Below are 66,803 nucleotides of genomic sequence, written 5' to 3'. Positions count from 1 at the left end.
TGTTCTTGGTGCATGGGGTCAGTGTGATCACTTTATATATGGACATTATTTATTGGGGGCTATTCAATTGAAAATCATTAATAAACAGGTTGGAATTTAGCGTCGACATCGGTGGCAACTCCCCGCAAAGTGATTTATAAAGTCATAAATTATATAATAAACAAAAAAAATTTAGACAACTAACTAATTAAAATGTTTGAAATTATTATATAATCAACATTTCGTTAATCTTAAATAGATATAGTTTTAAAAATGACGTGACATTCTTGGTTTACTTTTTCATTGAAATAAAAAAGTTGAATATTTACATCAATTTATACGTGTAAATATTTACCTAATATTTACGATATGTTAACAATATAACAATGTAAAACTGTAAAGACTATATACTTAATAGACTTTACAATTGAATATGCAGTGTCTCTCTATGTTTTTTTGCACCAAAATATGCAAGATATATATGGAAAAAAAATAGGGAAAATATCAAGACTATCCCTCATGTTTAATCAAAATGCGAGATTTATCTCCTCTATTTCTAGAAATATCATACATATCCCTTCAGTTTAATATAAATGACATATACCTCCATAACAAAATGTTATATTACAAATATCACCATTTTCGTTTATTTTTTACAAAAAAATAATTTGAACTCCCCAAAATACCCTTAATATAATAAATATTTATTTACTATTTTATTAAAAAAAAAATCAAAATCTCTCTTTATAAAAAAAATCCTTAACTTTTAATAAAGAAATTTTTTAATTTAATTTTTTTGTATGTAGAATAGAAAATAAAAAATTATTTCATTAAGGGTATTTTGGGGAGTTCAAATTATTTTTTTGTAAAAAATAAACGAAAATGGTGATATTTGTAATATAATATTTTTTTTAAGGGGATGAATATGTCATTTATATTAAACTGAAGGGATATGTCTGATATTTCTAGAAATAGAGGAGATAAATCTCGCATTTTGATTAAACACGGGGGATACTCTTGATATTTTCCCAAAAAAATATTTGGATAATATCATAAAACGGTATAGTATATTGGTCACCATATCACAAAGCATACTTTTATTGGACTGGAATTCATGTAGCCATATATGGACACATATAATCAATTCTATAAGGCTAGTTTTCTTCATCTTCTTTTTTTCACGCACGAGACTAAAAGAATGCTCTTTGCTGGCAGTTTTATCGCAGTTTTTTTTAATCCTATTTGATATTTAGATATGTATCAATACGTTGAAATTATCTTCTTTCTCCAATTTAATCTTATAATAGGCAAATTCTATATATTATACACTATATAATAGATATTTTATACAAATTATAGTAAATAAATTTAAAGTTTCAACATGAAAAATCATTTTACATTTTGTAGGATTGATATCTGGTCTTGTCACTCGAAATAAATCATTAGGAAGTACATTAGACTTTAAGTTACTTGAATTTGGATGAGAAAAAAAAATTATATGTGAACATATATGTTCAAATTAATGTAACATTTAGTGTTAAATTATTTGGCACCAAACACACAAGAAACCCGTTGAAGAACTTCATGTTATTGGAATTAAATTTGAGTTTGGAGAGGGATGTGAGAGAATATTTATATATATATATATATATATATGTTCAAATTAATATTTATAACTAGTGCAAACAAGTTTCCACTAATTAGCGGCGAATTTTATGATTAGTGACAATTAGTCGCTGCTAAAATACTTAGCCGGACAACGAAAATATCATTACTCGGTCATGGATTAAAATATTCGCCCATAATAAATTCAAGAAAAATTAGTCGGATTAAATCACTTAAAACGTTGGTATTGCAATTTAGTCAATATTTCATCTAAGTTTCAAATCTAGCCACGAATGATGACGTGGTTTTATTATTCATTTAACAAATTACTAGATTATCCTCTATTAAAATCGACTACATCAACATGTAGCCAACGTTTTGATCGGTCAAATAATGCAATTAATGAACGTCAACTTTTTTCTTTTAAAAAAATACGCCTCAACTTTTAATAGTCCATAGTATTTTTTTTTTATAGTTTAATTAAGTGATTTGAAAAAAGGCATTCAAATCTACGTAATCGTAAGGCAAGTTTTCTTTGATTAATTTCAGTTAATTTTCGTTTATTTTACATGCGATAAATTTTGGTTGACTGAAATGTTGGCCAGTAGTTGGTTGTTTTCTTGGGTTAATTTCAGTTAATTTTCGTTTATTTTGTTGGAATCGATCTAGGGTTTAAGAAAAAGTTTAACGCTTCGGTAAGCGGCGGAATTTTAAAAATTTTCTTTTTCAAGTAAAACGTTTTTACTAGCCTAGACAAAGAGCAAACACATGTAAATAAAAACTAATATGAGCATTAAAGATTACTAACCTTCTTAGAAGCTTGAACGTCGAGAAGCTTTTGGAAATGGTTGCAACGTTCGTCTCCCCTCGCAGCACGTCTCTATTCCTTCCTCGGCAACTCGAGCAACCACGAAAGTTTCTTTCACTAAATCACTCGAGAGGAAAATGAATTAGTGTGTGGGCACTTTTAAACACTATGACTTAAGAACGAGTCTTGAAGTCGAAGAGCTAAACACTAGGTCAAATGAGGACCTATGTGCCAAAACAAAAAAAAACGAAATTGACTAGAGAGAGAGAGAGGAGTCGGCCAATGTTCTAGAGAGAGAAGCTCTCAAATCTCTAAAACTTGGATGAATGAAATGTGAAGAATGAGGCTCCTATTTATAGGAGAGGTCTCACCTTCAATAAGGTAGTTTTCACTTCTATAGAATATCACATATTCATGAGCAAATATTGCCCATTAGCCTCTTAAGTCACACGGCCAACAAGGCATTCTAGAAGCCTTGATTTGTTTCTTATTTTGTTCCTTTCTCTAGCTTGGCCGAATTCCCTAGTGCATCCATATGCAAATTTGTTTCCTCTTTTTCTTTTGGCAAGTATCTTGATACATTTATGCACAAAATATTCTCTCTTTCTCTTGGGTAGTAGGCGCCCAAATGGTTATAGAAAGGCCTTCTAGAAGTTTTTCCATTTGTTCATGACAACATGAAAAAAGCCCATTAAGAATTTTCAATAAAATTCTTATGAAATGAAATTAATCCACAAGGCCCAATAAAACTAATATTGGCCGAGTGATGCATGTCATCAAATGACCATGTCAAAATTTATTGACATTCATTTCATCCTATGTCTCAAAAGACAAAAATACCATTTTTAACAATTTTCGTAAAATTTGCCTCGTTCTTGTTTTGACTTAGCTTCTAGTTCAACTATTCCTACTCGATGTGATTCGTGACAGTGACCTCATGGATCCAAATGAACAAAGCTTGAGCTAAATACTTGGACTCAAAAGTTCACAAATCTTTTCCAAGTTTAGCTTAATGTCAACTGACTCCACTAAAGAGTTGACACTATAAATCTCTCGGTTCAAATGAATTTATTTTCTACTCAAGAATTCAACCTAATTGTAATGAGTGGATCCACAGAATATTATCAGTATTTACCCTTCATGAATATAATCAGCTAGTCGGGATTTACAAAATTACCATTTTACCCTTCTAGCTGTTATTTCCTCAACTCCTTTCACTACAAGAAATACCACATTTAGCGACGAAACTATTAGCGACGACTTAATCGTCGCTAATAAATCGTCGCTAATCACCCTCTTAGCGACGATATTATCGCCGCTAATTTTTTAGGGCGAAAAATATTAAAGTCTGGCGGCAAAGATAATTAGCGACGAATTTATCGTCGCTAATTCTTTTTTGTCGTCGCTAAGTTCGCGGGAATATAATTAGCGACGATAAAATCGTCGCTAATTATTTGTGAATTCATTTAGCGACGATAATATCGTCGCTAATAATATAGAATTAATTTCGACTTCTAAAGAGGGAAAAGTCCCTCCAATAATTTAATTAAAACGAAAACATTTAGCGACGATATTATCTTCGCTAAATAGTTTTTTATCGTCGCTATACAATTAGCGACGAAATAATCGTCGCTAAATGTTTTCGAATTTTGACGAATTTTAAAGAGGGAAAAATCCCTCCCATTAAATTAAAACGAAATTATTTAGCGACGATAAAATCGTCGCTAAATATGTGAAATTTACTAATAGCGACGAACAAATCGTCGCTAAATGTCTGGCGATTTAAGTTCTTTTAGCGACGAAATGAAATCATTTAGCGACGAAAAAATCGTCGGTAAATGTCTTTAAATATCAGATCGCGACCCAGCTTCCCCATTTCTCTTTCTTTAACCTAAATCGATTCTCTCTCTTTTTCTCTCTCCCGCCGTCGCCGTGCCCTCCTCCGCCGTGTGCCGCCGACGCCGACCTCGTCGTACCCGGTAACTCTCTCTCTCCTCACTTCTCTCTCTCTCTCCTCACATCTTTCTCCTTACCGGCCTCTCTCTCTCCCATTGCAGCTCCTCCGCCGCGCTCCGCCACTACTCCGCCGCTCCGCCGCCGACGCCGTAGCCACGTCACTGCCGACGCCTTCCTTTGCCGCTTCCCCTTCTCTGGCCGCGCGCTCTCCCTCCCCGTACGTGATCGGTAAGTTTTTTTTTAAAAAAACTTTATATATATATATATATATATATATATATATATATATATATATTAGTTAGTTATAGGATTAATTAATATATTAGTTATATATATTAGTTATTTATATATATAGAACTTTAGTTATATATTAGTTATAAATTTATTTTAATTAGTTATATTTACATAATTTATATTTTTAGAATTATATATTTGTTATAAATTTTATAAATATTTAAATTAGTTTTGTTTACACAAATATTTAAATTAGTTATAAATTTTAATATTAGTTATAAATATTTATATTTGGTTAAATTATGTAAAAACATGTAAAAACAATTAGTTAGTTAATGTAAATTAAATGGAATTGTATTTAATTGTTGTTAGAAATGATTAAAAATGTGATGGATTATGAATTTTAATAATCGAACCACTGAGGTTGGATTTATTGTTAGTTTTAGGATGTTTCTATGCAGGTTTTAAAGTTAAAGGCTTGATGCCGGGTTGTTAAGTTTATAGGGGAGGTTCTGCCGAAATTTCGGTAGGATCGTTAAATTATAAAATAAAATCCGAAAACTACTAAATTTTGAAATGTTCAATCTATAGGTAAAATGAGTTATCCAAATAGGAATTGGATAATCGAGGACCAACGTTTAAGCGTTGAGTTTGCGGCTGGCATGACAAAGTTCATGGCAATGGCCCGACAACACGTAAATGTCGAAGGACGAGTTAAGTGTCCATGCAAGAGGTGTAACAACGTGTTGATGCAAAAAATTCCTGATATAGAGAATCATCTCTTTATCAGAGGATTTAAGAGGAATTACACGAGGTGGAACTTTCACGGGGAGGAAGAAGATGACGTAATGCAGTATCAGACGGATTACAGAGGAGGAGGGATGTTTTGATGCTGTACATGATATCTTAGATCACAACGACGTAGACGGTGACGATGATAGTATTGACCCGAATGCAGAATACCAGAGAGCGTTTCACGTCGAGGAGGGGGAAAACGAGCGGCGGGACGACAAAGCAAACGTCGCGACTAGTGTTTTATTAGATATTTTGTGTATAGTAGATTATTATTTACATATTTCTCGATAACCGAAAACGTACGTAACCGGATTTTATATATTTCTTGATTTGGATAATATAATTTAGTTTTTATTTGATTTTTCATTTTAGAATTTCATAAACAAAAAACCATAAAAAATAAATAATTAACGACGAAAAAAATAAAAAAAAATAATAATAATAATTAGCGACGACAAAGTCGTCGCTAATTATTATTACACACAAGGTATTAGCGACGACTTTGTCGTCGCTAGTTCACGCGGGAAATTTACCCGCGCTAATTAGCGACGAAAAAGTCGTCGCTAATTATCTGTTTCAAAATGAAAAAAAACTTCTCGTCACAACATTTAGGGACGACATTATCGTCGCTAATATCGTCGGTAAATATTTAGCGACGATTAAATCGTCGCTAAATATATTTAGGCACGGACATTTAACGACGAATATCAGGTTATTACCGACGAAAAAAATCGTCGGTAATTGTTGTAATTGTTGTAGCGTTTGTAGCTTGTGAATAAGTTAGAAACAATGTATTGACGATGAGCTAACAAGTCACATTGTTTCATCCAAAAGAGTCAAGACTCAATTTGGACACTGGCCAGTTCATTTATTCACATTCCAAGGAACAAAGCATGAGGTGATATACATTGCATTTCAGCAATCTTGTACATGAATTCCATATCTATGAGAACTTCACAAAGTTACTCATGACATTCTCACAACTTAGTACTTCACCAATAGGCCCTGTTCAGAATCACATAGTGAGTCCGAACTCTGACTTTCTCAAATGAGAATACGTAAGCTGTGAAATGGCATGTCTCGTTTCAGGATTAAGGTAAGCACGATGCAATTCATACGTAGTGACTTTGTGACATAAGAGGTTAAATGGTTTGTTCTTATCTTGTCTCTAGAAGTCACTGGTCAATTCAGTACCTTCGGAAGATACCTAGAAGAACTATAGAGTCTCCAACTCTCAATGCCCAGACATCATAGATTCTCCTAACAATCATACTGAGGTCAATAGTCATTTGACCCTTAGATTGCGAATATATCTTTTTAAGCAAACTACGAAGAGTTTGTTCATGCAAATCTACATTTGTCTCTTCGTAAGTTGTTAGGTTTGTTTATGGATTAAAGACTAATGTTTTATCATAAAGCTTCAAACACACAAAGAGGAATGAATGAACGTTTCAACTTTTTTATTAATGAATAAGCAATTACAAGCAACATTCTTCATGAGACTTTATTACATCAAATGTACAATATAAAGACTACAACTCTTCTTGTGGGCACCATTGACAACATATTTTACACGCGATAAGTTTTGACTGGCTGAAACGTTGGTTAATTAATAGTTGTTTTTATGATTTATGTTATACAAGGGTATTTTCGATATTTTCTAATCATTTATTTTTATAAATAACTAGATTATAAAATTTACCAATCGTTAGTTACATCTTTAAAATCGTGTTTGAAATTGGTTATGTTGTTAGATTACCATTAATTCAATATAGCGGGGTAAAAGTACCACTATTGAAATTTTGGCCAATACTAGTTGCACTGACGGTTTTTGAAATCCACATACAGTTTTGAAGGTTATCATTGAGTACGTTGTCGACGTTGGTACTCAAATTTTGTCGGAAAATCAACGTAAATTGTTAAAAAACTTATTTTGAAATTAGTTCACTAGTAAGGAACTGTATTTGAAATCTTGTTAAAGTCGCTACTAAATTGTCTCCCACTACCTGCGGTAGATGTAGTAGTGGCAACCTATTGCCCCTACAACTTTTAGTGTCGCATTCACATTATTAAATTACAGTGTTTGGCGGTAAAAGATCAATGATTTGAAAAATAATATTCAAAATGAAAAAAAAAAATTGTTACTGATTACTTAAAACACATGTATTAAATATGGATAAAAACGTACAAATAGAAAAAAAAAGAAAAAAAGAAATTGACATATAAAACTTAAAGAACAATATAATACATATATAAAAATATAATATATAGTTAATAATATATGTATATATAAACTTACTAACAATATGATATATATATATATATATATATATATAAATAATATAATATATAATCACTACTACAAATTGTGGATTTTGCAACACTTAAAAACTGTTGTGAAATGATTCTACAACACTTATGTATCGTTGTGTAATTCAATATTTTACAACGGTTAGTTAAGCGTTGTAAAAACTTTTACAACGGTCCTAAACTGTTGTAAAATTCCTAAATTTTTTCACTTCCTCGCCGCAGCGATGTATAACTCCTGCCGCGGCGAGATCTTCTACGACAAAATCAATATGCGTTGTAGAAGATCTCACTGTATTGAGAAGTACCCCTTGCCGCGGCGAGACTGTAGTGTACCGTTGTAAAAGGTCACGACTCTATCTCGCTGCGGAGAAAAGAACTCTTGGGCGCGGCGAGATTGTATAACGGTACAATGTACCGTTGTACAAGGTCATGACTCTATTTCGCCGCAGCGAGATTGTACAATGGTACATTGTGCCGTTGTAGAAAGTTTAGACTGTCTATTTTTTTATAACATGATATAATAACCGTTGTAAAAGCACTCATATTTCACAACAGTTCAAAATAACCGTTGTAAAATATCTATTTTTCACAATACTTAATTTAAGTGTTATGAAAAGTCCATTGTGTAATCCACAATTTGTAGCAATGAATTAATAATGTATCTTTGTATATATATTTTTAAAATATGTATATATAGATGGGCAGATATAATATATATATTATATTATTAATAATATATAATAGCAGTTATTAATATATATGTATATGCGGTTATCTACGTATAAATAATTTCAATTAGTAATATATATGTATATGGTTATCTACGTATATATAATTTCAATTAGTAATATATATGTAAATAACTACCTACGTAAATATGATTTTCGATTTATAATATATATATATATATATATATATAAATAATTAACTACGTATATATAATTTTAGTTTATAATATATATAATTAGCAACATATATCTATTTGATGCATGTAAATACATATAATATAAGACAACATATATGTATTGTTACAGTACCCATATAGCTTAGATAAAAATAGCATAGATGAAATAAATAAACAAATAAATGAATAAAAGATTCTCATGAGATAATAATCTAAATAACAACTTTTTTGTGATATTAGAATTAATATATTTTAAGATAATCTTATTACCTAATTAAGTAATCACATTCTTGGTAATCTTTTTTAGCATTAATTCATATAAAAAATAATAATCCAAAGATTTTCAGAAATTTGATAAACGCATTACCCCCAATTACACACATCCTAATGAGATTATAAAAAATGTGATTATATTCGATTATCTCCTACTACCAAGACACTTTATCTTATGGAGGTGGTGATAGTTGACCCCAAACTCGCCACTAAGTAACTTTAATTGGCGACTAGAATGGATTAGCCCGTGAAAAAATATCGCCGCTAAAGGTAGTATATGTTGTAGTGAAAGCTCATATAGGTAACTGATTAAATCGTTAGGATGCAGACCCAAAGATATGAACGTATGAACACAACAAATGTTTACAAAATTTTCATCAATTAATCTTAAATTCTCAATTTGAAACCAACACGTATTTCGTAAAATAAAATCATACATCGATCTGCAACAACCGGTATTTTGGGTAAACTATAAAAAGACTGCAACCTAATCAGCAAAGTAATGATAGCAACAACAAAAAAATGATTTTTAAAGTTTCTCCTGCGTAGCTTCAACGACACTTGCTTTTAACTCAACGCAGCTCTAAACATCCACAATTTCATAAAATTTTCATTTTATCGCCCAAAAGTACCGCAATTGCAAAAGTAGAGAAAGCATTTTATTTTTGAGATTTGTAAACAACTAACCTACTTATAGAGGGGACTTTTAAATTATAGCCAAAATATTCATTTATTTAGGGAAATAGTCCATATTTCTCATACTTCCAAAATTGCCCTTGGTTTCATAAAACTTCGTTCTTATTTCATAAAATTGCCCTTTGAATCATGGAATCGTTCACCAAATCGGAGACATGTATTTTTCTTTTTCGAATGGTAAATAATATTTACTATCGAAAGATCGGACTGTAAATATTATTTACCATTAAAATTATCATGCGATTTGCAACCAGGATATTCGACGACTCATTTGGAATAAATGTTTAGGATCGTCAATTTCGTCAATGTTCTTCTATTGTTCTTATATTATCTGTTTGTCTAGGTTAGTCATTTAATCCTTCTTAGTTTCTGGTTGTCTATTGTAGGTGTTTAGGTTCTTTGGTTTCATAAAACTTCGTTCTTATTTATTTGTTAATTCCAAATTTTTTCCAGTTATTCATCATCAGATTTGAATCATGGAATCGTTCGCCAAATTGGAGACAAGTATTTTGGTTTTTCGAATGGTAAATAATATTTACTACTAATGGTCGGACTGTAAATATTATTTACCATTAAAGTTTCAGAGTTTCAGTTATGGTGTTCTATGGGTTAATTGAATTGGAAATAATATTTACCATATTTTATGGTTAATCTAACAGAGAATTGATCGGAGATGCGGGCTAGAGTTTCGATTATGGTGTTCTACGGGTAAATCGAATTGGAAATAATATTTACTTACCATTTTTTCCAAGTCTGAGAATGGATATGTCTTCGTCGGCTTCGGAAGTGGCGAAATCAGAAAATTGGTGGCGGAAAAGGAGGTCGGAGACAATAACGGAGGATTGAAGGATTCGAAATCTAGGGAGAGTTCGGAGGCAATATTGTATGATTGAAGGATTCGGAGTCGGAGGCGAAAATTTTGGTGTGTATTTGATGATGGGTAAGATAGGAATATAATATTGTTTGGTAGTGGAATTGGCTAGTTACCTGATTTAAGTGATAGTTGGGTTAGATTTTAAAGGGAGGTGACTAATTTGGGCTAGATACCTAGCCGGCCCTTTATTTTTTCTTGATTCTCAATTTATTATTATTATTATTTTCTTTTATGTATTCTTTTGAAGTTTTAGGTTTTTATAGCGCTTTATTATTTATTTATTTTTTTGCTAACTAAGTCATCGATTAGATGCACCCGATAATGCTTACTTGGTGCATATAGTTTTGTTTTTAATGTTAATTTTTTAAATTTGATAATTGTGTAAGCTCTTTGAAAATATTAATACCGATATCGATATCGAACTTTTGATTTTATGGATATATCGATTACCGACTGGTATATCGATTAGTATCTTATAAAAATATATATACTGACTACAGGGCCGGCCCTAATGGTAGGCCACTTAAGCAAAGGCTTAAGGCCCCAAATTTTTTGTGAAAAAAGTTTTAAAAAAAGGCCTCATGCCTCGAATTTTTTATAAAATAAACTATGTGAAATTTGTTGTCATTAGCCCATTTTACACTTCTTGTTAGGGGAATAACCTAAGTTTCATTTAATTAAGGAAATAGCCCATTTTTTCTTAGCAGACAATTATACCCTTCGCGAATCAGTTAATTAATTAACAGACTAAATTGAGTTACGCTAATTAATTAACTAAATGTTTGGATTGGAAATTCACAAAAAATTTACAAAAATCAGAACTTAAGTTAATTCATATTCAAAGCATTCAAATTTCTATTCAAAGCATTCAATTAATTAACCTAATTCCTATTTCAGTCAGTTAGTCAATTAACTTTACTCACAAAAAAAAAATCAGAACCTAAGCTAATTCTTAATTCAACCAATCAGTTAATTAATTATTCTAACTCAATTCAGTTAGTTAATTAATTAACTGATTCGCGAATTAGCACTGATTCAACAAAATAGCTCAACAATTCAACAAACCGATCGATCGATGGTAGATAGAGCCGTAACGGACTCAACAGCCCATGGGTGGGAGATCAGAGGCGACTTTCTCGATATTGCCGTTCCGGAAAGACGGGTACCGAAAATCACGAACCCAAAGACATTTTCTCTTTTTTTTTCTTTTAATTTAAGAAGACAATGTTAAAAATTGTTGTTAAAAAAGTCATAATATTACTTTTGAATTTTATATTTATTTATTTTTGTAAGGCCTCATTTTAATGTTTCGCTTAAGGCCTCAACAATCATTGGGCCGGCCCTGACTGACTACTGATGATATATTGCTTATCGACGGCTATACCGACTAATATATTATAACAAAATATAATTACAAATATGTTGTTTATTTATTTTTTAAAATCAACGTTTGGAAGATGAAGATATCTACGTGGGTATATTTTTCTTAACGTATATAATATATATTAACATGTCTAATAAATATACATAGATATATAGATTTTTATGTATATATATATATATATATATATAAACATTTATATATAAAGTAAAAAAAATAAAGAATCGTATCACAATGAAAATCGTACATAAATATGCACAAAGTATTTCGATCACTTATGTATGTGCACGAAAAAAAAAGATTGTATGAAAACTTGAATGTAGTTGTGCATGTGATAGTAATTTTAAATATAGTTCACGACCATTATAAAAGTGAAATTTATTTTACTAAAAATTAGAAAAAAGAAATATCGATAGTGTATCGGTATTTAGTGGGTTATAGTAGTTTTTGTACCGAACATTTCCATTTTCTGATATATCGATGATATACAGAGATATATGGTCGATATTTTAAACCATGAAGAGACTTTCATTTTTCACTTTTAATTTTTAAATCGGAATTCATTTGTAACTTATTATGTAGCGGGAAAATTGACAAGGCACATAAACGACAATTATTTAAAGAGCGGGTATTTTATAGATGTCGTTTGTTAGTATCATTCACAAGACAGTTTCATATGAGGGTTTTTTTTTTCCAGGGAATTCGTATGACGTTTGTTGAAGAACTCAATTGATCATTGACAAAAGTATTATTTATATAATTATTAATGTTAGTAGAATAGAGATTCAAAATAACTCCATAAACTACTATAAACTCTTAGAGAGACAATGAAAGAAAGATTGACAATCTTTAGATCATTATACATATTTAGAATAATATAATATAATATTGTAACTTCATACAGGCTGGTCCCAGGCTTAAGCTATTTAAACAATGATCTAAGGTCCGAATTTTTTTGTCAAAAAAAGCCCTCAAATTTTAGGGAACAATTCCTCAATTATTTTGAAAAAATAAACTATTATACCTAATTTTATTTTAATATATGTTTAAAAATCTTGCCAAAAACAACATAATAATAATTTGAGCCGACCTGCCCCCCATATTATTATTAATGCATCCAAATAGTTCTGTTTTTTACGTTAGTTTTTTAAAATTTGATAGTGTATGCACTATGCTCTTTGAAAATAAAGATGGCAAAGACTTTTATTTTAACATTTGTTTTTTTAATCAGAATTCATGATCATAACTTATTGAGTAGAGGGAAAATCGACAAATACTGTAAAACGACGAGACAAAGAAACGACAATCAATCAAAGAGCAGGTATTTTACAGATGTCGTTTGTTAGTATCATTGACAAGACACTTCACATTAGGTTTGTTGAAGACCTCAATTGAATCATTGACAAAAGTATTATTTATACAGTTATCAGTGCAACATAAACTACCGTAATATTTTTTTAGAGATAATGAAAGACTGATAATCTTTAGATCATTATATATTTTTTTTAGAATAAATATAATATTGTAAAAATGGCATTTGATTGTCTTTATTTTTGGAATGATTAAGTTTCTTTACGCTTTTCATTTTTTTTCCCCTAATAATGCTCTAGATTTATGCAACAATACACTAAAAAAAAGACAATAATTTGCAAATAGGGATTATTCCGACCTTTTCCAATAGTTTTGGGCAAAAATCTAATAAATCTAATTTAATCCAAAAATATGACTTGTCTTTTTACACAATTACGGTTTTATACTTTTATTTTTTTCTCATTGGATTCTCTATTTCTCTTTTAGCTGCTCCACCATTTTTTCTTCTTCTCTGTGATCTTTGAAAACAACAGCACTTCACGCAAAATCAAAAGGGGAAGAACAGTTGGCGAAGAAGAGGCTGTATTCGTTGGGGTGGGTGACGGGGAAGGATTGGCTGAAGGACGTGACCAGCGGCGGAGACAGCTCGCGGAGGACGTATTGGGAGTCGAGGACGCACGATCTCGGGTTCTGCTGGATCTCCATCGCCACCTGGAGGGACTCCACCTTTGAGTGTCTTTATTTTTGTAATGATAAGTTTCTTTACCCTTTTCATTTTTTTTTTCCCCTAATAATGCTCTAGATTTATGCAACAATACACTAAAAAAGACAATAATTTGCAAATATACTTGAAATAAGGTATGAATCACCTACCGCTAATAAGTAATAACAGAGGGAACCGTGTCGAAATCCCTAATATATTCTTTTATTAAACAACAATTAAATAAATAAATAAATAAAAAAGTCAAATGGCCTAGCCTAAGTGACAAGACTAGGTGACCTTCTACAGCAGGGTAGTGGTTTAAGCATAAGATCAAAAGATAATTTCTATTTTGATTTGGGCCGCATTTTGAGAAGATCAAAAGATATTTTTTATACAAATTTTTAGGATAAATTTCGTAACTCTCTCAAAATAGATATTTAAATATACCACGTTTAAAATCATTCTTGGAATACCTCAAAAGCTAACATGGGTATAAAAATGCTATATGTAAACCTAAAATGAGAAATTGCCTCATTTATCACCAATTTCATAATATTTTCTCACTTTCCACCAAAAGATTAATTAGGCCCAAAATGCCACCATTGATGTCAATAATATTGACATCTATTTTTGCCCTTCACTATTAGATGTCAACATTGTTGACATAGAGCATTTGACATTTTGGCCAAATTAGTCTTTTGGTGTAAAGTTATAAAATGTTATGAAATTGATGGTAAATGAGGTAATTTCTCACCTAAAATCTACTTTGTTTTGCGAATATAAGCGTCCGTCGCCGAGAGTTTGAAAATGAAGTCATTTTTAGGCACAACTGAAGACTATAAGTAAATACATAATAAATAAAAAAGAAAAATTAGTCGAACTAAACCACCTGAAACGTTGAAATTGTAATCTAGCCAATGTTTCGTCCAAATTTTCACTCTAGCCAAAAAATAATGACGTGTCTTAATTATATAAGATGTTAATTACTATAATATCCTCTACTAGAATTTGCTTACAAAACTTGTAGCCGACATTTGGTCAACCAAAATTTTCGAAGTTAACACACGTGTATATATTTAGAATTTAAAAAAAAAATCAATATTTGGCAAAGTTTGTTATTGAGCGTTTTCTTATTTCTTTCTAATTTTTTGTTAATCTCCGCTGTTTTGTTAATTTATGTTAATTATGGTAAATTTACATATGTGCAGGTAGAGGTCGATGGTGTTAATTGATATTTCTTTCATTTCCTTTAATACGGTGTTATTCACAAGCCGATCAAATTTTCAATACGAATTTTCGAAGTTAATACACATGTATATATTTCGAATTTTTAAAAAAATTCTATATTTGACAAAGTTGGTTATTGAGCGTTTATTTCTTTCTAATTTTTTGTTAATCTCCTCTGCTTTGTTAATTTCAGTTAATTTCCGTTTATTTTACGCACGATAAACTTCGGTTGGCTGAAACGTTGGTTAGTATTTGGTTTCTATGATTTATGTTACATAAGGGTATTTTCGATATTTTCTAACCGTTTATTTATGTAAATGGCTAAATTACAAAATTTACCAAACGTTGGCTACATCCTTAAAACCATGTTTGAAATTGGCTACGTTGTTAGATTACCCAATAAAAAATGCACACATGGAACAATAAAAGAATGACAAACATGGTAATTTATGAAGAAGAAAAAAATATTTTAAATTAAGTTACGATGTCAACAGCTAATTAATCCATTTTATTTTAATGATAATGTCTATGTGAGTGGTGATGTACCCACATGGTATACAAAAAGGAGCTGTCCACTTGAGGCTTCTGAATGAAATTATGTCTCAATTTTCCTTTTAAAAAAACCGTAATTTCTAGACTAACTCTTAAGAGACTAAGAGTATTCTATCCAGTGATCTGTTTCAAAAACGTCTATTTTAAAAATATATTAAAACTTTTAAGTAGGGTTTTTAAGTCTTGAAAAATTGGTAGTTTTTTAAAATTATTCTTTAGACGAACTTATGTTAAGTCGGTCTTGTCCCTATCCCTATGAATCGTAACAAGTGTTCAATCTTAAAGTTTAAAGGTTTTATTTCTTGTAAATATCTGCTGCAAATGAAGACGTACTATTGTATTATTGTATAATATAAGAATGTTTTGTAAAGGTACAGCATGGGAGAAAAGGAACTAAAAATAAAAATAAAAATTTGTCACAGTAAGAACTCAAATGGTTGAGAAATATATCCGTGAGAGATTAACGGACAACTTGTGAAGAAGAGCTTGAACTTAGAGCTAAAGACTTATCGGGTCAACGAATAGCATGATTAGTTTAATTTATATCTAGTTAATTGCGGTCAATCTAATATCCATTTCAACCTGATAAGAAGAGTCATTTGGTATCGTTCATTTTATGTTGTTGCTCATTAGTGGTGGAGGTAATTCAGTTCGTTATTATACGTGAAATCTTACTAGGGTTATTATATAAATTATAATTAAGCTCGTAACTTACCGTTTAGATTAATGAGAGATATTATTCATTTTATTTTGCTTTTTTAAAAAATCTCTCTCTCTCTCTCTCTCTCTCTCTCTCTCTCTCTCTCTCTCTCTCTCTCTCTCTCTCTCTCTCTTTCTCTCGCTCAGTTCACGTGAAGCTCGAATGTAATGCAGCACGATTTATAAACTATAGCACGGGAAACAAAAAAAAAAATCCAATAATTAAGATAATACTTTAATAACAACAACCCAATAATAATAACAACACAACAAATTAACACTAAATATCACGAGCTGACATAGCTGTGCATGCATGCATGACGTAACTGCACGCTGGACAAATATTCGTAATGAAAACCGAAAATTACATCACAAATCACAACACAATACTTCAACACTTCAACTGAGAAAATATAGAATCAAGGCTTCACATCTTCTTGTACGGTGTGAAAGGTGAGACCTGAACCGTTGACTTTGTCCTCGACCATCTTAGTAATCGATTGAGCAAGGGAAGGGGTGAGATGATTGACCCAATCTCCAACCTCTCCTTTCCGAAAATAGCTCTTGTTCTCGAAATTAAGCGAGAACTTTCCGATTTTGTTGACCTCCAATTCCTTGAGCGTTCCCAAGCTGCAGAGCGCGACGATGTCCTCCACGGCCCCTCGGCTCTCTTCCTCCGGAGAGAATGGAAGCCCTACAAACTCCGCGATCCTCTTCACCTGCACCGCCGCGTCTCTCTTCATCTCCTCGTACCGGAGGAACAACACCTTTCAGATATGACGGCAATGAAGAGAGTTGAAACTTTAGATGATAGAGTCACGACTTGAAATAGTTTTTTTTTTTTTTTTTTTTTTTTTTTAATGAAGTTGAAATTTATAAATTAGGCATGTTTGAGAACATTTTTCTTTTATAAAATGACAAGCCCAGGCTGGCGTTTAATAATGTTAAGACGTATAATCTGCCGGCGTTTTCATATTCATCAATTTTTTCTAGAGAGAAAAAAAAAAGGATTCACATCTACCTTTCTTCTTTTTTGAAAAAAAAAATGATACAAAGTTTATGTCCACGCGCGCGAGGAAAATCAATTCACTTTTTTCGTATTTGTTTAATAATATAGTTGGCTATCTTTGTGCTAGCGACAAACTCCCTTGTTCTTTTTATTCATAGTATTTCTAAACAAGTTTAGCAAGCAAGCCACGTTAATTAATACTTTAGATATTTTGTTAGAGTATGGTGATCCGAATTTGTTTAGTCAGGTCTGAAAAGTCGATAGTGCAACAAATCGAAATTTTACATGTTGAGGGATCCAAATTTTTTTTCCTTTTTGTTTTATCATTTTCATCGTAATTGGCGTTTATGCCCGTGAAAATTCTACGTATCCTTATATATATATATATATATATATATATATATATATATATATATATATATATATATATATATATATATATAAAAGAAACTATATCAAATAGTCGAAACGACTACCATCGATTATAATTATAGCCCAGTAATTCAAATATCAAGGATTAACTCGTACCTTTTTTGGATTCTCCACGCTAGCCTTCCAAAACCCTAGCACATGGGCCCAATAGGGCCCGAACCCTGTCTCTCCTCTACAAAACTTGTCGTTGACGTAGCCTTCCATAGTCCACCCAGAGTTGCTCTTGGCAAAGTGCCACGACGACACGACTACGTCACGGGGGTCTCGACACACGTAGATGACCCGACTTTTCGAGTCGTTGCTCCTAATGCATGCAGGCAGGGACAAATACGGCACGTGCGTAGCCAAGAGCCTCGGGTCCGGGTCCGGGTTCGGATCCGGATCCGGACACTTGGCTCCGGCGTAGAGGACGAACTCAGCAAAGGGCACGAGCTCGTGGGGATTCTTGGAGAGGAGAGGGGTCTCGGAAGGGGTGTAGCGTTCACGGTTGACGATGGAAAAGGTTAGGGCTTTGAGCCACGTGGTGCCGGATTTCGGGTACGCTGCGACGAGGATGTCTTGGTCTTGGGCTTTGAAATGGGCTTGGAAAGCGACGACGTTTGGGAGGACCGCCGAGGGGTACCAAAAGTCTTGGTATAAGGTGAGAGTCGAGTTTGGGCCAACCAAGAAGCCTCTTGTTTTAGGGAGTTGGGAAATGATATCGTCGTTGTTATTTATGTCCTTATTTTCTGGTAGCTTCGTGTTCTTGTTGGTGATATGATCATCACTACTGTCTAAGCTGCTCGGTAATGGTAATGGTAATGGCTGTGGTGGTGGTGAGGGCTCTGTGAGACTCATCATGGCTAGTTATTTTTATTTTAGTGAGGTGTGTTGATCATGGGATTGCATGTGAATAAGAACGTCAATTTATATATACACGCACACATATTTAGCTGGAGGATACTCATGAGAGTTTTATTATTATATTATATATGATATCGAGCTAGATTCTTCTCTCTTTCTTTTTTCTTTTTATTTGTTAATAATAATTAATGTCGCGTTGATTGAATTATGAAAAGTACGTTCTTTCCATTTTAATGATGTTTTATATGTTAAATATTGAAAGGAAAAGAAAAGTGTTCGCAAAACACTTGAGGTCTAAAAGATCTAAACCTTGCTATATGATGAATTGTTATAATTATTTTAAGACTAAAGATATACCAAGTAAACTGCATAGTACTAACTGGAAATATGTTAGAACTAAATAAATAATAAGAAAAAAAAATTTCCAGCAAATAGTTCTAAGCTTGCCCATAAAATAGCATTTTGAGCAAAATAGAAACATCTTTTCGTATTCTAGTATTTCAATAAAATATTTTTTTTAACAAATTATATCGCCTAATTAGAAACTTAAGACCTATTTTTCAACTTAGCTAACTTAATTTTATACAAACGACTAATTAAATTATTATTTCATCATATAAAAACCTAAATTTAATTTTAAGCAATTTGGATATTAAAGTAATATTAAGTTTTAATTAAACTTTTTTAAAATTATAGCCAACCTTTTTCTGTTTGTTAGTATGATTTAGTTGTCTAGATTAGATTTAATTATAAATTTATAAATTTTTACATTTTTTCTAATGACTAAAATAGCAGAAAATCAATAATACTTTCAGAATAACTTTGTATTAGTTATTACAATTCACAATATGGTTTTAGACTATATGTTTAACAACTTATACTGGTTACCAGGTTATAACTTATGAGTTAACAATTAATGATGATAACATAATTTTAATGCAGAATATCAAATCAACACATAAGTTGGTGACTCAGCTTGGTGATAACATTTGTTAGCTTAGGGTGGAAATTAATTTACTACATCAACAAGAAAAGTATACTCCAAGAATCCCTCTTGAGTTATTGCTTTCCTTAAATTATCCGTAGCGAATTTACAACTATAAGATCTTCTTAAGTTTGAGATCATCTCATTTCCAATAATCCTTTCTCTCGTAGAGCCACGCAATTCTCATGAACAGTATACACCATAACAACCTTTTGCATATATGAACACCAAAATTGAAGATCGCAAAAACTTGTAGAAGACGAAAGATCTCAAAGAATTATAAGTATATACAGGTCGGCTTATTAACTCATTTGTGATTAACTGTATTTAAGCCTAGAAAGTATAAACCACAATAACAAGGAATCACAATTAAATCGCACAAGATTCGAAAATCATATCTGATCACATCTTTGAAAGAATTTGAACCTATTTACTAGACTGTTTTTAAGAAACACGGTATAGAACTTGAAATTCAAAGAGGTCAATGACGATTAAGATAAGTACAAAAACAAGCATTAAACCAATACCATATTTTACCGAAATACAAAATAAGTCACAAGCTAAGCTCGTGAAATCAAAATGTCACACATTTATACCATCGACAGTGTTAAATAACTTGGTGATCAAGAATTATGAACGCAACAAACAAAAATCAAAGACCATAAATAATTTTGTCGATGTGTTGTTATATATATATATATATATATATATATATATATATGTATATATATATATATGTATATATTGTTTTATGACCCGAGTGGGAGGAAAAGTGAGTTCATGAGTGCTTGCTTTTACAGATAGTCACGCCAATGAACAGAAGGCATAAGCAACTTGAAATGTATATATCTCATTCGCCACAACTTTTCAAAAGTTATTTACCACGCCAAACAGCAATCATAATATTCATATACATTTCCTATTTTGACTTCTCATGAGCACGTATACATAAATGGTGGGACCCACTTTCCCAATTTCATTCAAGTGTTAACGCCACTACGAAGTTTAATGAACATATCTGGACCGCAGGTACAGCAAAACAAAGAAAGAACCAAAATTATGAAGAGAAATCGGATAATGATGATTCTAGTTGAATAATACTATCTTGTCACTTCCAAATAACTTCGGTCTTGAATTTATGAAAGTACGGTCATACATGTTTGATTAAATTTTACGGACTCGTAATCTCGTCTAATTTTATAAAAATAAAATAAATAAATAAAAAAAAAGATATAACACGACACCCATGCATATATATGTACATGGATAAACATGTACATACACCACAAGTCTGCGAATTATTTAAATGTAACCTCACGTGAGAAAGAGGTTTTGCCACCTTGACTAAACTATATAGTGGGGTAAATTTAGATTTTCCCTCCATTTTAACTCAACAGGTAATATTGATTAAGATTTTCCACCAACTATATGAATATGATGCATCATGATTATGTACCGTTTCATGAAGACATTCAATGCCCTCAATACTTAATGCGGATCCAGATTTTTCTCCAGTGGAGCTTTAGTTCAGTGTGGCCCGGTACTTTTTTTTCTTTAAAAGTTTTTCTCCCCATTTTGCAAGCACACACACACACTTTACTTAGTTTTAGCATTTCTCGCTTGTTTGATTTTCAATTCTATTTGAACAATATTCAATTTTGAAATTGTATGAGATTTGTCTTTTCGCTATTGTCATCGTATTTACAAAACATGTTCATGGTTTGTTCTTCATTTTTTTTTTCCAGATATTTGTTGGCATTGTATGTGTGTGTGTGTGTATATATATATATATATATAAATAAGTTTATCATAACATTTTTTGTTTTTGTTTTACGTGATGAATTCAATATTTTTTTTTTGGGATTTGTGTTTTTTCAATTTTGTTGTTTTACATCCATATATATCTTTTTATATTCTTTGCGCTCTTCTTCGTGCATTTTATCATATTTTTTTTTTAAATATGGACAGTATCATGAAAGTTTTTACGAGGAAAACCGTGATTATAATTTTATTGACATAAAAAAAAATTAAATTAGATAAAGAAGATAGTACGAGGTATAGATTACACAAAGAAAATTATTGAAAATTAGGAAAATAGCAAATTTAAACGTTTGCATTGCTAAATAGCCAACGTTTAGTAAATCTTAGGTAAATAGTCACTTTCAGACGTAAATATTATGTAAATAGTCGACGTTTGTATATATGAAAATAACTATTTATATAAGATTTACGTCTGAAAGTGGTTATATACTTAAAATTTATCAAACATTGGTTATTTAGCAATGTCAAACGTTTAAATTGACTATTTTCCTTATAAACCCTAGTAAAATTATGATATCTATACCCTTTGCTATCTTCTCAATAAAACGACGATACTCTAAAGCAATGTATAAAATACAAGGTAAGACATTACCGTACTTACTCAATACATCTACCCATTATTTCTCTCCCGATAGACGTGTTTAGCTTCGATGTTCTTTAGAACCTTTTTTTTTATGAAATTCCATCTGCTACCTATCAACCATGGAGGCTGAATAATACAGCTTAAAGCATCCATCATGATCTTGCTGTCACTCTCAAGAACTTTAATGTTCGACCAGAACATAGATGAAGAATGAAAACTCCAAATTAAACTTTTAATTTCAGCATCTAAACCAGAATTCACCATAACAGGCCCAGCGTAGCAAACAATGCATTCCAATTTTCATGTTGTACATAAAACTACGAGGAACTAGGAGTTATTCTGTTTAACACAAAATCTTTATGTTGTACATAAAACTATATACGAAGTAACTCAAAAGGAGCTAGCACAGTTGGTAAAGCACTCCACCTCTCTAAATGGAAAAATGGTTTCAAGTCACGGCAAAACCAATTTTTTAAAAAAGAATAATAAATCAAATGAACTTGGCAATTTCGGACTTTATTACATTTTTTGCAACATATTTAGACAAACCTTAACTCTAAAAGTACAAGAAAAATATTTCCGGCGTCGCTGAAAGTCAATAAAAGTGTTGCTATAGGTCTTCAGCGACGACTTTAGTGATGTCTTATTGCGTCGCTGTTTCTTCGGCACTGATAATCCAAATATCAACACTGACGAAATTTAGTGTAACTATGTGAGACTGACATAGGAAAAAAGTAGTTATAACTTATAAGGTTCGGCATATGAGAAAATTCCTAAATAGAGGCATCTTCTAAGTTTTAAAAATAATAAAAAAAAAAAAACCTTTTGTTATGTGGAGATTATTGAAGATACTTCATTTTTTTTCTTCTAAGAATACCTTACTTTACAGTGTGTTCTCCTGCTTAATTTTTGTTTCAAATAATTTTACCATATCCGAAAATTAGGTCAAGAGACATGATAGGTGTGTTTCGTACGCGTTAAACTCTTATTTTTCAACTTGAATTTAGCAAGTTCTCGGATATTTTTGATGGTTTTAGAGTATTTATGATGATTTACCGTTTTAAAAAAGTAAAGGACCTTCTATACGCTCATTTCCCGACAAAACAAAGTAATCGGGAGTCGAAGCGGGTCAAAACAGAGCAAAGAAAGTGGTGAATTTTTTTGGAACTGCGCGCCGCGAGGTTTCAAAGTCTCCGAGCAATACGTGCGTTCCGCGCAGACGTCGAAAACGCTACTGCGCGACGCGAGCCCCTCTTCGTGCGCCGCGTCGTTCGAGCAAATTGTCTTCGTTCATCTCCGAGCATCAGGCGTGGAACTCGAGTCCTCAAATTCTTCGAAGCGCGCCGCGACGATTCTACTTCCGTTGTGCACCTTCTTCCGCGCGCCGCGAGACCTTGTCAGACAGAATCGGAAATTAACGAATTTTAAATCGTTTTGAGCCATTTGATCAATTTTAATGACCCAGATTACTCCAAGAATCAGCAAAAAACCTATATAATCAACTCTTGTAACCTTGCACTATACTTTTGCTTTTATTTTAAATTTCCTTATTGTGTTTGGGAGAGATAGAGATTTTTAAGAGCCGTTCGTCCTCGTCTACGCTACTATTCTCCTATTCTCTTTAAATCTTCTTTTTATTTATGATAATTACTATGGTTTTGTTTTCATTAAATTCTCGTTTTTTTCTTCTTATTTGTTTCCCCGCTACGCCATGAACTAATCCCCCTTAAGGGCTATGGTGTAGCGAGTCTTGAACATGGTTATGGATTCAATTTCACAATTTTGAAGTATTTATTCATTCTATATTGTTTTGCTTAATTCAATATTGTTCTTAATGCTTGAATGTGATTAGCTATCTTGAATTTTATATTGACTTGATGTTTGAGAAAGATTAGGTTGATTGTGCACGTGAATTGAATTACTATAACACATTCCTAGGCACGCCTTGTTACTGAGTCGTTTAAGCGTTCTTGTGTTTAATGCACGCCTTGTTATGAAAAATTGAGATCGAGAGATAAAATTTTGCATATGCTAGGGTTATTAGATGCTCGAGAGAGATGTAGTGATATTATTATTGTGAACGCGACTAGCAAAGTATGAATGTTTAAATCGTGCGTTATTTATGTGAATCCAAAGCATTACATATATAGACTAGTGAAGCCATGGTCCTTTCCTTCGCATAACCGTAGAATCACCGTTTAATAGCTTTGTTTTTGTTTTTGTCGAAAATTGGTGACAACCTTTTCCTCATCTTTTGAGTTCAATTCTTTCTAGTTGATTTAATTATTAATTAAGCTTAGTCCTCGTGGGTTCGATATCCTTACTTACTAATCTATATTACTTAGGCGACATATGCACTTGAGTGTGCGAAAATATCGCAACACTAAGCTATTAAAAGTTTGTGAATTGCTAAAAAACTTAACTTTTCGTAAATTATAAGTAAATAGTCATTTGGATAAGGTGTCATCGTTTGGACAATTCGAACATTTCGTATACACCACTTTCTGTATTCAGTAGACTTGGGCATTTACATAAATTTGCACATTATATATAAAAAAAAAATAAATAAAAAATAAAAAAAGGCATCGCTCTTTACTTAGAATTAAGGAAAAAAAATGGTTTTATAGAGGAAACAAAAGAACTAAACTTTATTGATGTCACATAACAAATATATACGAGACAACATACATACACACATATATATTATATATAGAAACAAATATCATATATTATAAAGAGCGAAAAACACAACATGGATGATGAAACCGGAGCAACGAACGTAATGGACGATGAAACGATAACATAATTAATTAATACCGACACTTTTAACCTCTGGCCGGGTTCACAACTCCAAGTGGTTAAGCATGCGGTTCATTTCCAAGTCCCTCTTCTGATCCGACACTTTGAACCTCTGAGTTCACAATTTCGAGTGAATCGAGCATGCGGTTCATTTCCAAGTCCCTCTTCCGATCCAGCACTTTGAACCTCTGAGTTCACATTTTCAAGCAGTTGGGCTTGCGGATCTAAGATATCATCCGATTCTAGAAGCTTCCTAGTAGTAGCCGTAGTTGTAGAGAGAGACGAGGAAGCCACAATAAGAAGAGTTACCATAAGAGAAATCTTTAATGAACCCATTATTTTTCCTTTTAATTTGCTCGTATGTATATGTATATATGTATATGTATATATGTATATGTTTGTGTGTATGCAGACTTAGGGAATGTCTATGTGTATATATACACTCATTAACATCAAATCAATATCCTTACATCACTCACGCTTGCTTCCTTGGATGATCTTATTATTCAACTTTCTTTATTTAAAAAAAAAAAAACTCAAATATGAACCAAAGATCTTCTCAACTGTATGTTACTTTCTTATTTGATTTTATTATCTCCTATGACCCTTAGTTTTTGCACACAACGACATCAATCTATACAATCAATTTTCGTTCAGTGTTTGCGTGTATACTTATTCGGGCTTCAAATATTAGCAAAAGATCACTCATCTAATATTTTGTTAGTAACATAGCGTGGGTTAACAATTCACCTAAACAATTCTTAAAGTTGTGGGGTTCCATGTAAAATCAAGTATCGATGTGGGACTATCCTTGATACAACAACCGAGAATGGGCTCCGCTTTGATATCATCTTAAATTTGTGGGGTTCCATCTAAAACCAGGCTTGGTAATTAGAGGAGTAACCCACGAGCCTTATAAAGAGCACAGGATCGTAATACCCAGTCGATGTGAGACTATCCTTGATAACAATGTTAAATTTAAATTTTAATAATAACCATACCTGTTTTTAGCTCGTTGTACTTGTGCCATGAAATCCATGTATATGAACAAGAGTATTATCGCAAAATTAAGACGCAATAAAGATGAGATTAAAAAAAAACTGTTTTACCAGCTCCCATTAATTTAATTTAGCCTAATTTTTAAGTAAAGCTTGAATTCAAAATTTGTATTCTCCACTCCAGTTAGCCCTGGTTATCAAAGTTCCTATAACTGGTACTGGTCATTTCGCCCACATAAACTCGTTCCAGCAAAATTTACTACACTATATCTGACAATGAAGTTCATTATTATTAACTTTTTATTATTACTATTATTACTAACTTTATATATTTTGATTACACACTAGTTTTTGACTTCATCATTTAATAAAATAAAAATATAAATAAATAAAACATCAAAGCAATCCACAAGAAATCTTAGGAACAAACTTGTATAGCCAACAAAGCATTCGAAGTTCAACCAAGGTTAAACACAATATATTCCAGTCCAGACATCTTCAATGGATCAATTATTATTGGTTACAGACTTATTATAAATAGCTGCAATAAGAATGTAAATAAATAAATAAATGTGACGATGAGTTATCTAGTTGTGAAGGTGGGAACGGTAAATATCGTGGGGCGAGAGGGAGGGAGTGATAGGGGAGAACCTGATGGAGAAAGAATAAGGGATGGGAGGGACGATATAGTCTTTGTGGACGCACGGAGACCAACTGTCGTCCCCGCCCACTCCCATGTGCTTGTGATCAAGATGAACCTGTTTCATCACCACAAAAAACAATACCCGTCAACTTTTAATTTATTTTATTATATATTCCGATGCGTTTAATATTCAAGTTCCTATGCAAATTGCTCGAATTTTTTTAACAATCCAGTCGGTAATTATACATTTGTCGTGGTAAATTATTTTTTTCTGAAATATTATTGCAAAAACTATACGGCGTGAAAATGAATGAATGTTTTGGCTACATTTATTATTACTGTTATTATTTTGGAAGAGAACTTTGGCTACATATCTAACTTTCTCAAATTTTGGTAGAAATCTACAAAGTATGAACTTATTGCAGCTCATGCAAAGTATAACGTGATAAGTAAATTACTTCAAGTACAAGAAACCTGGCATTTTACTTGGAAATTATTTTTAACAGATTTAACTACGTGACAGATTAGGTTCTGAACAAATACTCGTATACTTTTTGTTAAAATTAGCAGCTCTTGACCTTCTATTCTCTGGTGGTAAATAATTATTTCCTAAAGTTAACAAGCTATCATTTCTACCTCTAGAACATACTTATTTGTAGTAAAAAAAAATATATAAAAATAAAATAAAAAATCTGAAGCCTACATAGCAAATTTCCAACAAAATCTTAAGAAATTATTTATCCGCTAGAAATCCCTAAACCCTATTTTTCGCTAGAAAACCGCTTCATGTTTCGCCCTATTTGATTAATTAAAAATAAACAGCATTGCACCAGGAAAAAAAAAATTATAATGATTATAAAAATTACCTCGATGTTGTCTCCTTTAACGAGATCTTCATTGTGAGTCGCACGCTCAAGCTCGGCCGTAGAGTAGTAACTCGCACTCATCTGCATGGGCGGAGAGCTTCCGTAAACCGAAGCACAGAGCCCAAACCCGTCCGGGTTCCGAAACGCGGCCCATCTCACGTCGGCCCGGCCCGCGCATTCCACCGGAAAGATGTAAGGCACGTGCATCTCGGCCACGCTCTCCTCGTACACCCCGACGTGGGCCCCGGCTTTCCTGTCCGGGTAACACTCGAACGGGCCTCGCCCGTACCACTCGACCCGCCCCACCGACCCTTCCAGACCCAGCTCAACCCCCACACGGGGCAGGGGAGGGAGCCCGGGCCCCGGCGCCACCTGGCACTCCACGATCACGTCCCCGGAGGCGCTTATCCTGTACGCCACCTCGGTCTTGATGACGGGGTCGCTGTCATCGTGTTTGGTTTCTTCCGGGATGCTGAGAAAATTGACGGACAGTTTCACGAGACTGTCGGTCACGACGCTCCGCACGGATGATTCTTCGGTGACGTGGCGAAGGGCGTTGAGTTTTGAGGCCTTCCATTGGGAGAGGTAGCTTTTGGATTCTCCTCCATTGTCGTTGTCAGTCGGAGCTCGCCAGAAACACGGGATCACGCCTTTGTTCATCACCGGAACTCCCTCGACCTATCGATTGGAGAAATTCGATTTTTTAACGTATAAAAAAAAGGAAAAGTTGAGAGATTGTCAGGATCTAAGGTATATAGGATTTATAATAAAAATTAGATAATTGGTAGTTGAACATAAAATAGCTAAAATAGTATAAGTCTGAACTAAGAGCTACTATGATGATAGAAGAAAGGTATGTTGGTTGTAATAGATTTCTGGGAAAAGGAAGACATTCTTTTTCGCCAAAGAGCGGAGAACCTCTCGAAAATCTGGAAACTATCTTTGGATTCCGTTTATCCTTTTTTTTTTGTTAGTAAAAATGAGTGACAAGAAGAACACAAATACCTTCCAGCTCTCGATTGTACCACTTCGAGTATTGAATATAATCTCCCAAGAGCCATCCTTGCTTATCTTAATTTTGTCCCCAAGAGTTTCAGTAACAAGAGTACCACCATTAGCCTTGATCTCCTGAAAAAAAAAAAAAATTAAAAAAAATCAATGAATACACATAAGCAACAAAAAAGTAGGGAGTCCCTATAAAGAGTGAGTAGTTACATGTGGGACAAAGTCTCTTTTCGAAGGCAATTGCAGTTGCGAAGAAGCAACGACGTGACCGGACTCGGCCCAGATCGTCGAATTCACAAGCTTAACAGTTATCGTGACGAAGAACTCCACCGCGGACGATTTCTCCCATAGTTCATACCACGGGCACGACGAAAACTCGACGTCGTAGCAATTCTGAGGTTCGATCACAGGAAGAGATAACCCTCCGGACCCTATCTCGTGCCCTTCTCCAAGAGCACTCCACGTGAATTCCAAATCTCGCGTCGTTCCAAAAAAATAAGCGTTTCTTATCTGAAAGAGAGAGAAAAAAATTCAGAAGATGTGCTGAAAAAGATGGGAAAGTGAAAGTACCTTCAGTCTTTGGTCGTGAAACGAGGCCTTGATCGGTTGATACACATACTTGACCTCTGAAAAGTAACAAGACTGTAAATTGCTTCTTGTAATAAGGTGTCGTAGCACGATTAGTGTCGAGCGTACCGTTCATTGCAGGGTGTGGCGTTCGATCGGGCCACACGAGTCCGTTCAGACAGAAGTTCAAGTCGTTGGGAACGTCCCCGAAATCACCTCCATAAGCCCAGTGCTTTCCTTTTTCTGTTTCCTTCAGAAGCCCCTTTTTTTAAGAGGAAAAAACTTTATTACCGTTATGTCTATAACATCTTGAGAGGATAAGAGAATCAGAAAAGTCCCTAACCTGATCAACCCATTCCCAGATAAAGCCTCCTTGAAGGCCAAAAGTGCTGTCAATCGCTTCCCAATATTTATGTATGTTACCATTGCTGTTTCCCATTGCATGAGAATACCTGTCATTTCATCAAAAACTAATCGCTCAGCACAATGAAGGAGATCACACCTCATGAGAAATTAACATCAAATCTCATACTCGCATAATATCAGGGGACGTGTTTCATCTGGATCATTTGCGATTCTCACCATGTCCCAAACACGCATGTACATGGGACAAACAATGTCTGTCGATGAGGTCCTCGACCCGCCTCCTTCATAGTGTACCAGCCGAGACGGGTCTTTCCCTCGGATCCAACCTAACACAAAATAATAATAAAATTCAGTTTTGCATTTTTTTTATCACGGTTTTAAATGGGACAGAGAAACTGAGTAGAACCGGCTGAGGCCGAATGGTTGGGTCCGTAGCCAGCCTCGTTCCCGAGAGACCAAATGATGATAGAAGCGTGATTCTTGTCTCTCTCGACCATTCCTATCACGCGGTCGAGCATCGCACTAGCCCAACTCGGCTCAGAAGTCGGATGCTTAAACCGAGCCGAATGGTCGAACCCGTGAGTCTCGATATTGGCTTCATCGATCATGTAAACCCCAAAGAGATCGCAGAGCTCGTACCATCTCGGATGCTGCGGGTAATGGCTGTTCCTCACCGCATTTATGTTGTTTTGCTTCATTAGAACCAAGTCCTGATTTTTGCACAGTGAGTCAAGTAAAACTGCGAGAGCAAAAGCTATTGAGTATAAGATTGATGATGACCTTGATCATGCAAGACTCGACGTTGGTCTTTCCTAAGCGGGGATGGTGTTCGTGTCTGTTCACACCTCGTATCACGATTGGACGGCCGTTCACGAGCATCTGTTTCGTAGCCTTCGACACCTGACGAAAACCCACCATGCACGATTCGCAGTCGATTACGTTCCCCGAGGAGTCTTTGAGGACGATCACGAGAGCATACAAGTTTGGCTAAAACATGAATCAAGAACAACAGACTAGTGAGCTCACGTGAACTTATCATCGAAGATGTAAACCGTGAGACGAGATTCCTTACTTTCTCTGCGGACCAAAGTCGCGGGGCATCCAGTTTTGCTCCAAGAGTGAAACCGTGAAATCCCAAACGGTTAATGGTCGAGATTTTGTGGTTCATGGTAGCCACATTGGACGAGGTTAGATCGATGTTCGAGTCACTCTTATACCAATTATGGGTGTCGTAAAGTGAAGCTTCTATGGTATATCTCGAAAGAACATCGTCTTTCGGTGTTTCTCGAGAGTTATCTATCGCCACTTCGACCTTGTAAAATCATTTTTACAAAAGAACAGAATTAGAATGACTATAAGAGGCGTAATTGCAAGAACAGATTCCAATCGGTCCTCAATAAAAGTATTGTCACGATGGTCATGATAAGGAAATACATAAAATTTATGATATCGAGAGATAAATAGACATAAATGCTTACCTCAATGTCTGCATGAAGAAAGTCCATAGTCAGGTCTGATTTGAAAAAGTAGTCCGATATGAATACCTTCACACAAATGGTTTTCGATTACTAAAGAAACTCTCTCTTAAACTAGCTAAGAAGTACCGCAATAAAATATCAAGTAGTCATTTTTCTTAAATGTAAAAAAAAAAAAAAAAAAAAAAAAAAAAAAAAAAAAAACCCTTGAATATTCCAAAGCAACAATGGTTAACACAGTGATTTCAACATAAAAAATTTGAGACGAACCGGCGGCTTGGATAGAAGAAGCACGTCGCGGTGGATCCCCGAAAGCCACCAATGGTCTTGATCTTCGAGATAAGTCCCATCGCTCCATCGGTACACTTGAACAGCGAGAATGTTCTTGCTCTCCGAGCCAAACGGATGGCAATGATCTGTGATTTCAAATTCAGCCGGAAGTCTACTGTCCTGGCTGCTCATCCACAAATTCACAAGACTCACCTCATACAAGAAAGTCAAACATATCGCAAAATTGTTTTACAAGTTGTCAAGTTCATAACCTTCACCTATATCCCACAAGAACCCCGTTTATCCACGCGAAGAAAGCAGAGTCCACGGCTTCAAAGTGTAAGAATATCCTGCGGCCTAGTCGAATTTTCAGTCATGTCACTGACAAGACTTTCACATCGAAACAACGAAATGGAAACTGGGATCCGGTCATTACCGTGCCACTGTTGGGGAATATAGAAGTCTGTCCTGTAACACCCGGTCGGGTTTTCGTGGGGAACGTGAGGCGGGTCAAGAAGGAACGGGTATATTTGATTCGTGTATATCGGTCTATCAAAACCGTGCATCTGCCAATTCGAAGGAACTGTTTCATTAGATAGAGAGAAATGAGTCAATCAAAGTCTATAATAAAAAAAATTAATCATTCCGAAATCGAAAGCAAAAAACCAGATCAGGTCGTTGCTCACCGGGCAAAGCATCCCATTCGGAATCACGAAACGCAACGTCGTAAAAGCTCTTCGGGACTTTCTCGGGGCATGAAGCCAAGTGAAACTTCCAATATCCCGAGAGAGACTTCACGAAAGGCAAATCCTTCGCCCAGAGAGCTGCGCTGTCGAGCGCTCCGCGAACGGCGTCGTCGTTCCAAACAGCCGAGTTTCCCGCCAAAAAACTCACTTTGTTCCGTTCGTACCAGTATTTCAGAGACCCTAATATACAATCGTAGAGGATTACTAGACCAATTTTGTTGTCCGATCATCAAATTAATTACTGTATTAAAAACGCAACCAAACGGTGAATCTGAGAAACAGTAGACCTAATAAATATGTAGTTTCGATTGCATTGAGCGGAAAGAAATTAATAATAAGAAAAGAAAATTTGTAATTGTTAAGTATACCTTGAAGAGATTCGTGGCAACGCAAAGGGATGTGAGGGTCTCTCTTGTTCCATTTGATGAAGGACTGGTCTTCCCACACTTTGTATCCATTGTTTCCACTTTCTGGTGGAAGAACTATGTGACCACTCATCATCGCTGAGCGACTCATTGGAATTTACTGAACCAGAGAATAGAGAACACAAACTAAAATTTGCTGAGAGAGAGAGAGAGAGTTGGTGTCAAGTGGAATATCCTTTATAAGTTAATAACAACTCAACGTGCTGCTTATTCGGATCTTTTTTAAACTGCGAGATTTGATGAAAATACAGACATCCAGACTGTACACGTGGAATTGCAAGCAAGTCACGACAACTTAGAATGTATGTGATTTTTTTATTTTTTTTTTAATTAAAACCAAAATGGTCTTATAAGAAAGATGAATTAGCATCTCCAGGGACCTTCATATTAGTGCATCAAATTCACTTGAAGAATCAACTTATAGCTATATAATCAACTAAAATTAATGTATTGATAAAATATTTGCCGAACACAATCTCAGTTATTTTGCTCAAAATTTATAATTTTAGCTATTTTGTTAATCAATTAGTTGAAAGTTGTTATTTTCTATCATGTTTTCTCCAAGTTCGAAATCATTTTTAGCTGCTAAATAGTCATTTGGATAATAATAATAATAGGTAAATTGTAAAATATTTAAAATAAATAGATATATCCGTTCCACGTCAAGAAGGCAACTAAATTTCAATGATAAACAAATTCTGACAGCTGATTTTGCTAAACTTCCAATCGATTCCATTTTTCTCATATATATATAATATAAATTTAGTTTCCTTGACGAATTATCAGTTTCTCAAGATTCATGGCTACGGAAAGACCTCCTAAACTAACTACCAAAAACGAAAAGTTGAACCGTTGATGAGTAGAGTTAGAAAGGAGGCGATAATTACAGGACCATCTGACAGTATTTACAAGTCAAAACCGCAGAGGGAAAAACACAAACGAACCCCACTTTTCATCATCACACACAACAAACAAACACTGAAAAAGCTTCAGCCCCAATTCCCCTGAGAGCTCATCTTCTTCGTGTCCGAGCTCCGGCCCCAGTTTCCCTCGGCGGCCTCCTCCGGTGACTCTTGGGTCGAATTCGCTCCCCAGTTTCCCTGCTGACCCTTCTTCTCAGTCTCCGATGGCTCTTCGCCCCAGTTCCCCCGAGGCTTCTCAGACTCTGGAGTTGAGCTTTGACCCCAATTCCCTTGGCCCTTGTTGTTTCCCCAGCCTCCTTGTGTGCCCTCGTTCTTAGCCCAGGCGGGCTTGGATTGTTCCGGGTTGGGGTTTCGCTCCCGATTTTCTCCTCCGGGGGGTCGAGGTTGGGGTTTCCGGAAATACTTGCCCAGGAACTCCGCGGCCACGTCCGGGTATTTGGTTTTCACGAGGTTGTCGAGGCACTTTCGGTACGAGAAGTCGTTTTTAAGGCCGTCTGTCGAGACAACAAAAAAGCACCTGCTGTCCGTGAAGCTCGTATGCTTGCTCACCTGTAGTGTTTTTGTAATTAACGGAAAACAGTGATTAAGTTTTATTGGAAAAGTTCGACTACTTTTTTTTTTCCGATACGCAGCAGACAAGTCTTGTTAACATACCATGAAATGATCAATCCCCGCACCCATTTTTGCATCCTTTTCAGGATGGTAGTTGAAAACATTTTCGGTTATGAATGCTTTATCTTCTGGTGGAATCGGTTCTCCGTCATTTTGCCTGTACAAACCAAGAAAGCAACCAAAAAGAACAACGCAGAACATTACATCGCAGACAGACACAATGCAAGAAATGAGCTCAAACAGTAGAAGCAACTGACTAAAAGAATTTCAGCTATTTTATAACAGGATTGCCTTCTCAATTATTCTTTTTCGTCTACAATTGCTAGTGCATCAATTTCAAAAGAGAAACAAAAAGAAAACATACCCAGATTGGTGCATGATTCTTCTGATGGACTTCATTATCGGCTCCACAAAAGCGAGCACGTCTTGCTCGTCCGACGTAAACATGTCCCGCCTCTGCCTCGTTTCGGTGAACAGCTTTGGTCCGCCGTGATCCGAGTTCCCTCCTGGAGGTCTATTGTTATAGGGCCGATTCTTATTCAGCTTCCAGCCGCCAGAATCTTGGCCCCACCCTCCTGGACTCTCAGACCGCCTTTCCTGGAAAGAACCCCTCTTCCCCCACGGATTGTCAACAAGCCCATCACCACCACCAGAACCGGGCTCGGCACTTTTACCCCACGCATCGCTCGACGCTTTCTTCGGCGTTGCCCACTCGTCGATCACTTTCCCTTGCTCAGGCAAAGTCTCGGACGTGGCCTTCTTTGTGGGTATCATGTTGTCCCAAGCACCAGGCTCTTTGCCTTGACCAGACAAAGGAGGGTCCTCGTTTCCGATGGAGTTGGACCAGGCTTTCTTTGGAGTTGCTGCTTGGCTATCCCAGCCACCTCGATCGGAGCCGGACCAACCACCGCTTCCAGGCTTTTCTTGGCCCCATCCAGGCGAATCACTTTCCACTGCCACCGCCTTTGCTCTGGCATTCCAACCACCAGACCCTGAAGCATCTCCTACATTAGCTTTGCCCCAAGGCTCTTGTGAGTTTCCCGACTTCTCTTTGCCCCAGCCAGAAGAATCACTTTCCACTGCCAACGCCTTTGGTCTGGTGTCCCAACCACCAGACGCGGAAGCATCTTCCAAATTAGCTTTACCCCAACTGGCACCAGATGTAACGTCTTTCTCTGCAGCTCGGCCCCAAGGCTCTTGTGAGTTTCCCGACTTGTCTCTGCCCCATCCAGGAGAATCACTTTCCACTGCCACCGCCTTTGGTCTGGTGTTCCAACCACCAGACCCAGAAACATCTTCCAAATTAGCTTTGCCCCAACTGGCACCAGATGTAACGTCTTTCTCTGCAGCTCTGCCCCAAGGCTCTTGTGAGTTTCCCGACTTCTCTTTGCCCCATCCAGGAGAATCACTTTCCACTGCCACCGCCTTTGGTCTGGTGTTCCAACCCCCAGACCCGGAAGCATCTTCCAAATTAGCTTTACCCCAACTGGCACCAGATGTAACGCCTTTCTCTGCAGCTCTGCCCCAAGGCTCTTGTGAGTTTTCCGACTTGTCTTTGCCCCATCCTGGAGAATCACTTTCCACTGTCACCGCCTTTGGTCTGGCGTTCCAACCACCAGACCCAGAAACATCTTCTACATTAGCTTTGCCCCAAGTGGCACCAGATGTAACGTCTTTCTCTGCAGCTCTGCCCCAAGGCTCTTGTGAGTTTCCCGATTTCTCTTTGCCCCATCCAGGAGAATCACTTTCCACTGCCTTAGCTCTGGTGTTCCAACCCCCAGACCCGGAAGCATCTTCTACATTAGATTTTCCCCAACTGGCACCAGATGTAACATTTTTCTCTGTAACTTTGCCACCCCAAGGATCTGGTGAGTTTGAAGATGGATTACGCTTTTTAGCCGCACTTCCACCCCAAGCATCGGCTTCATTGCTAGCCCAATCATTTGTCTTGGCCCCGCCAGCCCAATCATTGTCCTTGGCCCCACTGGCCCAGCCTGATTCCCCGGGTAAGTCCTCGGACAAATTCACGAACTCATTATGATCTTCAAAGGCTGGCTTGTCGGAACTGAAGTTCTTCGGTGATTCACAGTTCTCGGCGTCGACCTCCGGAACGATGTCATCAACATCGACACCGAGACATCCGGGGATTGGTTCAGTTTCGCCATTTTCTGTGCCAACCATGTGAAGGAAGCTATGCACATCCACTCCACCCTTCTGGTTGAATTCCACCTGGAAAAGAAAGGAAACATTCAAGGAATTTGTTGACTGATTGAATAAGCAAACAGAACTTAAAAAAAAAAAAAAAAAAAAAAAAAAAAAAAAAAAAAAGCGAATCAGAATCATACCCCGCGTGTGTCCCAAAGGATGTCAAAGTTTGAGCCCGTGCCAACTGCAACATGCTTACCCCACGAACATGATGCGACGATACTGTTTAAAGAATCCACATGACACTTCTCAGCCGCACGCTCGAAACATTTTTTGGGTGCCTACAAGGGAAAAAGAAAAGGTCAGAGAAATAAGCTTTATATATGTAGCACAATCAAACTTACATAAAAATAAAAACCTAAATTCTTACAACAAGCATAGCTTCGGTGAATGGCACTTGGACGTTCATCGACTTCGATAGAGCCTTGTAGCCACCAGCGTTGAAGCCGACCAAAGTCCCAGAATAGGACATGCTGTTCGCCAAGAGGAGGAGATGCTCTTTGAGAACACCTTTGCTAACTGCCGACACCGATGTCGAGAGGCGCTGAAAATAACAAAAAAAAACCTTCTAACTTAAAACGGCCAAACACCATTACTGTGTACGACCTAAACTATTATTTCAACGAATAGATTTTACCTGAACTGCTTGATCAAAGACACAGGAAATCCCAAGCAGTTGCTCGATTTGTTTGATTCCGTATGGAGTGGAACGACTGGTGTCAATCAAATGCAAGATGGGGAGGCATGAGTCGATGACTATCCTCCACGCGTCACCGCTCTGCTTCACAGCTTTCCTTTCCACACAGACATCAATGGCTAGCTCGCCATTGTCGGAATGCTGAGGGTTCCTTATCCAAGTAATCGAGTCTGGGCTGCTCCAAGTTATGTTCGCAGAGGTTATCCTGGTGTCCCCTGCACATTCACGGGACATCAATTAAATCCCAAGAAAAAGTAAAGGGTGTAGATTAATATCTTATATGCCAGCTTGCATCAAACACGTGGAAATGAGAGTTTGAAAGGAACTTTGCAAAGTAAACATTCAATAACGAACTACGTGAAAACGGGAAGTATTACTTACATGCATGCATGAGATCTTCAATAACAGTTTTAGGATGTTAGTAAGAGACTGGTTTGCATGTTAGTTGCTCTCTTTTATTATGAATTGCTTTATTTAAGCTAACAAAGTTGTGGGTTCTCTTTTGGAGAAATAAAGATAACAGTTGGGGAAGAAAACATTAAATAAGATTGATGAGGTCTCCGAGCCACAAACAAAACTCTGAAAAGAACCCTTCTAATCTTTATAGCAGAAAGAAACTATTTCTTTTTTTTCCATTGCTTTGGATAGAATAAAAAAAATATTCTTATTATTAGAATTAGTGTGTGTGTGTGTGTGTGTGTGTGTGTGTGTGTGAGAGAGAGAGAGAGAGAGAGAGAGAGAGAGAGAGAAGAGTACCTTTGACTATGGTGTCGAGAAGAAATGGGCAAACTGAGTCAGCGAGGATGCGTGAAGAGATTTCCAAAGAGTGATACACATCATCCTGCAAGGAAATCAGCAAGCACGGGACTTGACACGTTTCTTCAGATTCTGACTGTCCAAAGGTGCAACATTCACTGCAAGGAAACAGATGACAAAAGTTACTTTATATTGAATCAGAGTTATAAACACAAATAATGGAAAGAAAAAAAGAGCTGCAAGAACTACAAACAAAATCAGCATCCCAGAAATCGTTATTAACTAGAGCTAGAATTATACAATAGGCATCTTTGTATACATAAAAAGTCATCCGAAGAAGGCGTGTTGGTTCAATATAAATACACTGCAGACCCACACCCAACAAAGTGCAGCAGTAGATTGAGAAAAAAGAAAATTGCTGAAATCCTTCAATGAGGTCTACTTAAAAAAAATTCAAAAAGACAGTTTTATATTCATGATTAAAAAAAATAAATAAATAAATAAATAAAAAAGATTAAGATGGGAAGTTGAAACTCCATACAAATTTGAAGAAAAAAACGATGCAACCCACAACAAGCATTAAACTGTTACTATGGTTGATGCCCATAAGAAAAGGTACGCATGCAGAGAGAGATTACGACTACAATTGAAACACCCAATAAGCCCCCAAATGTAGGAGGGCTAGCCCAGAATAATTTACATGCATATCAAGGTTCATATATATTACAACAAAGTTCAAGTAAACTACTTGGTCTGTCCCGCGTGGATTACCAAGCCCTAGATCTAAGCCTCATGGTATACAGTTACATGCTGAACTTGAACTAACCTGACAGAGAGAACGGCTTTCTTCAGATATTTGCCAACTTTCTTCTTCTTCCGAAACGAAGCGATAGTCTCTTCGCATTTTTCCAGAATCTGAAGCATGTCAATGTGCTTCTCCCTCAACATTCTCTGCTCAGTACAGATAAATTAATAAAAAAAAAATTGAACTCTTAAAAAGTCTGGTAATAATGATGTCATTTTCATTACGAGGGTTGAAAATGATGAGAAACAAGGTCAGGGAAGACGTGCTAACCTCGTTCAGATGGACATGGCCAACAAGACCTGCATTCCTTTGGATATCACCACTGACAGAGGCCTGTTCTCGATACCTGCACATGGATCCCATTACCGTAACACACCTTAAATATCAAGAAATATATTAACCAATTAAAAAAAAAAAAAGGAAAACATACTCTATCAGAAACTCCACTGCAGTATCTCTAAGGCTGACTTTTGTCAATTGGTTCTTTACCAGGCAAGCAGCTTTTTCTCGGCAATAATTTCTTCCACACCCGCAATCATTAAGATACAAGATCACACGGCGATCGATACGCTCATTCCTGAAGTTAGCCTTGCAAAGAAGTATTTCCTGAACAATTCAACGCAATATTATAATGGAACTTACACATCAATAAGTCAAAAACCTCAAAACAATATTGATTTCATAATTAATAGAAATTCTAAATTACCTTCATAAACTCCCAAGATGAGTTACTTGTCGGAGAAGCATCGAGAACTGCCTTGTATGCAGGGTTCGACATTGCTGTCGCAGCAAGAACACCCACAGGCTCGCCGGGAGGGTATAAACTCCGAGTCCTTCTGTCCCCGTAGCTGAACTGAATGATTGAGTTGCTGCAAACATTCCTAACAGTCCCATCATAGCAAACGACAACATCGCGAAGTATTGCCATTAAGTTCTTGAACAAAGTTCCCGGCTCAGACAGCCCTCTCGACGACCGAACAATGATTTCTCTGGTGCAGATCGAATGGACCATTGCTTCGTACGGATCTAGCCCACGAAAGAAACAGCTTCTAATGAATCCGAATTCCGCTTCCGGATAATCAACGTTTTCTGGGTATTTTCCTCTGTAAAGAAAGGAAACATCCTCGACCAATGTCTTGGAATAGAATTTTCCCCGGTCGGAAATTTGCAGCCCCAGAAAGCCTATCTGTTGAACGATCTTGTTAATCGCCCCTTCACTTTTTGTGTCTATCAAGCTGCCCAAACTTGATGACCTCAAGATGAATTTGGTTACCGAGCGTTTGGAAAGCCGGATTTGATTCTCCAATTGCAATTCCACAAGCTCATTGTATGTTGACCTCAAGTTGGACAGCAGCTGCGAAACACCTTTGATATCCTTCTGAATATCATCTGCCGACTCCTGGGAAATGGAGAAATCTTCCAACCCAACACTGAAACCATGCCCAAAGATATTCTCCATCAATAAAGGCTGAAGGGCATTGAAGAACTTCAAGACTTCTTCAGAACCTTTCTCAAAGCATATTGAGGTTCCGATTTCATTCACAACAGAGGCGACAGCGTCTCTTTTTATATCCAGCACCATGATCTCACTTCCTCTGATCAGGAATCTCTCTCCATAGCTGGTGAAGGATCCAGGTAGAACTGTCTGTAAGATCTGAAGCGCTGTCCAAAACGGGACTTTAGAATGAGTCAGCCAAAATGCCGGAGAAGGTAAACGCGATGAAGTGAACATCGCAAGCTGCTGAGCTGCGGCTTTGCCCATGAATTGCGTCTTGAACAACATCTTCAGCGAAAGCAACGAGTCGCTGGCCAACTGCATGATCAGATTCCCACTGTGTGAGCTCAGAATCTGCTTTTCCAATGCGAAAAGCTCCAAGACTTCGGCTTTAGCTTCCGGAGACTGAGGATAGAACAAATGGATGCAATCTCCATCGAAATCTGCACTCAGTGGTCCACAGATGAGTGGGTTTATCTTCACTGTGTGATCGTCGTGAACATAGACTTTCAAAGCCTGTAGGGAGTGCTTGTGTGTAGTCGGTGGTCGATTTATGAAGACTATGTCACCGTCCATAATTCTCCTGTGCACAACCTGACCGGGTCTTAGAAATGTGTGACCTTTTGACCCCTCTCTTAGAGAATAGTTTGTTGAGCCGTCTCCATAAGCCAGGCACAATTTGTTGTCGACCAGTTCTTGTAGAAACTTGACGTTGTGCTGGCTAACTCTCTCCTCGAACGTGATGTGCCTCGCAATCTCGTACGGTACCCCCACTTCGTTCACCGCTTTGTAGGAGTCTCCCGTGATCACGGACCGAGAAGAAAACCCCGACCCCTTTCGAACGAACAGAGTCTTCATTTTCTCGAGCCACGCTTTTGTGGAAGAGCTGTTCTCGTCCTTCTTGGCTCCATATCCATGTCGGCCGTCCATGTCGCGAGGTGACTTCACTGTCCCGCGAACTTTAAGATATTGATCAACTGCTAATTGCAGTTCATTAGCTTCAACTTCTTGAGATTCGAAATTCGGCAAGCTTCTCGAACTCTTGATAATTTCAATCTGCCTTAACACCTTCTTGAGCATGGTCGTGGCAGGATCCTAGGAGAAGAAGAAAAAAAACAAGTGTTTTTTTTTTACAAGTTGATCATAAGTAAAAGGTCAAGAAGACGAATTCAGAGCTATCTATTAAGTGATTGGCTTACACTTGACATGATGGTGACGCCATCAGAAATTTCGGGTACAGACAAGCAGTTTGGCGGGACAGGCAAATACTGAAGGATATAGCCGTCTTGAGGGAAAAAACCTTTAGCCCTAAGCTTCCTTTTGGTTTCTTCTGAGGTTTTCTTGAGCATTTCCAGTACCTTCACATATAGTTTCAATATTATAAGAATATGCAGTTCAAAAAATAATCAAAAGAAACACTTAAAATCACTAGAACATGAACAAAAAAAACAAGATTGAGACAGCAAGAACAACAAAGCTTCCGACAATTAAATCCTGAAATTCCTCCAAACGTACTTTAAAAAGTGATAAATACATTATAAAGAGACAGAAAATTAAAAACACATAAATACAGACGCATTGTGAACCAACCTCACAAGGAAGTAGAGGACGTTTTGCCAGCACATCACCATGAGAACCACCATAGCGATAGCCATATTTCTCCAAGAAATCCCAGAACTTCTCCGGTAAACTCCTCTTAGATGGAACTTTCAGTTGCAAGTAGCGATAGCCATCTTTCTCGACCTCACCAACTGCAACTAAAGTAGCCACCTGTATAATTACGATGTAAAAATAAACGGAAAGTCACACTCCACGGGAACTAACCCTGACGCTATGTTTAAGAGTCGCAAAATTCCATAAAAAAAATATATATGAATACCCCTAGCACTTTTTCTTGTTCTTCAGATTGAGGAAAACTCGATGAGAAATTAGAAGTTTTAAGGGACATCCAAGATTTACCATCAGATCCTTTAAGCATGTCCAAACAAGAATAGGATATACTAAGAAATCCATTTTTCTCTCAAATTTACCTCAACTTACAAACGCAGTAACGAATTTTAACTTCATGGAAAACGTTTCTCAAGTCTCATCAATTCTCAGTTTCACAAACAAATAATACAGAGAATTTCTTACACTTGTAGATTTTAAGGATTGAAAGAAAAGAGAATTACAAATCAAAAGAGACACTTGCTCTTAGAAAGTGCAATAAGCGAGGAAGCCAAAAGTAGCTTCTATGAATTTATTGCAACATTGAAAACAGACAGAAAGTAGGTTGAAGTTTATGCACACCTCACAGCACGAGAGCAATTGTTCGGCAATGCCAGCTGTCTTGGACGGAAACTGAAAGGTGAGTACAGTCTGATCAGGCACAATACACAGTAACAACACAACTAAATCTCATTCCACATAACAAACAGAGCACAATTCACGATGCACAAACACGAATCGTCGAGTAATTAACTTAAATATTCATAATGGCATACCTTGCTCTTTTTCATTTTCAAGCACTTCAAGCATAGCACGCTTAGCATCCTCTTCAGCTCGCTGACATGGCTGGGATGATATATGGGTATCGGAAGCTCGATGTATCCAAAATGCCCTGAGCATAATACATACCAAATGTTACTCTTATCACACTACATGGATTAATGCCATCAAATGGCATCTTTTTATACATACATATATATATATATATATATATATATATATATATATATCAGAATTGAAATCACAGAAACAACCACAAGATACATAAAAAGTGATGTTGGAATTGTACCTTCACATCTCTCAGGCTCGGACGCACCACAAGCTTCGCATTTACCAAACTCCAACGGAAGCCCTAGATATGGATTGGCGAGCTGACTGGAATGACTGATCGCAGATCCACTAACAGAGGCTGTAGACTGCAGGAAAAAAAAACAAGGAGAAAAATACAAAATCATCATCCTAATTCCATATACTCGATTATTTAAAAAATAAAATATAAACACTAGAAACTGTGCTTGCACTCACGATTTCTCTATGTGTAGCCAGGCTGAATCTGATGCCCGTAATCTCTGCATCAGCTGTGGGGAAACTAGGTTCTTCCATGATCTGTAGCACAAGGTAAAAATCATTGGAAAAGTATGCTTAGTTTAGAAGAAGAAGAGAACAAAATTCTCTTGCATAAAATGAAACAATGTATGTATTTTTTTTTTTCATCACTGTCATTTTCTTGGAAAGAGTATTAAAAGAAGAATAATCTGAAGAAAAAAAAAATTGAAACAAAAATATGGTTTAAAGTTCTCTATTTTCTCAGCTACCAAAGACTTGAAAAAAATAATCATGCAAAAGTGGAAAAATAAAAATAAAATTTAAAATCTACCTGAGTCACTTGATCAACCCTTAATCGTCACCGCAATGTCAAAATCCCTGATAAAGAACACGGTTACAAGAAGAAGAAGAAAATGCAAAGTAGAAACGAAACTATGGAAAATCATCTTTTGTTCTCTCTTCAAAATGCTTCTTCAGTGAGAGATTTTTCAATACTCAAAACAGAGTGAACAAAAAAAAAAAAAAAAAAAAAAAAAAAAAAAAAAAAAACCCCATTTCACACTCTCACTCACTTTCGCAGCAACGAAACATAGTTATAACTCGAAATGCAAACGCTCTGAGTCAAAAAGAAACGTTGTGAGAAGAATTATCGGTGCCTAGAGAACGAGTCTAAACCCTAAAACTAAAACCCATAGCAAACAATAAGGGTTTTAGGCACAGAAAAACTTTTCGAAAAAAGGAAAACATCTTTTTCCTATTGCTTCCCCGCGAATAGAGGGGAAAAATGTAATTCCAAAAAAAATCAGACCAACCTCGAAGACGAAATGAGCGCTCACCGAGCTTTTTTTTTTTTGTTACTTTTTCTCAGTCCACCGAGAGAGTGGTTTTAGAGAGGGAAAATGAGAAGGCTGTTTTTGCATGACTTGCGAATTGTAGACGAACGAGCAGTTTTTGTGAATCTACTGGTTTGTCCTCGTTGACGGTGTTCTTTTGAACGGAATTTTAAGTACGTTTGCTGTAAGAACAAGAGGGTAAAAAGGGAATGAAAAAGAAATGCTTTGCTCGTTTCTTTTTTTCTTTTTTTCTTTTTTTTTTTTTTTGGCCTCAATGCTATGCAGAGGGAAAGGGCAGCGTGACATGATCGGCAGTAAATGAATAATAATATGGATAAATTACAGTATTGCCCCCTCAACTCTATGGTGATTAACGATTTGCCCCCTGATAAATGAAAACGTACATCAGTGGACTTGAAATCCTACAATGTAACCATTAGCTCCTTCTGTTAACTCTTATCGACGGAACTCGTCTCTTGAAAAATATGTCATGGGTAGTTTTGTAATTTTACTGAATAATTAGTAATTAAGGATATAATAATGAATGAAAAAAAAACCCCGAAAACTTCTTCATTTTATCAGAACAAAAATTCAAATCGTGGAGATGAAATCCCCGGCGAAGAAGAAAACCCGAGCCCCGAAATCCAAGGCGAAAACGAAGCTTAAAACGGCGGTGAAGAAAAAAGTGGAGAGCGCGTCGACTGAAGAGAATGAAAGGAGAAGAGTCGATTATGGTAAGGTTTTATATGTAATGGTGGTCCCATGGTTATTGCTTTTGCCGATTTTGTATTTTATAATAGTTGTTGGTGGTCCCAAACTTTATGTTTTGTCTGGGTTTTGTCTGGGTTATGTGGTGGTTGTGGTCCCGAGTTAGGGTTTTTTTTTGTGGTGGTAGTGGTCCCCGGTCGTAATCAATCTCTGAATGGAACATTAAATTATTATTCTCGAGACTATTAAATGGTTGTTCTTAAATGATTCTTGGAATCTTTGTCTTTCAAATCCTTCGTCGACCCTATTTACTTTTAAAGTTCATCACGGTGGCACTATGGATTCAGAGATGGTATATGTTGATGGGGAAGTCTCGCACTTTGAATACTGTGACTTGGATAGGATGTCAATTGTGATAATAAATGGTATGTTGAAGAAATACTTAGGATACGATACTGGAGCATTTTATTTCTTACCTGCAGAAGGTGAAAAAAAGATGGAGTACGTTGACACAGATGATGATTTGCTTAGAAGTATTGGGGTGTTAATGGAGACAACAAGAGTAATTGACCTCTACTGCGAGCACCCGGTACCAAAACCTACAGAAAATGAGCAGGCCCATGCTGAAGAAGCCCGTGAAGAGCAGGCTCATGCTGAAGAAGCTCGTGAAGAGCAGGCCCATGCTGAAGAAGCCCGTGAAGAGCAGGCCCATGCTCAAGAAGCCCGTGAAGAGCAGGCCCATGCTCAAGAAGCCCGTCAAGAGCAGGCCCATGCTCAAGAAGATCGTGAAGAGCAAGTGAATGCTCAAGAAGACGATGAAGAACAGGTTGATGAAGAGCAAATTGATTATCAAGAAGACGATGAAGACCAGGTTGATGATGATGAAGGCCGTGAGCAAGAAAGTGGATACGAACGGAGTGACGATGATGTTGTTGTAGATGTTATTGACCTTGGCCTTGATGTATTGAAGCCGAATAAAGGGAAAGCTACAGAAGTTGGGGACGATGAAAAAAGTGAGTATGAAGACGAGTTTGGTGGGGGTAACGTTTCATCAAGCCCGAGAATTATGTAGTGATTTGTATACATTATGTTTGTGCAGAGGAGCCCGAGAATTCGCACGACAATGGGGCCAAGACAAGGATCAGGAGTGCTGCCAAGAGTCTTATTCTAAAAGTCTGTTTTGGTGTGCAGATTTTGTGGTCTAGTAAACTTTTGATGACTATTTTGTGGTCTTGATGACTATTTTATGTATGGTATATTTTGATACTTAATAGACCTTTTGAATATGTGTGAAAGGCTATTATGTTGATTTAATTAGGTACACTTAATGTCAATGTTTTCTCTAATTTGATCTTGTACTTCCCGTTTCAAATTGAGTGACCGATATCTTACTTGCCATTTCAGTATATTACACTTCAACAAACAAACCTATTACGTATGTAAACATATCTGCTTCAAATTTCCATTTCTGTTTCATTCAGCACCAAAAACAAAAAAAAACCATACAATATAAAACAGTTGTACAATTCCTAGGGGCAACATAGCCTTACTTAAACAGAATGACATACACCAGTAGTGCAACTATGATAAGTAACATAACTTTCATCTTCTTGATTTCGGCTTCTATTTTGCCCCAATTCGCCATTGATTCCCCCACATTGTTAAGTCCATCAGCAACATCAAATTCTTTCTCATTCCCGAGTTCCTGCTCTAATTTGTTTCTCTTCCTCAGTAATCCGGGAATCACTTGAACTGATCTCTTACACATCCGGGGATCGATCCACTCTAAAAACCCACACCCATTACATATCCCTTTCTGCGAAATTTAAAACTCCATGAATTGAGAAGATAAACACAAACCAATCCATGAATAGAGAAGATCAACACATTCATTCAACATAAATAACATACCTTATATCGAGAACACCCAAAAAATCGACGCCCGGGATTCTCATCGGTCCACGAAGTGCGTTGGATGCTTGGCAGTCCGCACGGACAACTAGGTCGTCGACGATCTTCGCCAGAGGACTGAGCTTCATCGTTTGTACCGGGCTGAGAACGATTCAACGTTTCGCTGCTCCAAGACTGACTCCCATCCATTTTCCTCGATTGAAATCGCGCCTCTTGATTGATTTTGGGAACCCTAGCACGCGAATTTATTTTGTCTGTTCTTTCCCTAATTTTGTTTCCCCAATTTTATATAAATCATTCGAATAAGGGTATTCTAATAAATTCACACATCATGTGCTTAAAACACGAGAAAAGTAACGATTTCCGTCGATAAGAGTTAACAGAAGGAGCTAATGGTTACATTGTAGGATTTCAAGTCCACTGATGTACGTTTTCATTTATCAGGTGGTCAATCGTTAATCACCATAGAGTTGAGGGGGCAATACTGTAATTTATCCTAATAATATTTGTGTAATGATAAAAATTATGTAAAAGGTTTTAATATTTAGAGATATCTATGTTATACTAGTTTTTTAGCATCGCGTTACGCGCGAATGATTTTAGCATATTATAAATAATAATAACAGAGGTAGTGTGTGTAGAGGTTAATTTGTGCTATCAAGATTTGTAAACAATGGACACCAAAGAAACCGGCAATTAAGAAAAAACCCTTACAAATCATAAACGAATAATAAAATGTAAAAAATTTATTTTGTACATTGATTAGACTTTCATGGGTAAATAAGACTTGCGTTCGCTTTCCAATGAAATATGGAGACACATATAAGGTGAAGGAAAATAAATATCAAAGATAAACTAATAAAGAAAATATAAAACTAACATACACTCAAAATAATGTATGTTATTTATATAGGCTACGTTTGGTTGGGATTAAAAAGCCTTGTTTTTGTTTTTAGAAAAAAAAACAAAACTGTTTATCCGGTGATTGGCAAAACTGTTTTTCCAAAAAAATTCAAAAACGTTTTTAGATTTTGTACATGAGATAGAAAAGCTAGGATTCTTAACTTTTAGAAAAAGTGTTTTTAAGTTTGCTATATAAATTACTGTAATATCATCGTAAAAAATATTATTTATATCTATTTATATAAATAAGCATATCAATCATTATTATTTAATTATTAAGAACATGGTTATTTTAGTTTTTTTACTATAATATATTTATTTTACCAAACGCTAAATCAGTTTTTGTTACCAGAAACAAACAACTGTTTTATAAACAGTTTACCAAACACTTTGTCATTTTCTGAAAAAAAAAAAAAAAAAAAAAAACAGTTTTTTATAAAAAAGCACTTTTTTTAAAAACAAAACTATGTCAAACGGGGTCATAGTATAATATAGCATTAGTAATTATGATTATAAAATACATAAAAAAAAATTACACAAAATATATTGATGAGAGAGAGAGGAAAAAAACAATATATATAAAAAAAAATTATAAAATAGATTGGAAAAAAACTATAAAAAAAAAAAAAAAAAAAAAAAAAACGAACCAATGAAATATGGAGACACATATAAGGTGAAGGGAAATAAATATCAAAGAGAAAAAGAAAGATAATCTAATAAAGAAAATATAAAACTAATATACACTCAAAATAATGTATGTTATTAATATAGTATAATATAGCATCAGTAATTATGATTATAAAATAAAATAAAATTATACAAAATATATTGATGAGAGAGGGAGAAAAAAAACAATATACATAATTTTTTTTTTTACAAAATAGATTGGAAAAAAAACCCCAAAAAGGCAAAGGCAAAAAGAAAAAAGAAAAGGAAAAAAAAAAAAAAAAAAAAAAAAACCAACCGGAAAAGGCAAAGGCAAAGAAAAAAAAAACCTAAAAGGCCGCCACGTGTCGCCTCCTGGAGACGCCACGTGGCGGCCCAGGATGAAAGTTGGGGGAGAGTTCCTCTTTATTATCTATGTTATAGAAATAGGGAGAATGAGCATATTAGCCCAATCAGCCCACCAATATTAGTAGAATAGCCAAAGTTTGAATAAATTAAGAGAATAGCCCAATTAATAATTGATTACCCAAATTACCCTCACACTAAATTTACTCGTCCGGTCCTTGTCCAAGAGAGAGTTTAGCAGAGTCAAAGAGATGATGAGAAGAAGGACTGTTGTCCAACCAAACCACCTTCGCAAATCTCTCCGACGCCGGCGTCGGAACCACCAGACTGACGTGGTCGTGGACAGACCTGCCACGTCCCCACTAGGAGCTCCCGTGGGCCCCATTCCCGATCATCCCGCCGACGCTCAGGCCCTCCCAGTAAGGAGCGGCAACGAGGCTGAGGCCGGCCTCGTCGGCCTTGTCGAGCACTGCCTTCAACCCCGCGCCGGACTCCGCCGCGCTGATCACCACGCCGTCATCTCTGCCGCGTCGACCTCGACCGCGCCGTAATCTCGCGTGCTGATCACCACGCCGCCCTCGGCCTCGGGGCACATCGTTTTGGGAACGCTGTGGACGAATCCCGACGCGGCCTTGGCTTTCAGTCCGAGCCTCGCGGCCCGCGCCACCGCGGCCACGAGCTGCTCCTCCGTTCGAGGGTAGGTCACCTCCGCCGCGCGGCACAGGGTGCGGTCCGATCCCCACTGGCCGTACGCGTTTGAGAGTGTGCTGCTTGGCGGCGCAGGGAAGGTACGGATCTTGACGGCGACGACGGCTCAGATTGACTCGAAAATCGGCGGGGGAGAGAGGAATCGGCGGCGGAGAGGAAATCGACGGCGATGGATGGGATTGAGGAGATGCACTTTGTAAATTCGCGAATCGGTTAATTTAATTAACCTACTAGAGTGAATTAGGTTAATTAATTAACTGATTCGTGAATGATTTGAAATTCACAAAAAATTTACAAAAATCATAACTTAAGTTAATTGATATTCAAAGCATTCAATTAATTAACCTGATTCCGAATTCAGAGGAATCGGCGGCGGAGAGGAAATCGGCGGCGATGGAGGAGATTGAGGAGAGGCACTTTGTAAATTCGCGAATCGATTAATTTAATTAACCTACTGGAGTGAATTAGGTTAATTATTAACTGATTCGTGAATGATTTGAAATTCACAAAAAATTTACAAAAATCATAACTTAAGTCAATTGATATTCAAAGCATTCAATTAATTAACCTAATTCCGAATTCAATCATTTAGTAAATTAACTTTACTCATAAACAAAAATCAGAACCTAAACTAATATTCAACCAATAAGTTAATTAATTAACCTAACTCACTCCAGTAGGTTAATTAAATTAACCAATTCGCGAATTTGCCAAGGGCATTATGGTCTGAGCCGAAAATATGGGCTATTTGCTTAATAAAATGAAACTTGGGCTATTCCCCCAATAAGAATGACAAACTTGGCTAGTTACAACAAATTTCACTTATAAATAAATATAGCAAATCCAAATTCAAATTGGACTAACTTAGTTAAAGTATATTTTATATATGTAATAAGGACTTTAGGGGCGTTTAGTTTAGTTTTCTAAACTCGTTTTCTGTTTTTAAATTATGTTTTCTGATTCTAATTTTTAAATTTAAAAAACAGATTTAAAATTACTTTTCCGAATATTTTAAATGTTGTTTGGTTATGTTTTCTATTCAATTGTTTTTAGATTTTAATTTAAAGTTTAAGAATTATAATATAAGTATATAAGGGAAATGAAATAGAAAACAACTTTTTTTTGTTTTATGTTTTCCAACTAAATTTTAAAGCAAAAAAAAACATAATTCCAAATTTGTTTTCTAAATTAATAACCAAACATGTTTTCTAGTTGTGTTTTCTAAACTTTATAATTAGAAAACAGAAACAATATTGGAAAACTAAACCAAAGAAGGGCTTAATGTTAGGAGGACTAAATAAATTCACTAAATGTTAGAATGACTGAATAAATTATTATTAAATGCAATTAATTCTTATATCTAATCATCTAGTTACCTTATACTTCCCTCTCTCGCCGCTATTTTCTCGATTTCAATCGATGGTACGACTCTCGTTCCTTCCTTGGATACAAATGATTATAATTTATGCAAACAAGAATTTACAAACAAAACAAACTTATCAAAGACCTTACGGGACTTGGATACATGTAATTATGCCGTTTACGAAAATTTTAATAGCATCTAAGTATATGTACATGTAACACAAAAGTGATTTACAAGGAAGATTCAAATGGCAACGTATGTAGTAGGAAGGCGCAAAAAAACCGTAAAAACCGTAAATCGGATTGGATCGGTGATTTTTAGACCATCGGTCCGGTTTAAAACGGTTTTTTTTTATCCAGTCCGGTCTACTGATTACAAACGGTCCGGTCCGGTTTAAAAAAAAAAACGTTAAACCGGACCGGACCGGTTTAATTAAAAAAAAATAAAAAAATGAAAAAAAAATAAATAAATTAATGTCCAATTAGCCAAATTAGTCATTTGTGCATGTATTTCTCTCCCATACATGACTATATGTTTTTATTTTAGTGAAAAATTAATGGGTTTTTTTGTTTAATTATGTAAAACGGTTCAAAACGGTCTAAACGGTCCAAAACGATCTAGAACGGTCCGGTCTAAATGGTTCAAAACGGTCCGGTCCGGTCTAAACGATTCAAAACGTTCCGGTCCGGTTTTTACAGTTTTTTTGGTCCGGTTCGGTTTGGGTTTTTTTGGACCGGTTCGAGGGTTCCGGTCCGGTTTTTTGGCCGGTTTTTGACCGGACCGAACCATGCACAGGCCTAGTATGTAGATTATGCGTATTTATTTATTTACAAAGTAGAAGGGAAACTCTAATCTGCGTCCATCATTTATAAGAGCATGCTTTTTTGTCTTTCTAAATGCTGCACAACGGAAGTTCTATTCTTCTCGCATCTAGCAGGCGACGTATTTTTTTATGGGCACAAAAGGCATGATGATTTCGTTGCAATTGTTCTTCCATGTTGTGAAGTGACGGATATAGAACTTAAGGCTTTGTTTGGTAGGAATGATTAAGAGGCAATAGATGGATTTTTTTACAATTGAAAAGAATGGAAAAGAAAAAAAAAAGATTAAATAATTTCTTAATTATGTTTGGTAGAAAGGAAAAAAAAATGATAGATGGATGGATTGTTTTAAGGGTATATTTGTAAAAAAAATAACATTTTTTTTCTCCACTTTTCTTTCATTCCCAAATTGGAAGAATTACAAATGGTGGGTCCGGTGGATCATTAATCCCTCCAAATCCTTCCTATTTTCTTTTTTTCCTTCCTACCAAACAAGAGCGCATGTCACATCAGCTAAAAAAAGCAATCATCTCCTTCCATTTCTCCTCTACCAGGGGCAAAATAATGCATACGTAAGATTATTAATTTAATTAATTAATTGTTTCATTGTGTATTTTTTAAGAACTGATCAATAATAATAATGTAAAAATCAAGTTTAATTTTAAAAATTACAAAATGGGCAAACTATCAGATGGATCCGAGGCCCATGAAACCAAATGATTAACAACCTACCATTATTGAGCTAGATGTTTTAAGTGTTAGACCATCTCCAACCCATAACATCGAATTGGTGAAATTTTTACAGTAAATTTAGTGCAACTACAATGTTTTCACTCAAACCCACAACACCAAAAGAGATATTCTATTTTTATAATTTTCAATACTACTTCATATCAATTGCATATTAGGCCCTCTATTAATTTGTTATGTCAATAATAAACTTATTAAATATTATATTATTTTTCTATATCAACAATATCAAATTAATTTATATTAATATTAAATATTATGTTAATACTACAAAATTAATATTGAAAAAATCACTAGAGGATAGTTTTGTTCAAGTAATTTGTGTTTTTATTTTAATATGCATGATTGTGTATTTTGTTTTTTCTACTATGCCGTGTGTCGTAAGTTTAATTTTTATTTAAATTATAGTCAAAATAATAAAAATATTTTTTTTGGGGGGTTAAGCAAACCCACATCAAATTTTATGCAGAATTTGGTGTGGGTTGAAGCAAACCCACATCAAATATGTCACTTCTCAAACTAAATTTGGTGTAGGTTGCAGTTGCTCTTACAGGTACAATACCTATATTATTTTTATAACATTTAGAATACAAAAAAGAATAATAATATAAATGCAAGTTTAATTTTAAACTATCGGATGGATCCAAGCCCATGAGGTGAAATAATTCACTCCATATCGCTGAACTAGAGGTTTCACTTGTTACAGATTTGCAAATTATATTATTCTCGTAACATCATTTATTTATGGGAAAATATCAACAGTATCTCCTGTGTTTAATCGAAATGTTAGATTTATCCATTCGATTTTTAGAAATATCATATATATCCATTCGGTTTAATATAAATGCATATACCTCCTCCAAAAAAATGTTATATTAGAAATATCACATTTTTCGTTTATTTTTTACAAAAAAAAAAAAAAATTGAACTCCCCAAAATACCCTTAATAAAATAATTTTTTATTTTCTATTCTATATACAAAAAAATTAAATTTAAAAATTTCTTTATAAAAAGTTAAGGATTTTTTTTGTAAAGAGAGATTTTGATTTTTTTTAATAAAATAGTAAATAAATATTTATTCTATTAAGGGTATTTTGGGGAGTTTAAATTATTTTTTTTTGTAAAAAATAAACAACAAGTGTGATATTTGTAATATAACATTTTTTTAGGAAGGTATATGTCATTTATATTAAACTGAAGGGATATGTCTGATATTTTTAGAAATCGATGGGATAAATCTTACATTTCGATTAAATACGGGGGTATATCTTTGATATTTTCTCTTTATTTATATGATTAAAATTTAAACTAAACAAATTTATTAAAAAAATTTCAAATTTTTTGAGAGGGGGCACTGGCCATCCTAGCCCTGTTGTGGGTCCGTGCCTTGTTGTGAATATAATTTATTGTGATGAGAGTTTTGAAATATAATAAAAGCGTGTGCACATGAATTAATAAAACAATATTTAAACTGAATAGTAGCAGTGAGAAAAGTGAAATGAGTTGTTGAACTCACTCATATACAATACCAACACATATATTATGCAAGCATTTTGAATTCTATTTGAGACATCCGGTTCTACAAAGGAAAAGAAAGTCGTGAAAATGTGGTTTAGAAAAATTGCACATTTTAATAAATAATGATTCATATTTGATGCTACAGACCTACCTCATCTAATAAAAACCATGCCATCATTTTTTTTTATGAAACTATTACTTAAAAGATATAAGTTCTATATTTGTTAAAAAAAAAAAGATATAAGTTCTATAAATATATTTTTTTTTTTAAATGCAGCAACCTCTTACAGCCTAGTAATGATTCTAATATTGCATCAAATAACATATTCCAATATGAAATCAGCAATCAAAATATCCAATTTAATAAACAAAAAAATACAAACAAGTGGATAACTATATTATGCGTACTTGCACTACATTGCATCAGAAAATAAGAATTTTTTCAAAAGAAAATGCAATTTTTTAAAAATTCAGGCATACCACATCTATCTTTTTATTTGCTAAAAGGTCGTGCATATATATATCTAAAGAGACAATTAATTTAGTAGCTCAACAATCCACTCTTTTTTTAAAAGATAGTCAAATTTTCATTTAATTAAGAAAATGGCACTCCATACCGAATTAAATTAATTTACTTAGGAAAATAACTCATCAAACCGAAATAAATTAAATTAATTGATTTAGTTAATTTAGTTTATTTCAATTGTTGAGTTATTTTTTTAATAAAATGAAACTTTGGCTAAAATCTAAAAAAAAATTTGACTAATTGCAACAAACTCTTTTCGCTTAAATATATATATAAATGTATATATATATATATATATATAAATGTATATATATATATACACACACACTAAGTTAATTAGGAAACGTGTGTTTGTTGGTATAAAAATTATATAATAAAGATTTTTATGATATACATTATTTAAATCATCAAAGTAATTATGAAATTCTACTAAATTTAAGTAATTAGGTTGTTAGGTTCCGTAAGTGATGTAGTCAAATGTAACGATTTTATAAGCCAACGAAATTTCAAGTAAATATAACATCCAAATATCTAGTTTCAATATGTTATTCATCCCAGCATGGCACAATAAAAGTAGGTATCAACTAAAAAAAAACTCAAAATTTGTCACACAAAAGAAAATGACAAAATGAAAATGAAGATTAAAGTTGGTGTTGTAATAAATGGATATGAAACTCCTCTACATCTTAGCACCTCCGTTTTGCACCAAAGTGGCGTTTGTTTGATCTCTCCAATCTCACGAGAATCGCCATCATGTTGTCGGTGGAGAGGGTGTTTGGATTACAAAAATTTATCAATGCCTAACTCATATTATTATGCAACTACATTTTTTGAAAATTACACGGACTAAGTATTGCAATCTAATCAACGTTTCATTTAAATTTCAAATGTAGGCACAATTGATGACGTAGTTTTATAAGTCATTTAACGAATTACTACATTAACATTTATTAAATTTGGCCGAACATAAACATGTAGCCAACGTTTTAATCGCAACTTATAAATAATGCAGCTTCAATACACGTTAACTTGATTTATAATTCCATAATTTTTTTTTGTAGTCCAATTAGTTGCGATCAAAACGTAGTCCAATCAATTAATTTCCGTTTTCTTGGGTTAATTTAAGTTAATTTCCGTTTATTTTACACGCGATAAGTTTTGCTTAGCTGAAACGTTGGCTAGTAGGTGGTTTCTATAATTTATGTTACATAAGGGTATTCGATATTTTCCAACCGTTTATATATGTAAATGGTTAGATTACAAAATTTATCAAACATTAACTACATCTTTAAAACCATATTTAAAATTTGCTATGTTGCTAGATTACCCTACAATTTTTTTTATTTCGTGGCGAACATGGAACTTGATTACCGGTAATGTCTGGTATTGAAATTGCATGTTAACGTGTTATTCTTTTATTTAATGAAAACAAAGCACAGTTCACATATTCAATCCATTTGAACATGAACAAACAATTATGCCTCAAACCAATCACGAGTAAAATAAGGGTAAAATTGTCTTTTTATAACAAAGATCGTCAATTAGCAACTAATAATATTAATGGACATTCAAGATATAGTCAACAGTCTTATCTAATAAGAAATGTGTGATTTATGCTTGGTGAAAGACTAAGTTGATTTTGATCACAAAGATTGTTAATGGCATTCATGGGATAGCACTTGCAAAATATGCGGCAGAGTGGAGATTTAATCACAAAGATTTTTCCAGCGGCCTCAAAAGGGCGTGATTATTTGGTGTAGACCCAAAATATCACTATCTAAAGACAATCATTGGAATCACCATTTTCAGAGAGCCTACGATCGATGCGTTGTGATCTCTTCTTCAAAAACATCGATTATTTAATTTTGTCACCTAACAGAAACAAAAAAAAAAAAAAAAAATTCTCTCAATACGCGCTCCAGCGCTCAACATTAATATGGGGAGCTAGATGTGAGGAGCGAGGTCTAAGTTTTTCTCTCTTGAATTTGAGAGAGGTAGAATGAAGAGTACGAGAATTTTGGCATGAGTTTATCTTGTGAAAAAATAATTTACCTCAAAATGGTGTTTGATGGTCATATTTATCCTTGGAGGCCTTAATTGAGATTACTCTTGGGCGAGAAGGTTGGATCCCGATACGAAGGGTGGCTCCCTCCAAAGAGGTTGGCTCTCGATCGACGAGGAGTTTGGATCCCAACGAGAATATTGGCTCCCGACAAGAAGGTTGACTCCCTTCCCGACAAGGACGTTGGCTCCTGTCGAGAAGGATGGCTCCTCCCGAGAAGGACGAGAATATTTGCATTAATTTTGTAGGTAGATAATTTAAAAGTATTTTTTTATTATTATTTTCTTAAAAAAATCAAGATTTGGTTATGAACATATTTTAGAATTTAAAAAGAGAATTTTGAGCTTCCTCATAAAAAAAAATTGAGTAAGTAGACCTACTAATACATTAAATTGTTTGTGTTTAATACATCAAGAGTTTGTGTTTTTCTTACGTTTTTCCCAATCTCTTTTAGTATATGTATTCATCAATCAATTTCGAATTTGTTTGCTTTGATTTTCATCCAAATTTCTCAATGATAACTATTTATTGTTTTCACTATAAAATGAAATTTTGATTTTCTAATTTTGTTTAAGTTTATATTCTGTTATACAAGTTATTTTCAATGAAATTAGATCCGATTTCCTCTTCTCTAGCGTCGTTTGCTAAGTTAGCTAGGTCAGCTTTTATCTTGATCTTATTTTTTAGATTTGTGAGCTTTATATTCGTGTTTCATTTTCCTGAACCACTTTTTCATGATTTCCAAAAATATTAATTCAGGTATTCAAAATTTCAATCCACTATTTTTTTTAGTAGTTTAGTTGTTTGAAACCTTCAATTTTTTTGGATAACTGTGCATCTTATGGTTGAACTGAATGTAAATTTAGATTTAGAACAAGAAGAAGTTTCCTTCAGACTTTGATGCGAATGAGACTAACATTTTTCTATATAAAAGCATAATGATCAATGCTTTTAAGCTTATAGCTATTAGCTATTAGAAATAAGTTTGAGTTCAAGGTGGCAGATCTAGCAAAACTATGTATTGTCTTGTTTGCTGCAAAGCTCCATGTAATTGGAAAATGAATGCATCAGTATGTTGGGACTCGAATGTTTAGAAAATATCAAATCGTTCATTCTTGCACCGTTGAAGTTGTTTCATCTAGACATAGACAAGCTTCTACATCGGTGATAAGTGATTGCGTGAAGAGGGAGTTTTATAGTGGTCAGGTTGAACATATGCCTCTTAAAGATGTCATTGATCATATGCGACCTCATTTCAAAGTCAAAAAATTCATACTACAATGTATGGAAGGGTAAAGAACTTACCTTGAAAGAAGTAAGAGGTTCTCATGATAATTATTCATATTCGCTTCTTCATATTGCTGCTGAATGATAACAAAAAAAAGAATCCAATTACTGTTTTTGTTCTGTCTCTGCTCCTTTGTTTGTTGTCAATACGTTTACAATACACCAGAACTGTAAACTATGTTTCTATTAATCATGCATGAATTTACTCTTCTTTTGAAGTTGAACGTGATGGATTATTCAAATATTTTTTTATTGTGCTCGGCGCTACAATTGATCAAAGCTAGAAACATTGTCATACAGTGATCTATGTAGATGCATGGTAGTTTCCTAAAACAAAAGTATAGTGGGACTTTATTGATCGATTCCGTGATGGACGGTGACAATCACATCATGCATGTAGCTTTAGAGATCGTAGATACTGAAAATGATCATTCGTGGTGCTAGTTTTTTCAAAATCTAAAGAAGGCGATAGGTGATTGAGAGAACTTGGCGACTTTTTCTCATAAAATTCTCCAATTCATAAGGGTGCATTAACCGTGTTCTTATATGCCAAATATGGGACATACATTCAATACTTGTGCGCGGTGACTTGCATACCAAGTCAAGTTACAGTGACGTAAACTTAAGCTTTTTTTATCAAGTGGCAAAGCAGCGGTTGACATTTACAAAAATATTACCTAACGGACACTAAACACGATAGCTGTGGGCTCGTTCTAAATTACTCAAGGTTGGCTGATTGACATTTACAAAAAGATTAATCGACATTCCATAAATTCACAATTAATATCATCTAATTACTTGCTTGTTTAACTTAATATGTGGCCATATATTTACCTCGTCTCTTCTATTACTAGTAATAATCACGTTGTTTCTGTCCATTTCTTCTTAAACTTATATTTATATTTTCCCTTTCCAGCCACAAGACTCTTACATACACGTATTGCGATAAGCACAAAAAAATTTAATTTCGTGAGCTAATATAATTTTGTGGTAAAAATTTTCTTTTCCTTAGAGTTTAGATACATTAGCAATATTTAGCAATCATTCGAATAAACTTATAGCCAACGCTTGATAATATTGCTTGTACGTCACATGTGATTTCTCTATATTTAGTGTAAGAAAATCCTTTCAAGCAACGTGGCCCCATGCGAACAACCATATAAAAAGAAAGTTGTAAGTCAAGGAGTGGACCTGTATATAAAACCAGACCCGTAATACGAATCTTATCCCGTTCAAACATCGCAATTGAACCTCCGTCTAAAAATTAAAAATAAATAAAATCTTTGTAATAAGTGAACCACATGCATACATATATATATGGAGGTTTGGTATAATGACTGTTCAGCCCTATCATCAACCACCGCCATTTCCCTCCTCGTCACAGTTCAGCCCTAGCCTCTAAGACCTCGTCTTTGCCAGAGGCCTCAGTTCAGCCCTGGTCGGAGTGTACGGCGACCAGAACCTGGAAGCAGATGCGCAAGGTCCTCAACCCCAAGAGGCTCCGATCCTTCTCGCGCCTTAGAGAAGAGGAAGTCTCGGCCATGGTCGAGTCGACCCGCCGATCCTCGTCTTTATCCTCGGTGGACCTGAGCGGCAGATTGTTGGTGAGGGTGATGAGGCGGTCCGCGAGAAGTTCGAGCACGGTGCCGAGCCGGCGGGAGGGTTTTTGCCTCGCGGACGTTTTTCGCTTCGTTAAGGTTTCTCTATAGTATATGAATAAATCCCTTATTATAATTGCTTGTCTCTCTCATTTGCAATTACACACGTCCAATAGAATGCTAATTATGCTATCATATCAGTCATTATTTTTCTCTATACATAACTCTCTTTCTCTCCCTCTCTCTCTCTCTCATTTGCGCAATCACACACATTCATTCAGAATGCTAATTATGCTATCATCTCATTCATTATTTTTCTCTTTACATAACTCTCTCTCTCTCTCTCTCTCATGTGGAATGTACGTCCATCAAAATGCCAATTATAATATCATCTCTTTAAAATACAGTTAAGTAAATTATTGCATCGTAACCCCTTGCTCCTTCGTCGGCCGACGGTAGCGCGGAAGCACCGTGCATCGAGGAGGCGGCCGGCAAGACGTCGTCCTAGCCTGGCTCTAGTGACCGTTGGATGATTATTTTGTGGTATAATGGTTGTTATGGTCTATTTTTGGTAGGGTTTGGATCACGTTCTTGGAATGGTAAAATGGACATTTGAGTGTCATGTGTCTCTATGTTAGTATCAGACTGTGTTTCTGAGTGTGTGTGGTTGTGTGATGGGATTGATGACACTGAATGTAAATCACTCATTGGGGTATTTGTGGTTTGATAGAGATTGGGAAATGGTGTGGGTTGAGTGTGTGTGTGGCATTCAATATGGGATTTGGTGTTGAACATTTGAGAGTATGGAAAAGAGTATTGATCATCAAATATCACAGACTTGGCAATGTAGTCTTTTCCTGATTCATGCAGACACCTATATACCCAGAGTGCGGTGGACTGTAACCTAGGAAAACACACTTTGATGATCTAAAACTAAACTTGTGATCGATTTCGATATGGTCTTAAAAAAAGGAAAGCAAGCACACCCAAAAACTTTGAAAAATTTGTAATCTGGCAATCATGAAAACAAAACTTCAAAAGGTGACTTCAAATTAAGGCATTTTGTAGGAATTTTGTTTTAAGAATAAATAAATGGCAGAAACAACTGAATCCCACCAGTATAGTAATGGCAATTTGGCTTGAGCAATGAAAGAGAGCTAAGTCAATAATGTGATGATGTTTTGTCTCAACCTTGCCATTTTGTTGGTGAGTTCTTTGGCAGGGATGTCTAAACTGAATTCCTAGTTTGTTTAGGATGGGCGTGAGTGGTCTGAATTCTCTACCCCAAATAGACTGGAGACATTTTTATTTTGACATATAACTGTGTTTCAACAAAGTAGAAAAAGTGTCTGATTTGAGTTTGAGATGAAAGGCCTGTGTATCTTGTAAAATCGTCAATAAAATGAATATAGCATCTATATCCATCAGTTGAGATCTCGAGTAATGGACCCCAAAGATAAGAGTGAATAATTTGAAAAGGTGCAATGGTTTTCAAATCAACGATGAGTAATGGAATTGATGCATTTTTCCATAAGTACAAGCATTACAAAAAGTCAATTTATTGATAGAAAGTGGACCTTTTACAGACTTCAATACAGGACTCAGATTATCTTTAATTTGATGGATATTCTAACCTCATATGTTGACATATGTGGTATTAGACATATTGCTAGAAGTAGTTTACACGAGATTCTACATGATTTGATTTGACACATATACAAGACTCAAACTACACGCATTACAGGCATTACAACAAAAAAAAAAAGGACTTTTAAAACTTGACACAAAAACATGAATATGAGGCTTTATAGCTTTGAGATGTGACGAAATATTCGTGAGATCAAGCACCCTTAAGAGTGGCTTCTAGAAGAACCCTCAATGTTACCTTGTCTTCGATAAAACAATTGTCATTGAAAAATTCAATTAAAATGTTGTTATCACGAGTGAAATGAGATATACTCAAAAGATTTTTGGTAATTTGGGTACATGTAGGACATTCTTAAGGGTCAAATAGTTGTTATGGTTATCAAGCTTTAGTATGGTGTTGTCAATATGAGAAATAGAAATTTTAGAACCATTACCTACAAGTACAACCAATTTCTCATTGACATGGTAGTCATTACTCAATGTGATATTGGTGAGCTCTAATGTAATGTGATTTGTTGATCGATTATATTGGAACCACCCTCGGCCACAGCTTGACTCGTCGGCAGACCTGGTAGGCTTGAGGATTGGAATTGGCTTGGTGATGAGTTTTGGTAATTTGGGTACATATGTAGGACATTCTTAAGGGTCAAATAGTTGTTATGGTTATCAAGCTTTAGTATGGTGTTGTTAATATGAGAAATAGAAATTTTAGAACCATTACCTACAACCAGTTTCTCATTGACATGGTAGTCATTACTAAATGTGATATTGGTGAGCTCTAATGTAATGCGATTTGTTGATCGATTATATTGGAACCACCCTCGGCCACAGCTTGACTCGTCGGCAGACCTGGTAGGCTTGAGGATTGGAATTGGCTTGGTGATGAGTTTTGATTGCCTTGAAAAGTGACATTGAAACAGTGAAAACATTTCATTGAGATGTGACCAATTTGACCGTAGAGCTAGAAAATTGGCATGTTTCCACGACCTGAGTTTTCGACCTCCACGGCCACGATCTCGACGTCCACCATTTGGTCTAGCTCCTGTGCCATTGTTGTTTTGTTGTTGTGGATTGGAGGTGTTATTGTAGCCTCCTCGTCGAAACGCCGCGTTAGCCATATGAGCAATCAAAGGATCAGCGTTGAGCGCTGATTGTTGTGTCTCGATCCTCATTTCTTGAGACTGGAGTGCGAATTGCACTTCTTGAAGCGAGACCTTGTCACATCTGCTTGTGAGATTCACTACCACAGACTCGTACTCGTGATCTAGGCCGCCAAGTATGTGAAGAATCAACTCGTCGTCGGTGATTACAGATCCAACGGAGCCAAGATCGTCAGCAATGTTCTTCATCTTGAGGACGTATTCATCGATCGATTGATTTCCCTTTTTCCATGTCCGAAGCGAGCAGCGCAACTGCATAACTTGAGCTCTTAAGTTCGTGAGGAACGAGGCTTGGAGAGTCGTCCAAATAGCCTCAAATCTTGTGCATCGATTGACATGACCGAGTATGGCTTCAGAGATCGATGAGAAGAGCCAAGACAGAAGAAATCTATCCAATCGAGTCCATAGGATGAACTCTGGATTCGGAATTCTGATCGATGCATCATCAGTGCCAAAGGACTCGAGAGTTTGGCTTCGACATGGAATCTTTCCGAGAATAAATTTGTCAAGGCCATAGGCTCTCGTTGTGGACATGACTTGCGTGGTTCAAAATTAAATTTTTTCGGTTAATCTTGAATTGGAGATGATTGATGTGTAAAGGATATGACAATTATGTGTAAAGGATATGACAATAGAGGGATCTTTAGTCAGGCAATGAACTGAAATCAAGTTGAATTTGAAATCAGGTACTAACAAAACATCCTTAAGAGTCGGATGTTTTCTAATATAGATATCACCACAATAGAACACAGGAATAACAGAATTATTTGGTAAGGTAACAATAGAGTTATGCAAGAGTTTCAAGCGTGTAAAAACATATTTATCCTTTCATATATGCCGTGAGGCACCAGAGTCCAAAATCCATTTAGTGATAGAATGAGAAATACAACCTGATGCTGAACTATAACAGCATGAACCTGTATTGAAGGATGTCATGTTGATGTCAATTTGACCTTCTTGTGACGGTGGATTGGTGAGTTGACTTGAGAGCATGTTAATGATCTGGTGGATTTGATCATTGGTCAGGTTTGGTGAAGAGGCAACCTTCGAGTCTGACTTTGATTCTTGATGGTTGAAGGATCCTTCAGCCACATTTGCCTGGTTTTTAGACTTGTTCTTGTATCCAGGTGGAAAGCCATGTAGCTTGAAGCACTTGTCAGTAGTATGACCGATTATCTTGCAATGAGTACATGTCCCGCGATCCTTCTTGTTGAGTTTCTTCTGATCATTGACCGCCATAGCCATAAGATTGGCTTGATCTTGCCCGGCGACATCAGAACTCACCGATCTTTGCTTTTCATCTTGGCATACCATCGAAAAAACTTTGTTGATAGGAGGAAGAGGATCAATTAGGAGGATCTGGCCACACATAGTGTTGAAGGAGTCGTTAAGACCCATGAGAAACTTCATCACGTACTCGCTGGTGATGAAATTAAGCAACTCCTTTGATCCTCCACATGAGCAAGTGCATGATGGCTTGTAATTACTCAACTCCTCCCAAAGAATCTTCAGTTTGGTGTAGTAAACACCGACACTCATCTGATCTTGAACGAGACTCGTGATCTCGTGCCTGAGTTCGAAGATTCGAGGTCCATTGCTCTGTTCATACCTTTCTTGAAGGTCCTTCAATCGCCGATTCTCCATAGGTTAGGCTCGAGGCGATCTTCTTCGTGCAAGAATTCTGGATCCAAGCGATGATGATGTTGTTGTTCCTCTTCCAGGAAGTCAGATGATTCTGATTTGTACCGTCTGGTTTCTGAGCCATCAATAAACCCTAGCTTGTTCTTGATCTACAGAGTCATCTTCATTGATCGACTCCACGAATGATAATTCTCGCCATTCATCTGTTGTGTGACCAAGATCATTCCTGGTGAATCAGTATGATGCAAGAAGTAAGGATCGACGACATCGTTGATCGAATTTTTCCGCGATGTAATTCCAGTCGCAGACAATTCTCCAGCCAAAGCTTCTTCGCTCGCCATTTCTGGATTGAAGAAGGAAATTGAGATGGAGAGAAAGAGAGGAAAAACTCCGATGGAGATTCAATCAAAGAGATTTGCGGAAAATCTGCTCTGCTACCATATCACGATTGAATCAAAGAATCAAGAGAAAGGAATTGAGAAACAAAAAAAAAACTGTTTCATTGAAATCCGGGGAAGAAGACGATTCAGATGATATAGCCCAAGGCTTTGTACAAAAGACTAAACAATCCTCAACTTAAACAATAAGTGAGGGGCAAAAAAGTAAAACAACAATTAAAAAGAAAAAACCATAACGACAATAAACTAAAGAAAACTAACTGCTTAGAGTATAAGCAACTCATTTAACCAACTAATTACAAACACAAAACCGAGAATTCCAATAATGTGAGGCGTGTATTGTTGGTACAGTTATGTTTGGGAAGCGGAAGTGATGGTTGGGGAAGGGAATAGACCAGCCATGGATGATGAAAACGCCATTGTCAAAGCGAAACAAAATTGAGGAAAAACTTAGCTCTGATACCAGGTTGGAATCGAGAGGGAAAGTATGTTTGAACTGTTTTGACTAATTGAAGACTTTACATTCTGTTTACATTGCCTAATAACGCTAATAGACACTAACCATAAATATGCTGACTCGGCTATTACATCATTTAAGCTTATAGCACAATAATGCCAACCTTATAAAGTTGAAGAACTTTTCCGAAAAACATGACTCCTAAACTTCAAGGTCACAAATTAAAAAAAAAGTATTGAGATAATAACCACTACCACATTAAGGGGTTTTCATGATTATAGCCTTGTTTGTAGCATATTATTGATTGGATCGTTATCTAATACCCTTTTCTCTTCTTCATCTTTTTCTAACCGACCTTTCCCATAGAAAAATTGACAAAAAGTGATATCTATGCCTACAATTAAGATGGCATTTTAGATATAAGATAGGGATATAGGGTTAGCACCGGAAATTCGTTTTTATGCGCATTATCTGTGATGTGTACTTGTGTCAATAAATACATGAAGCAATTGGAATTGTGATAAAGTAAGAATATTTGAAATTGTTACACCATATAACATATGGTCTTGTGAAAAAAAGGCTATCCTGGCAGGCTCGTGTGAGAGATTGAATTATTGATAATGTTGTCTTCCTCTACATCTTGTCAAATGTCACGAATATATTAGAATTTTGTAACTAATTAGATCATATTAAACTTAAGGTTTGAGATTTAGCCCACGTTTAGAGAGTTTTAGAAAAATAGTCAATTATATTAGGTGGCACTAGAGGTAATAGGTTAACATTTCATATTTGTCCTTCAATAAATATAATGTTTTTTTTTCTAGATATATCACTTTCTCTCTTTCTTTGTTTTTTAATTCGTCACTTTTTCTCTCTTATTTTTTTTCAAACATTTTTTTTTGCATCAAAACTTCAAAAATCTATATATATCTCATACGAACTCAAAATGATTTCAAATCCTACAGATTCGTGGCGCCGAGATCTTCAAAAATAGACTCATTGTGTTTAATTAAAAATCATGTTTAATGCATCTTTACGTTTCCATTTATTTCTAGATGGTTTCCGAAAATTTTCAGTTAGTTCTATGTCTAAGGCAGTAACGTGATTTTTCTACATTTATGGCATTAAACATGATTTTTCATCAAACAAAATGCATCTATTTTAGAAGATTTCGGCGTCACGAATCCGTAGGATTTGGAATCACTCAATTTCGAGTTAATATGAGATAGATATGAGTTTTTGAAGTTTTTATGAAAAAAAAAGTGTAGAAAAAAAGTAAGAGAGGGAAATAGACGAATTTGTTAATAGATAAGAGCAAATCAAACATTTTTTGGTTTATTAGTCCGTTTGGCTATAGTAGAAAAAAAGTAGGAGAGAGAAAATGATGAATTTGTTAATAGATAAAGGCAAATTAGACTTTTTTTGGTTTATTAGTCCGTTTGACTATATTCCTAAAGTTTTGGTAAACATTGGCTAAAACAAAAAAAATGAGATTTGCTTTTAGCTATATTTTTAGAACGTCCAATATATTATGCTTTTTTAAAATAATAAAAAAAAAAAAAAAAAAAAAAAAACTATATATTGCGAAAATATATCAATATCGGCTCTACTGCATTTTAAGTTTCAGCTTTGCGTATTAGCCAAATAATTAGTTAGCTTCATTTGCGGTTGAATCCAAGTGTTAGGTCTCTTTTGTTCTTTTGTTTTAATTTTAGAGTGAATAATAATACACATTTAATTATTCTACTTTATTATTTAGTCATATTTTTAGAATGTTTAGCCAATTACTTCTCTATCGTTTTGCTTTTGAAGATTTTACTCACATGAGTTCTTATCTCGAAAAAACGTTAAAATAAACAATTAAAATAAAAATGTTTACGAGATTTTTGTTTTGTTTCTTCTTCTTTTTCTTTTGCGGCATTTGATATTTTTTCCTTCGTGTTTAGACAAAAACATCTTCCCGTTTGCATTTTAATAAACGCGGGTTCATTTGTAATTTATATAGTCAATGTTCAACAAGTTTTTTTTGTTCATTTATTTAAATAGCATTGCTGGCTCATTACTAATTAAAAAATTATTTAATATTGTTATTAAGTTATTCTGTCATACTCATTTATATTGCTTTTGTTATTCTTGTAAAATAAGTTCTACGAGAAATAAAGGACAAGAATACTCACAATGAAAATCACAAAACTGGGAATCATGATGACTAGTAAGTAAAAAAAAAAAAAAAAAAAAAAAACTTCTCTCTTTTAACCAAATAACAGATATAGTCACACCAATGAATATTTTTAGTAACATTCAATCAAGCAACTATATATATATATATATATAATAAATAAAAAAAGCTACAAGACTGGAATAAAAATAAAAATAAAAACAAAAACAAAAACAAAGACACAACAAACCTACTTTCAACTATTGGATGACAAAAAAAGGGACAGCTTTCAAACACAGCCTTTGTTTTCTACAGAGAAGGCTCACGAGAGTGAGCTCGACTACTCGAGACTGAACCAAATCCAAACCGAATGAAATCCGGGGGCAAACCCTTCTCCCGGCCCCAAACGAAATGTAAAATTAGTCCCTTGGTAGTCATAATAATTAGACCCGGGCTCAAATCTCTCGGGCCAAAACTCTCAATGTCCTCGCCCCAAAACTCGGGGTCTCTCCCGATGGCCCACGCGTTGACTATGTGTTGATACAGGAGTTACAACACGTATTGTGACGACCCGACTTTTCGGACCGTCTTACTTATCTTCAACTTTATTAAATTCTTTAGAAAATTTGGAGTAATTTTTTTTTTAAAACACATCGAATCAAGGCGAACTAAAATTT

At 35.3% G+C, this 66,803-nt stretch overlaps 3 protein-coding genes across 4 annotated transcripts; all 3 read right to left on the bottom strand.

Moving 5' to 3' along the window:
* Positions 1–16,547: 16,547 nt before the first annotated feature.
* LOC149379559 (cytosolic sulfotransferase 1-like) lies at positions 16,548–18,674 on the bottom strand. The gene is made up of 2 exons (XM_089603451.1): positions 17,845–18,674; positions 16,548–17,074 (listed from the first exon to the last, which is right to left on the bottom strand). Exons 1-2 carry the CDS (start codon positions 18,586–18,588, stop codon positions 16,727–16,729), a joined length of 1,092 nt encoding a protein of 363 aa, XP_089459577.1. The 5' UTR covers positions 18,589–18,674; the 3' UTR covers positions 16,548–16,726.
* A 7,506-nt stretch (positions 18,675–26,180) lies between these two features.
* Positions 26,181–32,319, bottom strand: LOC149379558 (glycoside hydrolase family 2 protein). Of its 2 annotated transcripts, XM_089603015.1 has the most exons (17): positions 32,084–32,319; positions 31,656–31,895; positions 31,406–31,552; positions 31,248–31,326; positions 30,970–31,153; positions 30,703–30,768; positions 30,297–30,536; positions 30,005–30,211; positions 29,631–29,934; positions 29,391–29,550; positions 29,202–29,310; positions 28,988–29,120; positions 28,862–28,917; positions 28,502–28,801; positions 28,292–28,414; positions 27,287–27,964; positions 26,181–26,535 (listed from the first exon to the last, which is right to left on the bottom strand). In XM_089603015.1, exons 1-17 carry the CDS (start codon positions 32,229–32,231, stop codon positions 26,365–26,367), a joined length of 3,345 nt encoding a protein of 1,114 aa, XP_089459141.1. In that variant the 5' UTR covers positions 32,232–32,319; the 3' UTR covers positions 26,181–26,364. The 2 variants fall into 2 exon arrangements, with proteins under 2 accessions (XP_089459141.1, XP_089459142.1); XM_089603016.1 differs by lacking the exon at positions 32,084–32,319 and having other exon boundaries at positions 31,406–31,535; positions 31,656–31,788.
* A 511-nt stretch (positions 32,320–32,830) lies between these two features.
* Positions 32,831–43,724, bottom strand: NRPD1B (nuclear RNA polymerase D1B). Its single transcript, XM_089602395.1, has 19 exons — positions 43,479–43,724; positions 42,998–43,044; positions 42,646–42,726; positions 42,410–42,536; positions 42,117–42,232; positions 41,923–41,973; positions 41,224–41,403; positions 40,833–40,991; positions 38,845–40,728; positions 38,569–38,744; positions 38,409–38,484; positions 38,160–38,284; positions 37,334–37,491; positions 36,518–36,792; positions 36,251–36,424; positions 36,021–36,161; positions 34,040–35,904; positions 33,718–33,832; positions 32,831–33,612 (listed from the first exon to the last, which is right to left on the bottom strand). The coding sequence occupies exons 3-19, from the start codon at positions 42,721–42,723 to the stop codon at positions 33,130–33,132; spliced, it is 6,183 nt and encodes a 2,060-aa protein (XP_089458521.1). The 5' UTR covers positions 42,724–42,726; positions 42,998–43,044; positions 43,479–43,724; the 3' UTR covers positions 32,831–33,129.
* Between the last annotated feature and the right edge of the window lie 23,079 nt (positions 43,725–66,803).

The sequence above is a fragment of the Urtica dioica genome, chromosome 12 (genome assembly GCF_054948205.1).
Source record: "Urtica dioica subsp. dioica isolate 48M chromosome 12, U.dioica_male_clone48M_v1_H2, whole genome shotgun sequence".
Lineage (NCBI taxonomy): Eukaryota > Viridiplantae > Streptophyta > Magnoliopsida > Rosales > Urticaceae > Urtica > Urtica dioica.
Note: the sequence above shows the minus strand (reverse complement) of the source record. Positions and strands in the feature narration are given on the sequence as shown.

Coding starts and splice junctions, on each gene's coding strand:
- LOC149379559 (XM_089603451.1), bottom strand. CDS start 18,588: ATGATGAGTCTCACAGAGCCCTCACCACCACCACAGCCATTACCATTA. Junction 17,075..17,844: donor GCGTGGAGAATCCAAAAAAG/GTACGAGTTAAT, acceptor CATATCTGAAAG/GTGTTGTTCCTCCGGTACGA.
- NRPD1B (XM_089602395.1), bottom strand. CDS start 42,723: ATGGAAGAACCTAGTTTCCCCACAGCTGATGCAGAGATTACGGGCATC. Junction 41,404..41,922: donor AATTGCTCTCGTGCTGTGAG/GTGTGCATAAAC, acceptor GTAATTATACAG/GTGGCTACTTTAGTTGCAGT. Junction 33,833..34,039: donor AGAATCATGCACCAATCTGG/GTATGTTTTCTT, acceptor TGGTTTGTACAG/GCAAAATGACGGAGAACCGA.
- LOC149379558 (XM_089603015.1), bottom strand. CDS start 32,231: ATGAGTCGCTCAGCGATGATGAGTGGTCACATAGTTCTTCCACCAGAA. Junction 29,311..29,390: donor CGTCCCCTGATATTATGCGA/GTATGAGATTTG, acceptor ATGAAATGACAG/GTATTCTCATGCAATGGGAA. Junction 28,802..28,861: donor TTCACGACCAAAGACTGAAG/GTACTTTCACTT, acceptor TCTCTCTTTCAG/ATAAGAAACGCTTATTTTTT.